Source organism: Oryza brachyantha, chromosome 8, assembly GCF_000231095.2.
Source record: "Oryza brachyantha chromosome 8, ObraRS2, whole genome shotgun sequence".
Classification (NCBI taxonomy): domain Eukaryota; kingdom Viridiplantae; phylum Streptophyta; class Magnoliopsida; order Poales; family Poaceae; genus Oryza; species Oryza brachyantha.
The window spans coordinates 9,008,140-9,080,228 of record NC_023170.2 but is presented as its reverse complement, the minus strand read 5'-3'; the positions used below and the strand labels follow the sequence as shown (position 1 = coordinate 9,080,228).

Below are 72,089 nucleotides of genomic sequence, written 5' to 3'. Positions count from 1 at the left end.
GTCACCACCTTCGCCATCGCCACCTTCTCATTCGCCGCCACCCCTCCGCTCACTGTGACCCCTGCCTCGCCGTGCGCCGCCGCCCGTCGCCTCGCACCAGTGCTCGCCGACGCCGTCGTCGCCCTTCGGTCGCCGGTCGATGTCGCCGACGTCGACGCCCTCGCGCCGCCGGTCATTGCCGTCGCCACCTCCCCCTTCTCCTCGGCCCTCGCCGTCTCCGCCGCTCCCGCCGCCGCTAGCTCCCGCCGCCGGCCGCGCTCTCCGCTCCCCTCCTCTCTGTTCCAGCCTCGCTGACGAGCGGGCCCCACCCGTCAGTCGCTACCGCGCCCTCCCTTCCTCTCTCTCCTCCAAGGGCCCGCGTGTTAGCCGCCCACTTCCCCTCTCTCCCACTGACAGGTGGTCCCCACCTGTCAGCCGTCAGCTTCCTCTCTCCTCGCTGACGTCAGCAGCCCCATTAATTGCGCAATAATTGATTTAGGACTTTTCTGTTTAGCTAAAAAACACAGTTAAACTTCTAAAATTCATAAGTAATTCATCTAGTCTCCGTTTAGGTCCATTCAAGTTTCATTAAATCCAGAAAAATGCCAAGAATCCATTAAAAATAGTTTCTTTCTCTGTTTCAGTAGTTTTATAGCCTGTTTTGTTTGTTTTGCCTTGTTTGTCGTAGGTTTTGACCCCGTCGCAGCGCCGTTCGTTCTCGGAGTCGTCGCCGAAGTTCCTCGTGGGTCTAAGCAAGGCAAGTGGCACCCTTCTTTGATCATATTGAACCTATGATTATAAAATCCCCCGCTTTTACATTCAAACATGCATTGTTTTATGCAAATCTATTTATTGTATTTATCTATTGGGTATTTACCAATATATCCGTTGATTCCCATTTATTATTGTCATCCCAGGGTTAATTTGACTAGAATTAGGGTTAGTCAATGCTTAGCCATGCTTAGTTCAACTAGCTCGCCAATTATTATTTAATTATTGTTGCACTTTGGTACACCTTCAATGGTTGTTATCATTATTCATTTCCCGAGGTGGATTAATACAACTAAAATATTGCTTATGGTGGGCTGTGGGTGCATGGTTTTGAGAGTCGTGCCCATGGCAGCTAAGGACCGGTTCTCAGGAAACCCTGAAGGTCTTACACGTACTAACCACAAGCCAGAATGGGCAACGGTGAGACTCGTAATCTAGCTTGTCCCTATTCGACGTACCCAGGCAAGGGTAGGCGTGATGGAGTATGGACGGGCAATCGTGGTGTAACGAAAGCTTCTCCTGCTTCCGGATCTACCAAGGCACAAGAGGGGACTACCCGACTTGGTGTAAAAGAGGGGGTGAAACCTGAAGTGTGGTGCGATTGTCTAGGGAGGGTTAGGCGAAAGGTCTTATCATGGTTTCCGTACTGAGGTATCGTGGTGATACGTTGGGGCATGGTAACATGCTTGGCAGCCATGTCCTGTGGGTAAAGTTGTACACCTCTGCAGAGTAAAACTATTCGAATAGCCGTGCCCGCGGTTATTGGGCGAACCGACAGACTCACTAGGATTAGTTGAACCCCTTTAATAATTTTATTAATCTTGGAACTGGTTTGACCCTGCGCAATGTGGTGTAACGTTGGCAGTGGTTTGGGTCTGTCGCAACGTGGTTTAACGTTGGACAGAGGGTTGACCCTGTCGCTACGTGGTGTAACGTTCGACAGCGGTCTGGGCCTGTTGCAACGTGGTGTAACGTTGGACAGTGGATGATTATTTTAAATGTTACTTTACTTTTATTTCCGTCTATTTTTATTTACTGTTTTGCTAAATTACTGCAGCTTTGTGCAATTTAACCTTAGCCTATCCTTGATACCCTATTGCATTCATTATTCTCCCTCTCTTGGGTGTTACTTGTTGAGTACGGTGGTTTGTACTCAGCCTTGCTTAATTTTCCCCCACCAGAGCAAGTGCCAGAGCCTGTGTCGGAAGAAGGTTGTTCCGAAGGTTGAAGTGAAGTTCAGTCCGCTGTCGAGAATGCCTGTGGTGTGGAGCCGTCATCGCCAGCTAAAGCTGAAGATTAGATGGTCTAGTCTTGTTTTCCTCTTTCCGCTGCATTTCGATAGATAATTGTTTTTATTTGTTTTTAAGTCGTGGAACTGTGTATTAATTTGTCATAGTGTGTACTCGGGCTGATGCCTGGACCGAGATTTAATACATGCTATTGTTCAGAAATTTGGTGTAAATTTCTGGGCGTGACAGCCGCCCCCTCTCCAGCGCGCACGCATCCTCCCTCCTGGGCCGCCGCTCGACCCACCTCGCCCGCGCCCGCGCCGCGCAAGTCTGCCGCCACCTCCCTCGCACCACTGATAGGCAGGGCCCGCCTGTTAGCGACCGGTCCGGGCGTTGGCCGAGTCCACCTCTGCCTCCGCCCCGCCCTCGCCGCGTCGCCGCAACGGCCACCACAACCGCCGGCGCCGACTCCGCCTCGTTGCCGACTCGGTCTCCAACTACCTCGCCGCCCTAACCGCGCTACCCTCCCCTAAAAAGCCCCCTCGTCCGCGCGCCGCCGCCGCCTTTTCTCCACTCGACCGAACCACCGCCGCGCTTCGTAGCTCGCCGCCGCCGAGCAATCTCCGCCGCCACCGCCGATCGACCGCGCCACCGGCCGTCCTCACCTGTCTCGGGTCCTCGCCGACATGCTGTCGCCTTCCGTCGCTGCCGATGAGCCCTCCCCTCCTCTCTCCCTCTCTTTTTCTGTCGCCGCCGGGTCTTCTCGCACCCGCGCCGTCGCCGGGTGCCGTAAGCTACCGGCGCTCGCCGCCGCATCTCCGCCCGGCGTCGTCCTCGTCGCGCGGTCGCCAAGCCGCCACTGCCGGCGCCCGCCGTCGTCTCTCCCTCCCGCGCGCTGTTGCCGTCGGCCTCGGCAACATGCGCCGCCGCCCGTCGCCTTGCGCCAGCCGTTGCCATCGTCGTCGATCGTCGGTCGCCGGTCGTCGTGCGCCGTGCGCCGTCGCTGTCGCCGTCGTCACCGTGTTGCCACGCCGTCGCCGTCGTGCCGTGCGTCGTCGCCGTCGCCACTGGCCAAGCATCTCCCCTCTCCGCTCCCCTGCTCTCCCTCTCTAACCGGCTGGTCCCACCCGTCAGCCTCTCCTCCCCTCTCCCCCTCACTGACAGGTGGACCTCACCTGTCAGCCGTCAGCGCCTCCCTCTCTCCTCGCTGACGTCAACGCACCATTTAATTGCGCAATAATTGATTTAGGACTTTTCTGTTTAGTTAAAAAACCTAGAAAACTTCTAAAATTCATAAGTAATTCATCTAGTCTCCGTTTAGGTCCATTCAAATTTCATTAAATTCATAAAATTGTCAAGAATCCATTAAAAATACTTTCTTTTACTGTTTCAGTAGGGTTTGTGCCTATTTTATTTATTTTTGTGCTTTGTCACTTAGATTCGGACCCCACCGAAGAGCCGGTTTATTTTGAGATCGTTGCCGAAGTACCCCAGGGGCCAGAGCAAGGCAAGTGGCACTCATCTTTGATCATATTGAACCTATTATTGCAAATTCTCCACTTTATTTATTCAAATATGCATTGTTTTAATTAAAGTATTTACTATATTTATTTCTCGGGTAATCCTTATTATTATGCCGTTGATTATCCAGCTTTATTCATACTAGACCAGGGGTAACTTGACTAGAGTTAGGCATAGGTTAATGCTTAGCCGTGCTTAGATCAAGTAGCTCACGGGATCATTTAATAATCATGATTAGCTCAGAATAGCTGTAATAATGATTCATCACCCGGTTCGGGTTGATGGCAACTAAAATATTGATAATGGTGGGCTGTGGGTGCATGGTTTTGAGAGTCGTGCCCATGGCAATTAAGGATCGGTTCACGGGAAACCCTGGAAGTAATTTAGTGCTAACCACATGCCGAAATGGGTAAGGTGGGAGTTAAAGCATAGCTTCGAACTATTTGACGTACCAAGGCAAGGGTAGGCGTGATGGAGTATGGACGGGCGATCGTGGTGTAACGAAAGCCTCTGCTGCTTCCGGATCTACCAAGGCACAAGAGGGGACTGCTCGACTTGGTGTAAAGGAGGGGGTGAAACCTGAAGTGCGGTGCGATTAAATAGGGAGGGTTATGTGACGAGTCCTATCACGGTCTCCTTTCCGGTAGGCCATGGTGGTATGTCGGCGCACGTTCAAGTGTAGTGGAGTCGTGTCTTGTGGGTATAGTAGTACTCCTCTGATCAGAGTATAATCTATTCGAATAGCCGTGCCCACGGTCACGGCGGACTACCAGCTTCACTGTGATTAGTGAACCTTTAATGACTTGGGTAAACTGGTTTTCACTTGGGACTACTGCAACGTGGTGTAACGTTGAGTAGTGGTCGGGCCTGTTGCAACGTGGTGTAACGTTGGACAGTGTTGTGGTAGTTTACAACTGTTATTTACTTATCCTTTAATGTATTTAATTACCTTTATTCGGTTTATTCTCTGTTATTCATTTAAGTGCTGCTTTATTGCAACTAACCCTAAGCCTGTCCTTGATGATCCTTATGCATCATTTATTACCCTCTTTTCCGTGCTACTTGTTGAGTACGGTGGTTTGTACTCAGCTTTGCCCAATTTCCCCCTTCAGAGTTAGAAGTGGAATCCGATGGAGGTGACTCTCAGGAGTGAGCTGGTCTGCCGTCGAAGCTTTGCCTGTGGACTGGAGCCGACCCGCTGGAGCTAGTCTACCTTTCTTTTCGCTGCATTTTCGTTAGAATAAGTGTTATTTTTAGTTGTTTCTAAGAACGATGGTTATGTAATCAACATTGTCTTTTTGTGTACCCTGGCTGGTCCTGGACAAGGATTTTAATACACAATTAAGTTCAGAAATTCGTGTGAGGAATTTCTGGGCGTGACAGGCCGTCCCCCCGCCGCCCGCACGCATGCGCCTGCCCGCGCTCGCCCGGGCGACGCCGAGCCGCCGAGTCGTCATCGCGGCGCGGCCGTCACCCACCGCTCGCGTGCCCGCGCCAGCCCGCGTGACGTCGTGCTGCTGAGTCGTCGTCGCGGCGTGGCCGTCCGCCCGCCGCCCGCACACCTGCGCCCGCCCACGCGGCGCCGAGCTGCTGAGTCGTCATCGCGGCGTGGTCGTCCCCCCGCCGCCCGCACGCCTGTGCCCGCCCGCGAGACGCCGAGCCGCCGAGTTGTCGTCGTGGCACGGCCGTCCGCCCGCCGCCCGCATGCCCGCGCCCGCCCACGAGGGGTCGAGCCGCCGAGTCGTCGTCGCGGCGCGGCCGTCCCCCGCATGCTCGCACCGAGCCACCGAGCGCCTGTCGTCCTTGCCCTGTTCGCCTGAGAGAGAGGGAGGGAGAGGGAGAGGGTATGACATGTGGGCCCCACCATTAAAAAAGAGAAAATGCTGACTAGGCTGCCACGTGTACGTCACGTATGACAAAACCGCTTTGAATTGGGTAGAGGGGGGTAATTTGTCCGGTATTAAAAGTTTAGGGTAAAAGTTGTCTGGTTTTCGGGTTTAGGGGTAATTCGGCCGACCGCGATAGTCCAGGGGTAATTCGTACTTTTTCCTTAAAAATACCACATAGAAACTCAGGTAGTTAGCTCCTGCTTTCTTGTACTTTGTTGTCCTTAGAACTTTACTTTACTCAAAGCTTTGTACTCCTTGCATCCTACTACCTCTATCCCATAATATAGTGTATTTTGACTATTTAATTATAATTTTTGATTATTCATCTTATTTAAAAATTTAATGCAAATATAAAAATTTGTAAGTGATACTTAAACTACTTTTAACAATAAAGAAAATAATAAACAAAATAGATAATACTTTCAATTTTTTTAATAAGACGAGTAATCAAAGATTGCAAACAGAGAACCAAAATCTATAATATGTGGGCCGGAGGGAGTATAATATTAGTGAGTACCTTGGGCGTTGCCTCGGTACATTAAAAGCTAGGTTGGTTATCGTTAAAAAATCAATATATGATGGACTAGTTATCTGATAATGTGATGATATTTAATTGATTAATTGTTATACAATTAATAAGTTTCTCAAGAACTATTTGAAAGGTGTTTTTTTTAATATCCTAAGCAGTCCATGCATAGAGTTGTGGTAAAACTGGGGCAACAGAATGGAACTTATTGACTACTTCCTCCGTTGCTAAAAAAAAAAATCAATCTTTCGATATTCGTATCGTGTGTTTGACCATCTGTTTTATTTGAAAAATTTTAAAAAATTTTTTAAGAAATTCATGTTTTATAATCTAATAAAAACAAAAATATTAAACGTAATTTTATTAATAAGATGAAAAGTCATCTAAAAACTAAAAATTTGATTTGTTTTGGGGAGAAGGGAGTACCATCAAAAATCAAATAAAAAGGAGAGGTGAGCCCCTCGTGAGGACAGGCTGATGCTGATCCACTCACACTCCTGCTTGCATGTCGGTGGAGCAATCCTGAACGTAAAGAAAATCATAGATGCTTGCTGCTACAATCGAACAACTTGGCTAACAGGGAAGAAGTGTAGCTTCTACAGGAACAGGCGCAGCACGTGGCATCTATGCTCACTTGGTATAAAAAACTATAAGTTTTATTGATAAGAGGAGAGAATTTACTTATATGCCACTGAAAATTGGCATGTTCCCTTATATGCCACTTGAAATTGGCTCCTCCTTTTTATGCCACTGATTTAACCTTTTCCGCCCTTTTAGGCCACTCCCAATCACTTAGATTTGAGTCTTCAAATTTGCATGGGTGCTCACTCATATGGATAAAGTGTGTATGTCTCTATCTACGTTTGGGTCGTGTTTCAAAATAAATTATGACTAAGATATCATTACTTGTTAAAAGGAAATAAAATCATACAAATTATGCAAAATGGTTTGAATGTCTCACATAAAAATAGGGGAAATTTAAGATTATGTGCTTATTTCTTAGATAGACAAGCTAAAAAGTGCATTGGAATTCTCAATAGAAAATCTAAGAAATGCCATTGACAAACTCCTAAAGTTTAAGAAATGTCATTGACGAATCTGAGCTCTATAAAATGTCATTGTACAAACGATTGTCTAAGAAGTGTCACCATTAGGGTTCCGTGTATTTCGCGTCATTCAATACATTGTTCATCTTGAAGACTACTAACGAACTATAACATAAATGGCATTTCGTAGATAAAGTCATTAGTACGATGATATTCCGTAGAACTCTCACTTGTCGATGATATTTCTTATAATTAGGTGTTTGTCAATGACATTTCTTAGATTTTCTCAACTCTCAAATATTTGTGACGATTCCTTACAAAATATGTATAAATTCCATTTAAACCAATTTTACCATCCAAATGGATGTCATAGGAATTTTTTTCCTTTAAGTTCTACTAGTATTCTACTAAAAATCTCATCCAATCAAAAAGAGCTCACTGATTTTGCTTTTAGAAAGTGGCAAGCAATTACTCCGTCCATTTTATATTATAGATCACTTTGAGTTTGCATAAGTCAAACATCTTAAAGTTTGACTGATTTTATATAAAAATGTAATAATATCCACAACACCAAATTAATTTCATTGACTACATTTTCATAGTAAATTTATTTTGTGTAGAAAATATTGATATTTTTTCAATAAATTTGATCAAACTTAAAAAGATTTGACTTTGAACAAACCTAAAGTGACTTGTATTATAAAACAAAGGGAGTGTCTTTTGTTAGTTGCTTTATATTTCCATAATTTATCACATTTGAACAACTTAGATTAATTTTTTGTATCCATGCCTCCTACGGCTATTCTAATAAACATATTCCTCTTCCTCTCCCACCTCCACTTTTCTCTACCTATTGGCTAAACTATTTAGCCACCGCCCCTCCTCTAACTTATGGCCACTCTAGAACACCCAAACACACATGCGCACGAGTCTACTATGTGTGTTCATGCTTTACTTGTTTTAGCTTGGCTCATTGGCATCAAATCACACGGATCATATCCCTTTCCTTCTTTAATTTGTGTGTAAATTTTACATCTACGTGCTTTCTGTGTGAGCTCGCACATTTCTCACTTCGCTTCAAAATAAGCGGGCTCATCTCCAAACAAACCAAATGCGGCTATATAAATGGGTTGTACACCCACTCATGGGCCAAAAGGGGAATAGACACACAAACACAGACCCTCATACTTTTACACGAGGAAAGCACATGCGAACGCATGCCCATTAAGTCACCTGCTAACATACCCAAAGACCTCCTTGTCTTTCCAAGCTTGCTAACTCCATCCTCCCTCTTTGTCCAACCCTTACTCTCTTCTTTTCCTTTGAGAAAACTAAGATTCTATTTGGGGAACTTCGGTAGTTATAGCTTCTCACGTAATCTCTAAGAGTTAGAAGTTTTCCCAAATAGCACTAGGATTTTGATTATCTAGAGTTGTAGAATCCAAAAGCTTAAAAAATCTAGCTTTTCCATATTTTGATAAGTTGGCTTCTTATTAATTGTTTCTTAGTATTAGAATTTTAAGCTCCTCTAAGCAAGGACTAAGACCCATCTACATCCCTACACACTCTCTCTCTACTAGACTCACCGCACCTTTTACCTAGAAAGGCTATTTGGTGATCGGTCACACCCACGAGTGGCACATGATTTTGACCAGATTACATGAAAACGTACTCGACTCTCTCATCTCGCACTTACAAAACCAGTGCATAGACTAAGGAGAAAATTGCTATTCTACCCTACTCAAAAAGCGTTTTTTTGCTACAATGTCACTTCTAGTTTTAGCTTCGTTAAAATATTATTCTTGAAATAATGCAACACACTTAAATGCCGTTTGCCTCATTTTTTCTAAAAAAAATCAATTCTGCACTATTTTTTATCATGGAATAGCATTTGCGCCCCTGGTCCATTGGCTTAAAAAGACTTATTTATCTTGTAAATTTAAGTGTGGAGGAAACCCAAAATCCTAACTTAAACTTTACAATTGTGGGTGCAAAATGTTAATGAAGTTAACTACTTAAATATTATAGGAGCCATTAGAATTATGATTGAGTGGCGTATTGGTGCATATATAATTTTTTTTATTTTTATATGTATTTTAGTTTGTAATAAATATATTACTTACTCACCACCTTATTTGATATTTTATGCTTTATTATTATTTTTGTTTTCAAAAATATTTCTCTAATTGCCACACCATTTGATCCGCTGAACTAGCTTATTACATTTACTAGTTACATGTCCGTGCGTTGCAATGGAGCTATATTTGATAAGAAAAAACTAATTATATCAAAGTACAAATTTTTAGTATACCATAAAAATAAGATTTAGAAATAATTAGACATATAAACACAGTGAATCATTATTAAATATAGTTACATGCACGTGCTTTGCAATGGAACTATATTTAATATATTTAACAAGGAAATAATTAGATTAAAGCACAAATTTTATTTCCAGTATACCAACAAAAAAATAAGAATTATAAATCCTAAGTAAAACATGTAAGAGAGAATAATAACATATAAATTATTTTACATCCATACATACTCTATTAATAAGTTAAACAACCCATATAATATAGCAAAGACATATTACATCAGGGAATAAAGAGCAAAAACATTCTTTTGCATCAAATGACTGAAAATGGTATTTCAGCGTGTTGCACTAGCGACAAGGCCAGCTCTAGGCATGGGCGGCAGTGGCGACGGCCTATGGCCCACACCAGATGGGCCCACTACCTCTAGATTACATATCCTATCTTTTCGTTCCTGCTTTATAATTTGAAGTTTCATCCTTAAATTTGGAGTTGATTTGAGGCTTTTTCATCGAAGTTTATTTTCCAGTATTGGCTTTTAGATCACTAAGAATATGTATATAAAAATTTTATTCACAAATTATTTTTCATTTGCAAATATGTCATTTGGCTTTTTTCACCCTATGTTTCACGTATTATCGTACTCCCTTATCCCATCGACTTTGGTCCAAAACCAGGTGCAAAAGCTCCAATACGTATAGTACATGAATTTTTTTTTTAGTATTTGAGTTGTGGTTCAATTACCGATTCATTTCACAAAATATCAATGATGATTTTGCTTCAACAAATGCTCATAGAAGTTTAGTTCTATAAAAGATAATGGGTATTTCACATCAACAATTTAAGGTATCATACTATTTTAATACTTTAATTTCATAGTTATATAATATATTTGTAATGTTTATTTGTGTGGTTGTATCTTATGACTTATACAACTATATATTATAAATAAAAAATTAGCTTTAAGGTCTATAATGACGAGTTCGTCTAGGGCCCTCGAAAACATAGAACCGACCCTGATTAGCGAAACAAAAACTAGAAGTGTTATTCTAGTGAAACCATATTTTGAAGATGGCAAAATAGCAATTTTCTCACTGGAAGACACTAGCATGTGTTTTTCTATGGAGCAGAGGTAGAGATTTTGCCGGCTTGGCTTGGCTTGTTTTTCTTTTAATTTCTTTTTGCAAAACATGTGGGCTGTATGCAAGGACGTTTTATGGACTCAGCTCGTTTGTCCTTTTTTTTTTTGGCAAGCAATGGGCTAGATTCAAGAGTTTTGTAGGCTCGACCTCTTTGTCTTTTTTTTTTCTACATATAAAGTTTCTATAGTAAGTGTTTCTGTGTATAAAGTTTATACACCAAATATGTCAATCAAAGTAATGGATACAGCATACCCTACAATCACCGTCTACAAGGCTGCGGAAAATAGAGTATAATCTTGTACTAATGAGAGTTTAGATGAATTAATCTGGACCGTCTGATATTCATTAATGCTCTATTTAACCAATATAAAAAAATAAAAAAATGATAAAAGACTGATCACTTCGATCCAGGCTAGATAAAAGGAAAGGAAAGAATATATCGATCAGGTCGATCCAGCTTGCCACCGTAGATGTTTGACATTTTTTTTATAATATTTAACCATTCGTCTTATTTAAAAATTTTATACAAATATAAAAAATAACAAGTCGTGCTTAAAGTTCTTTTGATAATAAGTATCAAAAGTAAGTCACGAGCAAAATAAATAATATTTCTATAATTTTTTAAATAAAACAAATAACTAAACATTACGAGAAAAAAAATAAATATCTTATGCTATAAAACGGATGGACTATTTATTAACAGGAAAAAAAAAACAACAGATCGATCCAGCCTTGCCTCGTAGATCGAACCCGTGCACGCGTGTTGCGGCGGCGCCGTGCCGTCGCGTGCTACGTCCCTGCCTTCTCTGCTGCCACTTTGTCCTACTGTTGTTGTATTGCCTTGCTGTCATGGGCGAATCTATGTTCACTCTCTCGGGTTCTCGAAAGTCAGGTGAGTTATTCAATTCTTACTAAATTATATTATATTAATTAATATATAAATATAAAAATTAGATAATTAGTATGTATTAGACCTTCGATAATTTTGGTTCTGGGTTTGTCACGGCTTGCTGTTATTGGAGAGACAGAAGAACAGAAGGAATTGAGGATTTTAGGGGGAATTTCTCAAATTCTTGTAAGGGTAAATTCCTTTGAATTTATAGTACAAGTTTAAATTTTCAAAGAGAAACTGGTTAGTTCACAGATTGTGCGAGTTCGAAAGTTCAACTGTGGACTAAAATCGTTTTTCTTTCAGTACTGGGATTTATTGGTCGATACGATATTCAGGTTAGATGAACTAAACGAGGTTTGTAGCCACCGTCGTTATCTGTGTAACTAAAATCGTTTTTCGTTCGTTTTCGATAAGCGGTTTAGGATAAACAGTAAAAACAGTACTGCTGCTCGGTTTGCGTATTTGTTCTCTTTGAACTGAGAATTATAGAGGCCTAATATGGTTTTCTTACCAAAATAAAAGGTAAGAAATTTTCTGTAGATATCTAAGGGCTATCTTTTGCCATTTCTCATTAGATAGTGTGTGAGTTATGTATAAAATAGTGAAGGGATCAGTACGAAATAGTTAAATACGGGTACATGGAATAAATACAACCTTTGTGTATTTTTATTGTAAATATGTTAAGTATTCTAAGTACTATTAGGTAGTCATGTATATATAGTTTATATGATGTTTTGCTCCACGGGTGGAGAGGGTTTAAACATGGGAAGTGTTGAGCCAAGTTATTGCTGGAATTGAGACAAGTGCATAATAAACTCGTGTAATTGATATGTGGTGACTTTTTAATGTATGTTTTTAGTTTTTTATTGTACTTGTTGAATATTGTATAGTCACTTTTGTGTTTAATTTGGTCCTTTTATGTACAATGAAATATCAATATCCATGAGTAGAAAATAGCACCCTATTACTCCATACTTACACACTTCTAACTTAAATATATCATACCAAATTACCTTATGATTAGATAATCTCGTATACGTGACTCCGTGAAGTTTCAAACATAGTGGTTCTTTTACGTGTTTTCTGTACCACTCTAGGTTGGTGAAAACTAAAATGTTATACTCAAAAGAATTCGATTGGAACTTATATCAGTCCTCTTGGCTAAACAAATGAAGTTGATCAAAACTTTTGATCATGTTGACCGGAGCTCTAGATCACCACTTAACAACATAGACCATTTTTCCTTGAGAGTATGATGCTTCATGTCTCTCACTCTAAAGATCAAGGATATCTTTGAGCACTTGACACAAACATTGAGCTATATATGAGCCCCTCTTGATAATACGACTTTCCTAGGACTCAAAAACAAGATCAATAACTAATTTATCCATACTGAACTCGTTAAGAGTTTCTCTCTTTTATAGGGATTCTCTCTCTTTTATAGGGGTCATCAAGCATACTCTAAATCTTCTTAGGGACTAAACTTGTGTTTAACTCATCTATGATATTTTAGTTTGTCATCAAAATCATCCAAAACCCACTACGGTTCTACATGCACTTCAGCTACCGTCAATAAACATGTACCACTCCTAGGACTAAATTTAAGTTACCCTTAGAGCAAGTTCAATAGTATAGCCAACTGCTAGCTATAATTCATCTATAGTCAACTAATAGTCAATTCATACAATAGTTGCCTATAAAACATTAATACATAGTCTCACATGTCATACACACATGGTGTCTTGGAGCCCGTGCTATAGCTAGCTATAAATTAGTAGCTCACTCTCTTATCTCTCCCCTTTTATCTCTTTAAAATATGTTTACAGCTGGCTTATAGTCTGTTATTGTACCTGCTCATGTACCATCTCAATACAAGATCATCTTTGTCCCATTTTGCTTATCCTCGAGTTTAGTTTTAGCAATCATTGTATTGAAATTTGTGAAAGTAAAACAAATGCATTGAAATTAGTATAAAGTAGGACAGTTGTATTGGGGGTTGATCAAGTGTACTAGTCTTGTGTACCTTTGTATTGTATTGGTACGTATGATATAAATAAAAAATAAAGTTATTTTGGAACAGAGGACGTCAAGACCCAAAACTAGCCACGATATCAAACTTCAAAAATTAACATCTCATTTCATTATATAAAGGAGGCAATCGTATGGTCTTACTGCTATTTTAAGTTGAATAAACGTGACTTCCCCTTCTTTTTCCGGTTTATGATTTTAACCTTGTTTCTTCGAACTGAAGCTCTAAGCTGCTCTGGTATCGGAGGGCTTGGTCACTAACATTCAAGTCCTACCATATATGAAACTATATGCCAGATGAATAAGCAAAGCCAAAATCACAACTGCAACTGTACAGAAACAAGTACAGACGGACAACACAAAAGCAAGGGGAAGAACGTCTCACATCCAGATCCAGTTCAACACAAGTACAGAAACCAGTAGTATTCCAAACCATATAGGCAAACAATTAGTTAACTAAAATGGTGCATCCACATTATAATTACTCAAGCACTGTTCACACAACTATCATGAAAACAAATTCCCATTTCAAAACAAAAGTTCTTTTTTTTTTACATTAAGCGCAAACGAAATTGGTATCGCTGAAGCTCAGAGAACGACAAACGCTATAACCTACTTAATCCGTTCCAACACATGGTTAAACCTCTACAGTAACATTTTAAGCATCCTCTGGGTCATCTCTTGTTATCTTTGTTATATTACATCTGCCAGAGGATGCCAAACCACAAAGCTATGTGAACATCAAAGGCTCAGTTACTAGTCATGCCAACCACCAGAGGAACCTGGAGGTGGGTAAGGATGCTGCTTGTGGGAAGAAGCAGCAAAATTCTGTGTGTCAGGATGCCGATCCCTGCGAAAGTCTGGAGCACTGTATGGGCCTCGTTGGCCAGTTCTATAGTTTGTTTCATCGATAGGAGGACCATACCTATCTATCACTGACCTCCCTGTTGAACCTAAAGTTGGCATTCCATATGAAGTTAAAGCAGGTTGCTCAAATCTGGATGCGATAGCGTCTGGAGATCGAGAAGAGTATCTGCTTGCATGCTGATGATCAGAGCCACTGTATCTACCATACATTCTTATCTGTGCTCGAATATCAGGATCATCCCTGATGTGCCCAGCGCCGTACATTCTTATCTGTGTTCGAATATCCATGGAAGGTGTGTTCATTGATGTTTGTGGAAGCTCATCCATGTGTCCGTAGTATATTCTTGCATTTTCCTGCATCTCTCTTCCAGGAACTGGATTCACATGAGCAGAGTCACTACTCCCCAGGGCGTGATCCTGGAGGTCCTGCCTCCTGTAAAAGCTGCCACCAATTCCACCAGATACTGCACCGTAAGCATTACCAGTAGGATCACTAGCATACAGCCCGGTTAGCTCAAGATCAGGACTGTACATTCTTGGGCCGTTATCAGTCGAAAAGGCAACGTTATTTTCTACAGATGCAACTCCATATTCGTTAACAGGTCTGAAATAGCTGTCCTCAAAGGTTGACATCTGAAGGCTAGATGCTGAGTGCTCTTGTACAAGATGATTGAAACAGTTATCATGATATCCCAATCTCTCTGAGGTGGTATGTACACTTCTACTGGACAATGGAGGTTCACGGTTGCTTGATTTGTGTTGATAATTCCTAGAGTCTGGGGGCGAGATACTCATATCAGAATCTCCTTTCACACCATGTCCTGTATTATCTGACTTCCTTTTGTCTCTTGAGCTATTTGAAACCTCCTTTGCTCTCATACTGTTGTACCGAGAAATCATCAAGTCCGAATGTGCATCTCTCTCCTCATCATGAACACCAATTTGATCTGCTTGATACATATCACTTCTGTTAGAAACAACCTTTGTTTCCTCGTATGCAACTTCTACTAGCTTTTCAGGAGGGAAGCCATCTGCTTGTACTGGTTTCCCAGCAGCGAAATTCTTGTTTCCATTAAAGTGAGCCTCTTTTCCTTTTCCAGATGTGGATTTCTGCTTATTATAGACATCATGATTCTTTGTAGATTGATCCTCACAAACATAAACCAATTCTTCATCGGTATGGGAGAAATGCCCATGCTGCTCTGCTATTCTCTTGTGCTTCTGTGTCCAATCAGCGCGACTCCACAAACAGAGTGGGGGTGGATATTTATTCCACTGGTCAATTTGTTTGTCACTCACATCCAAAGAACCAGGTAAATAGAATGACTGCAAGGTATAAATAAGTCAACTACTACAGGATGCACAAAGAGAGATGTAAGATTCAATAGAAATGTAAGTTGTATACCTTCCCAGAAAGTCTTTGCTCATCTTCCCATACCAAATCATAAGGTTGCTTTTTTCGATCTAACCTGATAGCATTCACCAGAGGTGAAAAGTAAGCAGTGTTTCAGCAGCAGAGACAACAAAACTACATTAATATGCAATGTTTTCCACAAAGATCTTCATTACCTTTCAGCCTCCTTAGGGACAATTAATATAATGAGCTTTGGCTTGAAGGTCAGAGCCTTGTCAATGAATTTGTTTGCAAGCATTGCTTTTGATCCAAAAGGAGGATTAAGGCCTATGATCTACAAAACATTTAGTGGCAATTTATTAAACATATGAAAAATGGTCCTTTCTTTAAAAAATCGATGCTATCTTACTAAAGTATGAGAATGAAATTTTGACATCAAGCAAAACTGCTTGAATTGGACTTCTAACATTTAACCTGTATAGTCATAACTCACAAGCAATAATAACTGAATGATGATATCATGTTAGTAGTTGTATTCCTGATTCAGGACGATAATCTTAAATCATCTTTGCAGATTGTAGTTGTATTCACAAGTCAGGACCATAATCTTAAACAACATTGCCCTACTGGTGAATTTGGGACTGAAGACTTATTTAGGGACAAAAGGCAAAAGAAAGACCATACCAGTTTAGATCCATGTGGTAGTTCCTTTTGACGGACAGTCATCCAGTCCCTCTTTTCAAAATTGAAAGAATTCTGCAGAGTGTCAATCATTATAAAAGGTCAGCTGATCAGAGTGAAAATGCTAATGAACCACGTTGTACTATCAAAGAGAAGCGACTAGAAATAGGACTCCAGCAAGGGAATTCCTTACAGTTATGAGTAGCACATTGTATCAACCAGCGCATATGCAAGTGATAACAACTCTGTTGAAACGAACTGGATTACAGATAAATTTATCCTATGGACATAAATTTAAGAGTAATTTTAAATATGTTTACAAACACCTAATAACTACAAATGGACCTCTTAAGATTTTCTGTAATAAGTTAAAATGGATATAGATGTCAACATTTTAGGTGCTAGGAAAGGTAATGTATGTCAACAAAAATGAAGCCAAAATATAGTCTCAGATATAGAGCTTCAAAGCCCTACCCATAGAACTAATCAAAGATTTAATTAAATAAAAATCAAGAAACAAATTAGCTCATCACCATACTTGCACCTGTTTCTGACATAACAAGAAAAGCACACCAATAGCATCATTCACTTTGTAGTAAGCAGCAGAGCAAGATTTTATATACTTGCACTGGTTTCTGGCATAATTGGCATTCTGACCAAGATTTTATATACATGAAGAACACTAAAGAGGACAAAGATTCCGTCTAGTAATAAGATTTAAAAGAAATGCACAAAATTTCATGAAAGCCTCGAAAGTTCACAATTATACCTTTGGTTGAATAACATCATAATTCTTGAAGTTGCATCTTTTGCCAACCTTATCAAGCTTTTCTTTCATGAATTGACTGAAATCATTCGTACCACAGGCGAAATCCACAATCTGCTTAAAACAGAAAATTGAGGCACTGGGCAATCAGTAAAAATACAATTGAAAATGTAATCTTTATATTTACTGCATAGAGAAGAAGGCAGTTGCTCTGTTCTCTCGTTTGCCATCCCCACTTCCTCTCAAGGAAAAAAAGAGTTAAGAGGTCCACCTCCTAACGTCACTCATTTTGCCCTATCACTGTTTGGCCAGGGAATGCAGAGTCACCATACCTCAAGAAGGAAAAAAACAAACAAACATGCAATGTAAGTATTTATGTCCATGAACATGATCACATTATGGTGGATGCAGTAGCAGCAGAGCCACCCTCTCCCTTCAATTCAATCACTATGATTGAGTGCCCAATGCCAAGGCTTTGATCTCTCAGTAGTGTTTATCGTTTTTCAGGATCTACAATGCTACCTTTCTGCTCAGTTTTTATTTATCACAAGCATCAAAGTTTTTTTTTCACAATACAAGATGCAACTAGCACAGGTGATCACCTTAGATCATGGCTTGACAGAAGTTTCAGGTGAGTGCAAGTGTATAACAGGAGTGCCATCTGTGGCTGATTTGGTCAGTAATGTTGAAACCAGCAGCGACAATCACAAATTCTTTTATCCTTTTTTAAATAATTTAAAAATGAACCCAGTCCTATCTTATTTCCAAATCTAAACCCTTTTAGCCAGGCCATTGAAGCTCGCACAGCAAGACAAAACTATCATCCCAGATTAAAATTGCTTTTAGTTGTGCCGTATGCTTAGAGCATGCATCATAAGATGAAAGCAAGAAAGGTCAGCTCAGATTCTTGGACACCTACCAACAGATCGAACATGGAGTAAATTATAGGGTGCAAATGTGGAAAACAAATGTAGAAGCCTTTTTGTGCAGCATCAGCCTTGAGAAGAATTTATCAAATTCAAGGCATGTAACTTGTGGCTACACGCCATTTACAAAGCTTGCTCGACTTCACTTCCAGTCTACAGATAGTCCTGTTTTGCCTTCTTTGAAGTTTACAAAGAGACTTGCAGTTGCAGTTAATAATTACAGTATCTACTACTTAAAAAACACAGTCATCCGTCCTCCCTCCCCCTCGGGCATAGTGCGCTCCCACCTTGAAAAAACGAAAAGAAGTCCATCCGCTCCCCACTCACAAGAAAATCATACCAAATAAACAACTTTTAAGTTTCTACTCAATCCCATAAAACAATCAATAGCATAGTATAACTCAATGTCCCGTTGCAAGGCATGGTAAATAACTAGCCAATAGAAAATTTACTGTTTTCCAAGTATAACCGTGTTGACCAAAGCTGCATCTGGTATCCGGTGTCCCTTTTTTTTCATTGCTTCTCCAGTTGCTTTTTCTTTGAACCAAGTAGATAAGACTCTGAGTTAGTTATGAGGCGATGATTTGATGAAATACTGGATTGTCAGATCGGAAGTTTTTATATATATTTGAATTGTTTTCCCATTTTTTCCTAGACAAAACACTCTCACTAGAAAATTTGATTGTCTATCATATATCATAGTGACGACATGTACTCAGAATTCCCTTCTCTCCCCAGAAAACTATAACAACAAATACATAACAAACAGTATCTAACAAGTTCTATTTCATGAAGTTTGGTCCCTTCTAAACAGATTTATTGGTTATAGGTTAACACATGGGGTTTGCAGAGCAACCAAGGATGACACAAGACAGAAAGGAGGTTGTGAAGAAAAAGAAATAAAATGGTTTGAGTGCTGCGGCATTCAACATAAGCAATTTATCCTCATCAACAAGCCTCATGCACAAAATCACTTGAAAGGGGTCATCTAGATGGTTTAGAGGTTAAGTACACCGACACCCATGGTTCAGGGGATTGTTTCAAAAAAGTATTTGGGCAGACTAAGGTCCTACTCTGAACTTGCCAAAAGAATACTTTACGACCCTTAATTAATTAGTGCAACTTGAAATAAGGTGCATGCTTTCATATATAGATAGAGTGGACTAGACAAATGGCAACAGTTATCAGTAGTTTTTTGTTAATCTCTGAAACAATGGCTAAATAAATCAAAATGTTTTATAGTGGTTGACCATTCATATTTCTTGCATGACAGAGTGAACATACCATATCTCCAGGTTGCACATACCAATGAAGCTTCTCAACAATCTGCAGAAAGAAGTACATAGGTCAATGCAATACTATAACACTCAAGAATGGGCCATGCAAGCAGGTTATACATATATAATAACAAATCATGAAGAAAATAGAAATATTCTGCACAGAACAATTATCTGTTTGTCAGCAAGGGCACCTTTTTTCTCCAATCTGTTAAAAGGAGATTTGTACTTTTATGTTTGTCTACTACACTCTGTTAGTATGTGTCTGGTTCGTGGACTAGGTAGGATAGGTTGGATCTACCCCTGTTTTGCAGAATGAGTTGATTTCATTTCTGTTTGGTTGAAGGGATGGGTTGGAGTCTGTTTTTTATTAGGTTGGAGGGATGAGATGGGATAGAGTAAACCCATCACTTATTTGGTTCGAGGGATGAATGCGGGATGGTTGGATGTGGTTTACCTCTCCACAATGAGTAAGTGAGGTTACCTCTCATATTGAAAATGATATATTGAATACTAGAATTAATATATGAATAATCTAAAGTTATACATTTAAAATATTTTAAATAATTTTAATAAAATAAAATGGACATTTCACAATAAAGATCACATATGCACATGCAGTGCAACAAGCTTGATCTCAATTTGTGTTTCATCATAAATAATTCATTGGTTAAACAACATCAAATGATGCATCAGCAAACAATATAAAAACTCTAGCGTCACCGAACCGTGTTGGGATAGATCCGTCCCACCGTTTTGGTCAGGGATAGATTGGCTCTGTCCCAACCCATCCCATCCCTAGAACCAAACACATCCTTAAGGAGTTATGTTGCTGTTTCATTTACTATTTGCCATAAGGAAAAATTATTAACCACTATTAGCATCTACTCCTTCCAGTCATAAGTATTTTACTTTTTGGGACAAGTTTCGGTCAAACTTTCAAAATTGTGACCATTAATAATGTCTCAAATGCTTAGCTTGAAAAGAAAAAGAAACGGTATAAGAATATTTGCCTTTAAAAGTATTAGAACAGTATCATAAACTTATTAGATTTTACAAATTTAATTTAATACAAAATTGATGGTCAGCATTCAAAATTTTCACTGAATCTTGTCCTAAATGTCAATTTTTTATGACAGGAGGAATAATCTCAAGAAATACCATACAACTCAGTTTAAAGCAATAGTGACAGGCATCGGGGCCGGATTTGGCCAGGGTCAGCATGGTGCTGATTAGGGCATAGCCAATGAGAATGGGCCTGTGCTCAAACTATATGAAGACCCAACTAGGATTAGATAAGAAAGGGAAGTTGAGAATTATAAATATTTCACCCTCTTAAATAGCATCAAAGCTATTTGACCAGATGTAAGTGGCAATAGGAGATACTACATCTATCCCAAAATAAATGCAATCTTAGAATTCAAAATTGTCCCCAAAAAAGTGCACTTCATAGAGTACTCCCTATGTTCCAAAATGTAATCATTTCGGATTCAAATTTTATACCAAAATATAAACATTTCTAACACTATTCATAGTACTACTTGTCCCGTCAATCACTTCCTGTTCAAAATTCTTTCCATTTTGTCCCCCACCTACCCTCCTACCCCCATCCATTTCTCATTTATTAAGGGATATCATAGTTTTTTTCTTCTCAACCTTAATCCTTACAAAACAACCTAGAAATGTTCACATTTTGGGACAGAGATAGTAGTTATCACATCATCAATCACCTCATATTCAAATTTCCCTCTATTTTAGCCCCAACTACCTCCAACTCCACACTATCTCCTTATTTAATGATGAGTATTTAAGTCATCTTCTCAACTAACTTATCTCCCAGGTGCTAGAAATACACGTATAATGAGACAGAGGTAGTAATTTTATTTTTTGCAGAACAATGGAGTAGAGGTTCCACATTTCCAATGGTGATAAAGGTTATTTCTGCTTTATTTTATTTGCTCTTTTGATTCTTATGGCACATTTTCAGAAAGAGGACAATAGGACATAATTATTAAACTACAACTAGGTGCAGCTTTGCCTGCCAAACCATGAAGTCTGAAAGCACCCAGGCAAGTATGAAAAACCAGGAAACATCCATAGAAAGGTCACTGAAAGATGTATACTCCTTCCGTCTGAAAATACTACTACTTCTAGGATTTAATTTCTTCAGCTACTTCCTCACGTCAACCAACCACAACTATTTCTCAATCCCAACCTTAATTTCTTCAAAAAAATAGCATAAGTTGTACTCCATCCATCCACCAAAAGATGTTTGGAGTTGTTTGGAGATATTAAGGTTGAGAGAATGGAGGGTTGTGATTGGTGATGGGAAAGTAGAAAGGAAAACTAAATGATGGATGGTTATGAGTGGTTGAGATTAGTACAGAGTGTCCTTATATTTTTGGCCTCAGGGAATACTATTTTGAGACAGAGGGAGTACTAAACATATCCTGAAACAAACAGAGTATGCTGCTGACATGATGCTATTCAGACATTTAGTCAAGAAATTCAATACCAGCGCTAAGCGCAATACTTATATGTCATATTGTAAAATTGATTAGTTTCCTTTCATTTGTAGTTACTCAACAGTAGTTAGAGTCCATGGGCAGTTCCTTATAATCAAGATATGGTCTCTACTGCAAGCCCATGTAACAATCCAAGAAAAAATCTTTCATACATCATTTTGTAAATACTCCCTCCATTCTAAAGTGTAAGCATTTCCAGGATTTCAATATTATCTCACAATATAAGCATTCCTGGCACTATTCACAGTACTACTTGTTCCATCAATCACTTCCCATTTAAAATTTCTTATTCTATCCCCAACTACCCTTCCACCCCTATCCATTCCTCATTTATTGAGGAACACTAAACTCATTTCTTCGCAACCTTAATCCTGCTAAGCAACCTAGAAATGATTACCTTTTGGAACGGAGGTAGTAAATGATTACCTCAACGAGCTTCTCATTCTTTGTAAAATGGCGTCCAAAAGACGTGTAGCGCATGCCATGAATAAAAGGTGCAAGGTACACTCTGAGCTTATTCTGGTGAGAAAATGATAGAACATTGGTATATTTGATCAGTAAACTAGGCAGATAGTGGTATAATAAGCTTTGCAGATGATGAGAAATTTTGTATCACCATATCAGCCAGATACAGTTACATCTAGAAAAAATACTCCCACCGTTCCCCAGCCACAATATTTCCTTTCATGATATCCAATACTCAATAGTGGCCATTAATATTTTCACAACAGAGTCATGAACGAGCCAACATGTAGAAGTACTGCAATTAAAAGTACTAGAGATGAAAAATATTAGGATGTCATGCTTAGTAGCTTGCAAGATTAGGATTCTTAACTTACAGCTTCAATGGGTAACTTCACTGAATTATGGGAAATGTACTAGAATAGAAATATTTGCATTATCCAGAAAGAAGAAAGAGAAGCCCTAAAAGATCTTAGCATAGGTTCGAAATAAGACCATTATTACAAGATATGTCAGAAGGTCTGTATCCACATACATGCCATCTTGTTAACTGCCTTAAAACTTCAGATTCACAGACTGCTTTAGCGTCATCAACAGCACCTCCAGTTTCCAGTTTTTGTAAAGCAGCTTTCACTGCCTACAAAAGCATATCAATAAGAGTGAGTACTGGTGGGTTTTCAGGTTGGCAATCTACCTCTCCCAGAACTTTCATCCATACCTGAATTGAACGCTCAAGCTTGCCTCGTACAATGATTTTGTCAATCTGCTGGCCAGAGGATGCATAAGTTGAAGGAATGGCACACCTTCTAGAGATATCGGCCAATGTCAAGGAAGAAACCTCCTTTTCTACCAAAGCCAATACCCTACAATAGAATAATAAAATACATAATCAACTACAGGGAGTCTCAAATCTGGAAAGTAATTATGATAATAAGGTCAAACAAAAGAAGAATGCTACACCAAAAAGATATAAATAAGATTGTTATTGGATGCATAATATAAACATCACCTGCTTAGGTTTTGAAGTAAGGTTACTCTTACACATGTACCCAACCCATGGTAAGAATCAAGCCGACAAGTCTAGATTCTTACAATTGTGGTCATGAACAGTGTATTGAAGCATACCTTCACGCACCCACAAGTCCACATGTTCCATCAGAAAATAAGTAATCACCTAACGATGGCAGAGCACAAAGAGACCTTGCGGAGGTGAAGCATGCAAAGAACAAGCTAGTTATGCATCTACCTAGCATCATACAAACAACACAGATGCTAACATGCCCAATAATGTAACCAAAAGAAAAGGAACTTTTGGACATGGTTAGTTTGTTCAACATATTGTGCTTTCAATTCAATGTACTCAATGCCTTGTTATGCAATGGAATGTTCTGGCCTTTTTTCTTTATCCATAAGAAATTTCTTTCGCTGCATACAAAGATGTGAGTACCTAATTTTATGAGTACAACTGCAAATGGACTACATGTTATGATTGTAAAAGCTTAATACTAGAACTTGTTTTAGATTTTGGTTGGCCCTCCTAATTTCATTAAGAACAGCAACAGATTCACAAACCATAATAGCAGATGCAAGGGAGAAAGAAGAGTTGGAAGGTTTCATTTTTTTTATGGGTTGACTAGTTTTGGCCTGTCCGTAAACACCAATGAAGCAATAAAGCCTCTGCAGTTTTTTCGGTATACTGTGAAGGGTCAAGACAATTTTCCATTTCTACTTCATGTATATATACCTTTGTAGTAACTAATCCTATGTGAGAGGTGGCAACCAGACAATTAAGAAGTGCAGGGGGTATCCTGTTACAAATATAAGCATATGAGACAATAACAATTCTCAGGAGCAATAATTAGGTGCATTGCCTTTTTCACTCGACATTTTGACAAAATATAAACATCTGCAAGCACTTTCTCACCAGTTATTGTGTTGCATGCTGATAGCATGAGTAGATCTGAGCAAAATAGGTTCAGCAAGACCCTGAACTGGATGGCTTAACCGCTTGGTACAAGCCTGAATTTAGAAGCAGGACTGGACAGGAATATCAATATCACTGGGGGCTTCAAAAATAACTTGTTTGCTCACTTTTAATGGAGAATGCATAAATGACAGGTTGTCTAGCTAAAGTACACAAAACTTAGTGTCTAATCAGTGCATATTTACATCACACCTGCTTGGTCTGGATTTTGCTCATAGATTTAGCATGATGTATGGAAACTAGACATAGAAGGAAAGGAGGATTGACTTGATGAATTATGTCAAATTATATGAAATGACATAACCATCGCAACCACTAGTCAACATATTCGTCTTGAAGAGAAGAAATATATTCTCTGATGCCCTCATTGTTCTAATCTGTTTACACGAAACAATGTATCCAAGTGACTCACCTCTTCTCAGTTTCACTATCCACAATAGGGAATGAGCTCTGAGGTATCTTCCCCATAAGCGATGAAGTCCCCAATTCCTTTTCAAGTTCTTTCATATGTTGATCTCTACTGTTTGAAGCAGCTGCAACACACTCAACCAAAGATGCTTCGGGCAGTGTTGCCTCTTTCAGGTATTTTGTCTTTTTCTTTTCAGACTCAAAAACATGTCCCTCGAAAGAAGTTTTCACCCCAGCTTTTTTTGCTCTGTCACTTTTTGCATTGAACTTCTCATTTAACTTACGCTTCTGTAAAGGTTCGTGAACATTTGAATCATCAAAGATCTGTCTTTTCTTCTCAGCTAGTTCTTTCACTTTCTTCTTTACAGAATAAGCTGTTTTTGCAACATGAGGAAACCTTAGATGGTCTCTGGGTGGTGTTCCAATATCAAGGTCTATTTCATGGTCCCTGTAAGTGTTAACTAGATGTGAGTTTCACCCCACAATTAGTACAGAAAATTCATATGAACGTTTACATACAAGCAGTAGATTAGAATCCTTTTTGAAAGCTCCCATGCACGGGTTATAATACCCTCCGCGTCATTGTCTTCAAAGGAAATTTCCCTGTCAAATAATTTCAGGACAGGAGTGAGAAGGCCAAAGAAAGCCATATGCAATAACTGAGACAGGGAACTAACAATGTATAAAAAATTAAAACCTTGGCAAGCATTTTCTATGGTAGGATCTTGGGCAACGTCTGCAGACAGCAAATTGCAATGGTTCTTGAGTCCTATCTTCCAGGCCTTTACAACTAAAGCACCAATGTACAGGGCACGTAAATGAAAATCCAACCATAATATTTTTCTCCAATTCAGAAGCCTCATTCATGTTGTTAGGATGAAGCAATTGTGCAACACACTTGGGGTGGTAGAAGTGTCCACACGTTGCATTATTACAGAGGAAGACCTAAAAAATTTGCAAGTGTCAACATCTTAAATTTTTTAAAAAATGGCTAGAAAAGTCGGGATTCAAAACAGATACAGAATGAACAACTTGTTTGGAAAAGAGTTAGTGAAAGGATATTACACCATATATGCCACTAGGACAAATCAAATAGAAGCAACTTTTTCTTATCCATGTTTATTCCTTTAGATAAATATTCAAAATCCCCTTATAATAATACATTAGTTAGTTTGCATTTGCATCTGTCAGCTAGAACAGTTGAATTGTTTTCTGCTATTTAAATGAGCGTTCAAACGTTCAAATAGAAGATGGTAAGTTACAATGAGTACTGCCATTTCCTATTGAAGACAGTAAGTGAAAACAGAGGTCAGAAGAAGCTATAGCTCTCCTTCTACAAGCAGTGTAAGCCTTCTGTCCCAAAAAGAATCAACTTCTGGGTGTGAATCTGGACAATCCCAGATAGGTGAACTTGTGCATTTTACCTATAGCTATAAAGTACAAACCAGCCTTTCTCCTCTTATTTTCGTCATACCTATCATGTTTTGATTCAAGGCAACTGCTGATCCCAAGTATTGACACTCAATCCATCTACAATTGTTCAATGCCTGTAATGATTCTTGGTGCTGAAAATGTAAGCTTGACACACTACCTATGAATTATAAGAACAAGTTCATATTTTATTCTCCACTGGTGCACATTTGATCTTAGGTTGGGACTTATTTTTTTAATAAAAAAAGGATGCTGTCATTTTGTAAGGTTGAGACAACCAGAAGCTGTGTTTCATCATATCAAATACCTTGGCATTTGTCCCATCTGAAGGCTCCAAGGCTCCACAGACAAAGCATTGGTGCTGCTTATGCTCACAATTCTTACACACAAAATTTTTTATTGCCTATAAAACAGTAGAAAAGTATAATTTTACAATCCAGGCAAAACAAACCAGGAATGGAGCAAGTATCAGGGCTCTTTACAAGTCAAAAAGTTTAAAACTACCTTAACTTCTGCCTTTGTGTACCCTAGGGTTGCACAGTAAGAATCTTCTCCATCTCTTATTTTTGCATGGAAGGACCTCATACATGAACCTTCACAGCTACAAAATAAACAGCATACGGCATACATTAATACATTAAAGAGATTAGATAACTCAAAAAAATGTAGGAAGATAGTAACATTCCATGCTCGTCTTATCCCATGAGAATATACTGTGTTCCAGGGGAAAAGAAAAGCAGAATCGTTTGTTAAGGATGGCTTTTTAAATACCATGTGGGTTAATGGTTTCTTTTACATATACAAGCAGGTTCATACTATATCGCCATCATCAAATGTGCCTCAAGAATCAAGATTTATACAGATATTCAGATCACTAACCCATCTTCAATTTGTTTTAGAAAATTAGAAGTCCTCAAATAAAATTACCTAACACTTGGATGGTTATAATAGTGCATGTATATACATAGGAATCCTGAGTACATTGTTTCTTACACTTAAGAATAACAGAGAAGTTGTCAAATAAAGCTACCAAATATTTGAATGGTAAACATAAGCATTGGAAAGCATCAAATAAAACACCCACTTGCTCCTTCAGCCATGGAAAAAGTTCTCTGTTTACCATTGAATATTAACCCACTCCCTTGTTTGCCATTGGAAAATTAAAGTTGCATTGTCTGCCACTGGTTTATTTTTATCGTCCCTTTTTTGCCACTTCAGCCTTCTTGCTGTTAAACTAAATGTGAAAGAACTTTTTGCTGTTTGTTGCTCTTTCTTCCTCATACCCCTCAAGCAGCACCACACATAGCAAAGCACACACCCATCTGCCCAGTGCATGGGGTCCTTCCTCACCGGTGGTAGCCACGGCACATGTAGAGAAGACCGTCTGGTGGAGTGTGTGTGTGGACAGAAGGTCACTAGGGGATAGAGAAGGGCCTTGCTGTGGCTGGTTCAGCGCTTGCCGAGCCTTGCTTGCCACTGTGTTTGTTGACTCTGATGAGAGGCATTATGGTGTCTAGTGTGGCTCTCCTTGGTGGCACTGTTTGACAGCACAGGACACATCGGGTAGTGCCTCAATGTCATATGGATCAACCGGATCCAGGAAAAATTAAGACAACATAATAGGCACGATTTTGTTCCAAAGAAAGGAAGCCATCACACTTAATACTTGTTATCTAACAAATTCAAACTTGGCATGACATGGCCCTTGAAGACCAGCGTTTGAATTAGCAGTTGGGACAAAATTTGAACTCTATAAATTGTTATATTTTGGGATGTAGGAGTATCTCTGAAGCATAGTAAGAAAATAGGGAATCCACAAAATCGTCTTCAACAAGTTCAATAAATGACAGAATTTACATGCTACCGCCCTGTAATGCCTGGAAACTCCTACAACGATAACCAGGTAGTAATAAAAAGATTAAACAACTAGATCTTTATGAACTCAAGGTACATTTAAATGCTTGTCACAGCTAGAGTTTATTTTGAAATTAGCTATTCAGTGGTTCACACCTAATTGTCACAAGTAAAACAGTTAGAAACTAATATGTTGTGTATCCTCGACCTACAGTGAAGTTAAGTGCAGCTTTGAAGAAAGAAAAGGCTGTCAAATACAACTATTAATTTATATATTTTGTTAAACTGTGGATTTAGTTACTAAAATGTTTCACGCAAATCATCCTACAAACCCTAATTCTTAAGTTTCTGTAATATTCGTAAACTTGCACTTGGAAGGAAGTAGAAGGGTGCCTACCATAAGAGCTCTCCTCCATTATCACAAATAGCACATACTGAATCAAATAAATCTCCATCTTCCTCATCCTCTTCATCATCATCATTGTTGGGTACATATGTGCTGTCTTCTTCAATCATCTCATCCATTTCATTAACATCAGCAACCAGCTCTTGTTTAATGTCCTGCTCTTGTTTAATGTCCAGCTCTTGTTTAACGCCCAGCTCTTGTTTAACATCCCAATCTTGTTTAACGCCCAGCTCTTGTTTAACATCCCGCTCTTGTTTAACGCCCAGATTATTTGAAGCAACCTAGTTGAAAATCAAGAGGAAACTAAGCAGAGAGATGAAATACACAATTAAAAGTATTACCAAGAACAAATCTGACCTACCTCACTGATATTTTTCATAATCTTGTCTTTCACGAAGACTTGGAAAACCTGTCAGAAATTGTGAAAGACAATCTTATGAAAAAAAAATTAAGAGATGTTGGGTGTACATTGCTGAATTGTAAAATTGGTAAATGTTGGAAGGGTGCAGTTAGGAGCACAAGAAACAAGTGCTAAGGGGGTAGGCATGCAATAAAATAATAAGTAAACAGGATGCAAAAACAGGGAAGCCGGAGTGCTAAAAGAGATAGCATGTCTGATATAAACAATGGGGGAACAGAGAAGTAATAATGAAGTAAGACATATTACGATGGTCCAACAAAAGGTGTAAATCCTGTAACATAAATCATCCTTACAAAACATTAACTCTTCTGTTCATGATCATGATACAATTTTCTGTATGCAACGCCAACAGAATTTACCAGAAAACATTTTGGACTAAATTCTACGGAACACGGAAATTCAATCGCACTCCATGTATGCTGCAACAAGAATCTGGACCCCATACCTGTGAATTTGTAAAATCTGAGTCTCTCTGAGCATAGAGTTTTATTAAATTCTGATTATCCGTAAAGTCATCTTCCGATGGCCCAACCTCAAATCTCCTGTGGTACCAAAAAGAAGTGGACTAGTAATAAGGTCAGAGTACCTAATTACGACTATGAAAACATAAAGTAATGAATACGTTTAGCACATACTCAAACACCCCATGGAGGTGATCCCACAGGTCCTTCTCAGAATCCATTGGCCTCCTTCGGGCAAAGTGAAGCATTTCCACAGTGATCAGTACAGACCGGATGGTCTCCTCGTAGCTAGGCCTCGGCTTCAGCAGGGCAATCCAACTGCCCTCCGTCGAAAGCACTGTGATCTCAGGCAAGTCTCCATCAAGAACTAGCTTCCAGGCGACCACCTGCTTGTAGACTTTCTGGAGGCCACCGTCGGTGAACCCCCGCAGGTAGACATCCTTTTTGAACGACGCGACCTCCTCCGCCGCATCGAACTGGAATGGCAGGACATCGAAGGAGACGGGCACATCATTGTCGTCTACAAAGTAGTAATTCTCCACCGCCTTGAGCTGAGGCTCAAGGTCGTCGTCCGATGACATCATGGCCGCAGCGCAACACCACCCAAATCCGCTATCTGCAAAAGAAGAGTGAGACATGAAAAAAGAACTAAAAATTTTCAGGCGCATTGCGCGAGATTAAATTCCGCCGAGCAAAGCGGAGGGATTTCTCCAAGCCGAATTCCACCGATGCCAAATTGCCCATCACAAAAACCGCAAAACACGAACCCACCCCCCACAGAAACCGTGGAAACACACCTATAAAAGAAACTGATTTTTATTTATGAAAAAAAAAAGAACGAAGTCCTACCGAAACCCTAGAAAGAAAAATCTCCGGGAGATAGAGCGAGGAGGGATCAAAGCTGAACCGTACGGAGAGTGGTGCGGGAGGTAGGAGGCGGAATCGCGAGAAGGGACCGAACCCTAGACGCAGAGTGCGACGGAGACGGAGGAGATTTGCAGGTCGGCCCGGGGAGAAAAGAGAGTAGAAGAACGTTCGAGGAGACTTTGCAGGTGGTCAGGCGTGCCTCGTGTGGAAAGAAAATCTTTCCACTAAAGGGCATTTATATCTTCGAGATTTCAGCTTAAAGATATAGCAGTATTATTTTCATCTAGCACTTGACTCAGGGGTTGTTTAGTGTGAAAAAACATCAAATCAAGTTTTTGCATATTCATTTGAAGTATTAAACGTATTCTAATTACAAAACAAATTTCAAATTCCGCTTGTAAACTGTGAGACGAATCTTTTGAGTCTAATTAATCCATCATTAACATATGTTAGTTACTGTAGTATTTATGGCTAATCACATCATAATTAGACTCAAAAGATTCATCTCACTATTTTCCGCATAATTGTGTAATTAGTTTTAATGTTCATACATATTTAATATTTTATTTAGGTGTCCAAAAATTCGATATGATATTTTGCGAAAAGTTTTTCGAACTAAACAGGGCCTCAATAGGTATAGGCATGGGGTTAACTTTATTTTCCTATGGCACTTGACCCAATAGGTATGGATATAAGGTTAACCTTTTGTTCGTGCGCCTGCCAGTAACATGAAAATCTATATTTTGACCATAAGTAACTCATGCCCAATCCAAAATTTATATAGAGGTTTATTTTGGTCTACCTCTCTGGTACCTATTTTCTATTGACCCATTAAAATCTTGAACTTAGATGAAATTATGCTAGCTTGTTTATAATTTGCATCGTTCCCTTAAACCACTAGTGATTTTTTTTAATTTATTGGTTATGTTGCTCGTTGTTTAGTTATCTTTATATTGAGATATTAATCATGTGAAACTCATTGGGTACCTATCGGGTATATCCATGCCCAACGAGCATGGGCATGGGTATAAACTTCTACCCGCCAATCATATTGTGGATCAATCGAATGGGCAAAAAGAAGGTATCGGATCGAACATGAACTTGCTCTACCCATAGTCGACATAGCTCATTGTCATCTCTAGATGTATTGTTGAGTACCTTGTAACATGCATCGATTTTTTACTCTAAGTAGTACTACTACTTTCCCATCTAATCACGTAGCTTTGGCTCTTGATGTTAAATGACAATGCATTTGTTCACTTCTATTACTATTACCAGTAGTGTACTTTAGGAAATAGTTTTGTTATCTACACCAGGCTCAAAAAAGCTTGAAGCTCAAACGAGCCGAGCTTTAGCCTTCAAGCTCGAAGGTAATATAGGTAGGAGTGTAAGTGGGTCGATCCGCAAACCCGCTTATAGGCCTGTAAGTGGGTTGGCGTACCGGCCCACTACACCCTAATTAGATATAGGCTCATCTTAAGCTCGGTCTTGGGTTTACATCAAGCTTGAGCCTATGCAATCAAACTCGGACCATTGTATTTGATGCAATTAAATATTTACAACATGAGCTCACATGATCATATTTTAATAAAAAAATATATACTCTCTCCATCCCATAAAAAACCAACTTTTCGGTTTTTTTTATCGAGCATTTGACCATCCGTCTTATTTGAAAAATTTTCAAGTAATTTTAAAAAATTAGTCACACATAAAGTACTATTCATGTTTTATCATCTAATAAAATAAAATTATTAATCATATTTTTTTGAATAAGATGAAGAGTTAAATATTGTATCTAAAAACTGAAAAGTTGATTTGTTTTGGGACGGAGGGTGTATGTTTTAATCACTAATATTCTATGTGCATATGCAAGAAGGAAAATTTTAACTAGAATTCAGCTTTGATACATATTCTAAAATTTGAATTTTTTTAATGAATTTTTTTATGTTTTATAGTCCGTGGGAGTGGGACCCAAAGTTTCATGTAATGGGTTATCAATGTTGCAATCATTAATTTTTAAATGTTTCGCTTTTCTGAAACTTTTGGCCAAAGCATGAAACATATTTCTCCAATTGATGAAAACCGCTCAGTTTGGCTTCCAATTGAGCGTCCAATTTGTAGAAATGTCTTTTTTTCCCCCATTTATGCAACCCTAGTTTAAGAGATAGCTATGGATGAGAAGCTAGTCCAATCTTCACAACTCAAGACACCTGATATGGTTTTATGACGAGAAATAAATAAAACTGGCTGCTGAATCTTCTCAACTAAAGACACCAGATATTGGAACCTTCTTTTGTATCCAACATACAATAAATCTTAACCAATGGGCTGGTTTGCAAAATATTTTATCCACATGGACTCCATGATCAATTCTGTGATATTGCATTCATGTGTCTTCCCAGCCGTGTATCTTTTCAAAATATTATCTCCACTTGAGAAGTTTACCTTTTAAGCCATTGTCATTACTCAAAAATCTATTCTTGTTACCAAGGTTTTGAATGCCTAGTTTGCATTCTTTTCTCATCAGCATGTATTTTCTTAAATGGTCACTCTATACTTCCTTTTCTGGTCATCACATCTCTACAAAATAATTAGACATATAGTAAACCCCATCTTTGAAGCTCCTTGTGGAATTTCAAAAAGGAAACAAAAATCAGGGAAGGCCAAAATAACCAAGTTTAGAAGGACTAGTTTCCAACACTATGAGATGTTTTCGTCTATGTACTGAGTGTTTTCTACGATCTATCTTCATCTTCTTTCTGATCAACATTTTAAGGCTTCCGATAATGGATAGGAATACCAACATATCTGAATGCAAACTGACAGACAAAATTAAAAAAATGTTGTGTATATTGATCTTTTGTTACTTGGCTTTCTTCAAACAAAAAATATCAATTTTTTATGGAAGATTCTTTCCACTCAAAGTGTTATTTATACACATATAGTATGACCTTATGTTTTGTCCATGTTCAAAGTCATGATCTAAAAGTAGTGGAGCTTAGTGGAGGCCAACATGGGTATGGTCCCAGTCATTTTGTGTTAGTAGTCATTCCTACTACTACCCATGGTTGCTAAGGCTGCTTTGTTGGGTTGGTTAGTACATAGGTGAGTGAGAGGTAATTATTATCATTGTTTCTACGGTTGGTGCCTCCTTCAGTTTAGCTCGAGCTCCTCCGTTGTGTTATCAATGTTGGGAGTTTAGGTGTTCTCCGGTTGGTTATTAATGAATGAAGGTCATAAACAATGTTTAGTATCTCTTCAATTTCATCTGATTTTGATTCATCTTTGTTCCAAAATGTTTCCTTTAGTTAAGTTCAGTCATAAACAATACTTTAAGCCAATGAATCAACCTATTTGGTTGTTTGATTTCTGGCTCAGAGATAAGATTTTCTCCTTGAGTGACATACTATGGTATATAATCCATGTATTGCTTCTATTTGATCATCCAAGTTTTGTATCTACCTCTATTTAATAGTTTGGCATGGAGAGAGTTACGACCTACACGAGCTGTTGAGTGCAAACCGAAAGATACAAGACCGTGGTATCTTGGTGAACCACTGTCCCATTAGTGCAGTTCTGTGAGGGTGTAATCCTCCATGAAGAGACATTGTGGGCTAACCTTATCAGGCTGCAGCACCTGATGCCAGACTGTAGGGTGGTTCTAGTGCTGGTGGATGAGGTGGGACTGGGTTCCATTTATTATGGAGTCCAAAACTGCTCCTTTACAGTAGAGTAAAAATCGTATGAATTAGAATTTAAAATTTTTAAACAAAATTGTCATAGTTTGAAGGGAATACCGCGCGATTTGTAGCGATTATCGCGTGGTTTTGGTGAAATTGATAACGCGGCATCAGAGAAAATAATCAAGGCGGGTTTTGCAATATCGATAATCGTGATTTTGTGCGAAAACCGCACGATATGTCGCGATTATTGGAATATATGTCACGATTATCGTGATATATCTCCATGATTTTTTTAATATTTCTTCCTTTTTTTAATTTTTTGAATTATCGTGATATTTACCAAATCAAACAACAATTTATCATTATCATGCCCTATCGATGTAATGATATTGCAAACTTGCAAACCATGGGTGGGACTAGGAGTTGATGGATTAGGGGATGTTCTCGATGGACTGATTGTTTTACATTCTAGTTTAGTCTCGCGAAGACGATAGGGGTAATTGTTTGCGTTTTTATGGAAAAAAAAGCCAAACAGTATATTTAAAAAATATTAATAAAATTTTTATATAAGAATATTGATCCAAAAGTCAAAGCTAAGAAATAAACTTTAGTAAAAATTCTAAAATCAACTCCAAATTAAAAATTAAAAATTCAATTATTGGCTTATAAGCATACGAAAAACAAAAAGATGGATATGCATGCAGGGTCCTCACGGTAACCGCCGCGGAGGCTCAGTACATATGTTTTGAGTTTAAATTTGAGGAGTATTTAAAATTTTTGAGGAAATTTAATGGAAAAAATATATGTTGTATAGGTTGATATATAATATAGTTTTGTTAAAGAAATTCATGAAAAAAGTGTATTTTTAGCGTAATTAAAATTCATAACAAAAAAATTAGGAGGAAAAAATAAAAAATAGTCTATTGCAAACAATATTTCGTAAAAAGATGGTTAATAATATTTTGTTGTTGAGTCATTATTAATTTGCACTAGACACATGTTGCACGTACTGCTGAAATACAAATATACAATGATAGATATAGGGAAAATATACATGGAGGAAAATTATATGTACATGTTAAGACATACATAATAGTTTTGTTTGTAATAATGGGTAGTAGGCATATTTGTGACATAACAATTAAAATAAAGTGTTTGTTACTCGTTATTGATATGAATTATTTGGTGAAGTATGATATAATAGTGTATGTTGCAATGTCAAGAATTTAGAAAATGTCATCCTATAATATGTCCTAAATGTCACAAATATAGTCACGAAATATTTTTCTTATTTTTCTATATTTTTCAGATTTTTTAAAGTTTTTTTTTGCATTTGACATCTCACAAATTTTTAAATATTCTCCTCCCCACGGTTTTCTCGCGATAACCGCAGTTTTCACAGCTGAAATCGCACGGTTTTGCACGGTTTTCGCCAATCTTATGCGTTGTTTCGGCACACATTAGCCATGGTTACCATGCGAAACTACGCGATAACCACGACAAATCGTTCGGTTACTGAATGTACCGACAAGGTTTGAATTCAAATTTTTTATTTTTAAATTTACCGTGGTTTTTGCAGGATCCACGGTTACCGTGCGGTAACCGTTCTACCATGGTGCCGTGGCATGGTCGGCAGGAACGGGAACGAGAACCCTGGATGGTGCAGGGCCTAAATCAAGTGGGTAGTATGAAATTAGGTCTTGCGTGTTTGGATTATCGTGAAATTAGAGTAGGTAATACACAGGTAAATTGAATAATACCTCATCTGGTTTTTAATGGATAACATCATTCATTATTTAACACACATTTGACCATTTATCTCATTTAACAACTTTTGACAAGTTTTAATAACAACGGTCAACTTTTCTCGCACATGTTCAACACCATTCGAAGTTGTGCGTAAAGTAAGTTTAATACTACATTAACATATAAAAAAATAAAAGCTGATTACACAGATTTTTTTGATATGACAAATAGTAAAATATGAATTTTAAAGTCAACAACACTATTTATCCAAATTTGTACGTCTTTGCAGGCTAAAGTGAGTATAGAAGAAAATTAATGCCCAAGCAGCCTGATTAGTGCGTAAACTACCAAAACCAACCACGGCGCCTTCAATGCATATGCTCAGAGAAAGAGATACCGTTACAAATGCGCAAGTCTACCATTCAAAAGCAAAAGAACCACCGCGCCCCGTGTAACTCACACACCAGCCGATACAACAAGCAGCAGCGAGTGACATGGAAAAAGGAAAATGAACACACAACGAAAAGTTGGAAACACCACGAACGACAGTCGTACAGAGTAAAGCATCAAATGTACAAAGTTCAGAATGCAAAAGGCTAAACTAGTAAGGTTTTTATACAGAATGGGACTACAGTTCAGTCACTGATGCCCTCTTTCTTGTACACTAAGCACTAAGATACTACATCAGTTGAATTTTACTGGTAAGGCTGTTCCCTCAGGCTTTTCATTGGGTGAGTAAGAGAAGAGGAAGGGGGTCAAGAGGGGCTAACAAACAACAACCTTCTACCAGTAGGGCCTATGCATATCCATGCTAATGCTGTTTCTACCATCATACATGAAGTCATCCTGTAGGCTACCCTGACCTGGTATCTGATGGTTAGTGCGTTCAAGGCTAGGGGCATACCTATCCGTTACTGTCCCTCTAGCTGAACTCCTGCATTCCAAGCTGAAACTGTTTCCACTGCGGTAATGTGTTACCCCTCCATAATCATTCCTACGCCGATCATAGACCGTTGCATGTTCATTGTGGTACTCCTGAGGATGATGATATCTGTCCACACGAGGATTTTCCATTGCACAGTAGCCATACCTTGAGTCGGTGGCATATCCGTCAATACCGTACTCGCTATTGTATACGGTACCATTGTACTCGGTATCGGGTGAATTACCACGATGAGGAACTGCATTCCAGTCTGTTTCATAGCCGACACCTGATCCTCTAGGCATTCTTACATATGGAGGGGATCTATGCCTTGCAGCAGAACTGTAATACTGTCTTCTTGTATACCAAGGGGAACTGCTCCTCCTGTTACCATATTCCGCCCTTGGATGTGAATTGGACCTATGACTTCTAGTCGGACCAGAATCACCGTGATGAATTTGCTCATATCTATGTCGGTTGCTGGTTGTAGGATAATTCTCAGAGTCGTCCACCCTTCCCCATCCTGGGGGATAGTTGTTTGATCTATCTGGAACATTTCTTCTGTTTCTTTTACCCACTGGCAACCGGTGTCTATGAGAGTTTTTGCTTATGGTATCCCTTGCCTCTAATCTTCTATTTGATCCCCACCTCTCTCTGGACTTGCTGCATACGGAAGCCTCCACTGCTCTCTGATCATCATTACGCGAAGGACTATTGATGCCGCTTCTTGATGGGTAATCCAGAACATCTGGCATGCGGTTATCAACGCATGGAGGATCATTGTGGACCTGTGGATGAGCAGTTCTATCATCTCCATGATGAGCATCTCTCCTGTTTTTCATGTGAACAGGTTTTCTTTTCCTATCCAAGTCCAATCTCTTAGCATCAGTCACCTCCTTTTGTCCCCTTCTTGAATTGTCACCTGAAGTATCCATTTCAGTTCCTTTGATATTACCATTGCAGTAAGGACTCTTTGGCTCATGTGGATGAGCATAACTGCCATTAACATCTACAGTCACATTATATCCACATTCTTGCTGAGTATCTACTCTGTCTGTAGTTGTTTTGTTCACAAATGCAACCTCCACATGCTTTTCAGGAGGGAGGCCATCAACACGATGTGGTTTCATTGTTCCTTTATTGTTGTCATCTCTAGGAATCTCCTCTTTTCCTGATCTTGTGTTTTCTTCATGCTTACTATCTGTCATTCTTTCCTCTCTCTTAGAGATCTCTTTCTCTTGTTGTGCTACAGAGTAGTGACCACATTCATTTTCTCCCCAATGCATATCACTCTGTTTTCCTGATCCTGACTTATTTCCGCTTTCACTTCCATCAGCATGTTTCTCCCTATGCAAGCTTTGTAGCACATCATTTTGCTCTTGATTTGCATGAAAAGTATCTTCAGAGGGAATTGTCAATTGTTCTCCTGAATAGCGCTTAGATGTATGTTCTCTCTCACTGGTATCTTCTTTTCCAGCTGTGAAGATCTCATTATCCCATTTAGCACCTTTGTTCACAAGAGGGTCCTTTAATATGACACTGTGTGTCTTGTATCCAACATTTAAATGTCCATGTTTTCTAGCTATCCTCCTATTCTCCTCTGCCTTGTCAGGGCAACTCCACAAGGAAAGAGATAGAGGAATTGCATACAAACCATTCTTGCCTTCATCATTCACATCCACATCACCAGGCTGGTACAATGGCTGCATAACAAAATGCACGATTAGACACCAAGAGAGTATCCCAAAACTTTTGAGTAAATTTACGGAAACCCCAGTTTTGGGTATTACTAACACAACACCCAAGTTTTGTAATTTGTTTCAAATAACCTAGGGCTTGGAGCAGTATGTTTCATGAAACCCAGGTGTGCACCTATCATGGTATCCATGCATGATAACTGTTGCAAAAATACTACTCCCTCCATCCCAAATGTAAGCATTTCTAAAGTCAGGCACGGGTATTAAAAAATAGGTGAAAATGATTAGAGGAAGGATGTGATTGGTTGAGAAGAGAATGCATGTGGAAAATTAAATGAAGAACGATTATGATTGGTTGAGATGAGTAGGTAGGTGTAGAAATAGCTTCATTTTGGGATAAAGAATGGTGGTAGAAATAGCTTCATTTTGGAACAGAGGGAGGTTTTTACTGCATAACACATATTAGCCACATTTGCCATAGATGAGTAAATGACTGAAAATATTGTAGTGGAATATGAATATTTCTCATTTCTCATAAATCTGGGTTTTGGTGAAGCATTTCCCCAAAACGTGGGGTTCCATAAAGTAAATTGTAAAATCTAGGGGTTTACATTGCAGATACATCAAAACTTTAGGTTTTGTGCAATTTACTCCAAAATTTATCCAACTATTCAAATGAAAACGGGAAGATTTTTCACCTTCCCAAAGATGTGCTGATTATAATCCCATATCAAGTGATAGGGCTCCTCCTTGCAATCCAACCTGTTTGTGATCCCGTGGTAAGAACCAAAGACCAGCAATAATACATCTTCATAAAACTGCAACTATCGTGTAGCAACTACATTTCAGCAATATCGTTTAGTGTGTATTTCTGTTTCACCTAGCTTCAGCAATAAAACCAAAAAATGGAACTGCTATCAGGCATGCCTTCTTTGAATGTGGTACCACTTTGTCATTTTCCAATGTAGCCCCATAGTTTTTTAAATGTTGTCAACCACACTTGTTATTGGAGAATGACATGTGGGATCCCTTAGACAGAAAGTTTGCCTATGAACAGATTTGCATTTTGTTTTTTTGTAACTTCAGTGTCTTATTGTTTAGCTAGGTGAAATTTTCAGTGAAGAGCATGTAGCCTAGTGGATGCAGTGACCTAAGTAGAGCATGAATTTTAGATTGGGTATTTGACGGGCTAAGTCCCCTACTTAGGCTAAGTTCCCAAAATAAAAAAAATGGCTGCATATATCCGAGAGGATATAGGGGCCGGGTAGAAATACCCTTCTCTAAAAAAATTAAAAAGTGAAATTTTCAGTATAAAACTGTAGTAGAGCTGCATTTCAAACATAATAGTTGTAGTTCTGTGAAATTCATTCTATTATAAATTAAAATTAAAATATGAAAATCATATGGCCAAGGATTACCTATCAATATCTGTGGGGGAAACTATTATAATAAGCCTTGGCTTAAAGGTCAATACTTTGTCAACAAATTTGTTCGCTGAAACGGCTTGGATACCAAGAGGAGGGTCCAGGACCATAACCTGTTCAGGACAAAAGATTAATATTATAAGTGTGCTAGATGTTTCTTACGCTTGTAAATTACACTTAAAACATACTAGATTTGATCCATGAGGTAAATCCTTTGGTTGCATGGTCACCCAGTTGCTCTCTTCAAAACACATATCTTTCTGCAAGATATTCACAATCTCCATATTAGAATGGAAAAAACAAACTTAGTAACATTACTCGGAGAAAGAAGAATAATTGCTACAGGGAGCGGAAATTGTTATTGCAAAATGTAAAGATGATAATTCATGCAAAAAAATATATTCATGTTGAAAAATGACACCTCCAATGATCAAGTATTTAGAAAATTTCAAAGTACATAGTCTTGATTTTATTCACCTTATGTTGGAAGAGATCATAATTCTTGAAATTGCAGCTTTTACCCACAGCTTCAAGCTTGTCTTCCATCAGTTGACTAAAATTGTCCATGTTGAAGCAGAGATCAACTATCTACCATTGTAAATCAGAACATATTAATGAGTTTTCACATAAAACAGTTATACACAAATTAATACAAATTACTGATTTTGTGCAGAGGAAGAATATAGTTGCTTATCATAATTCTACGACATTCTTTTTAGTATAGTGGACGTGTGGAAAAGTTGTGCAGTACCAACTAAATTGGAATCTATCTTGGCCTCCACTATGGACCTCTCTACTTCTCTAGTAACGCCTCATCTGGCATTCCTGGCAAGAGACTACAACAGGCACAACAGGGACTTTGCGGAACAAGGTAGTGGTGATGATACATATGTCATGGTCAGGGCAGTAGGTCACACACACACGGTGGTGAAAACAGGCCCAAGGTTGTCAAAGTTGAATGCAGCTACAAAATAATTCAGCAGGGGTTCGAGCAAATAACTAAGCTTTTGATCGCAGCAAGCGAGATAATGAGAAGGGAGAAATGCAAATTTCTTGACAAGGGGCTATATATATAATTGAATGTGCACATACAATCTTAGTCCATCATATATTCTTAAGATGTGCACCATATTAGATGAAGAGTATGTTCTATTACATATTTTTGTATATACGTACATATATGTATCAATATGTGTATACATATGTATATGTATATATATATATATGTATGTATATATATAGAGAGCAAGACTAATACGTGCACTATATCAACATGGATATATGCATGTATACACATATATTTATATATGCATATGTACGATGGATGGTAGAGATTGCTTGTGTAGGTGATCATATGTTCTATTATGCATTTCCAGTGTACGTACGTACGCACACATACACATATATAGATAGCAAAACTAATCTATGCCCCCTCTTAGAATAAGCTATTCTATGCCCCCTTCCCTCATAAGGCCCAAACCCCACTCCTACCCCCTTCCAAGGGCACAAAACCCCACTCCTGGCCTGATCAAAGCTCCCCCCGCCAATCAAACCCGTCCTTTGACCTTTCCCCACATCTCACCTTTGCCCACTCCCATCTATTTAAAAAGTGCAGTAACACAAAGATAAAAATACAGTAACATGACTTGTAAAATGCAGTAACAACCTCAAAATATAGTCACGACGGATTTAGTTTTTTAAATCACATTTTTTTAACCAATGCGGTGAAAACAATTTTAAAAGATAATGTAAGACACATGAGATATTGCTCTCTAAAGATGGGGAATACAATCTTTTAGTTCTCCCACATGAATTAGTTGTACTGTAGCAATAGTATGCAGTCACACTACGTGTTACTGCACTTCTATTATGATGTTACTATACTTCTATCACGACGTTACTGCAATTGTGCAGTAACAACGCACGTTACTGCACTTGTGCAGTAACACTACAACACTACACATTTTATAGCAACATAGCATTATTAGTACATAGAAGGTGCATCATTACTGCGGTTATTGACATAGCACTAGTGTATACTAATACAAATCCGATAGATATTTCTTAAGATTTCAAACTTTAAACAAATCTCTCACCTCATATATTATTTAAAAAAACGTTTGCACCACATTGTTAGAAAAAATGTGCTTTAAAAAAGTAGATCACTCATTGGTATGTTTTGACATTGTTACTGCAAATTAGCCATCATGTTACTGTATTTTAACTTTTGTGTTACTGTACATTTCCTACAAGGCGAGGGGCGAGAGGTGGTCTTAGATAGACATGGGGTAAGCCCATAAGGAGGTTGACCCACGGGAGGAACCCTTTGACCAGCCTTTAAATGAGGTGGGGTGGTTTTTGGGCCTTGGAAAGAGGGCAGGAGGTGGAATGGGCCTTGGAAGGGAGGGGGTATAGAATAGCTTATTCAAAGGGGGAGTAGAAATTAGTGTTCTTTATCTATCTATCTATCTATCTACACATATATATAGAGCAACACTAATATGTGTATCCCCCTTAGTATAAGCTATTCTATACCCCTTCCCTTCCAAGGCCTCCCAAGGCCCGGTCTCACCTCCCACCCTTTTTCCAAGGCTCAAAAATCACCCCCACCTCATTTAAAGGCTAGTCAAATGGTTAGCCCTATGGGTCATCCCCCTTATGGGCTTCACCACATGTCTATCTAAGTACACCCTTTGTCTTACAGAAATTGTGCAGTAACACAAAGGAAAAAATACAGTAACATGATGATTAATTTGCAGTAACAACGTCAAAACATACGCATGACCATGAGGGATCTACTTTTTTTAAAGCACTTTTTCTAACAATTTGGTACAAACGTTTTTAAAAAATAATATATGAGGTAAGAGATAAAGTTGTTTAAAGTTTAAAATCTTAAGAAATATCTATAGGATTTGTATTAGTATACACTAATGCTATGACAATAGTTACAGTAACGCTGCATCTTCTATGTAGTAATAACGCTATGATGTTATTAAATATATGTATTGTTACTGCACAATTGCACAATTATAGTAACGTCGTGATAGAAGTGCAGTAACGCCGTGATAGAAGTGCAGTAACATCGTGATACAAGTGTAGTAACATGTGCATTGTTACTGCACAATTGCAGTAACACTTGATAGAAGTACAATAGCATCATGATAGAAGTGCAGTAACACACGGTCCGACTGCATACTATTGCTACAGTACAACTAATACATGTGGAAGAGCTAAAAGATTGTATTCTCAATCTTTAGAGAGCAATATCTCATGTGTCTTATATTATTTTTTAAAACTGTTTTCACATGGTTAAAAAAATGTGATTTAAAAAACTAGATTTATTATAACTATATTTTGATGTTGTTACTGCATTTTATAAGGCATGTTATTGTACTTTTGTCTTCATGCTACTACACTTTTCATATAGACGAGAGTCGAGAGTGGACAAAGATGGAGTGTGAGGAGGGTCAAAGGACGGGTTTGACCGGTGGGGGAGAGCCTTAACCAGGCCAGGAGAGGGGTTTTGACCCCTTGGAAGGAGGTGGGATGGAGGTTTGGGCCTTTTGAGGGAAGGGGGCATATATAAACATGGATATATGCATGTATACACACATGTATGTATGTGTGGATGGTGGATGGATGGTAGAGATTGCTTGAGTAGGTAAACATATGTTCTATTATGCACTTCCGTATATAATTTTCTAATGTATAATCTTTGCAAATACATCTTTTTAAGATGATATTTTCAATGTAGATATTTTTTCTACTAGATATCTATATGTTTAAATTTGTTTCTACGTATAAATTTTCTATATATAAGTTTCCTATCTATAAAGAGGAAACTTTACACATACAAACACAAAGTATAAAAAGTTCCTATATATAAACTTTCTAGGTTTGTAGAAACGTTCATGTGGGCACATAGGCAGTCACCCATTAGACCGACCCAGTTGGAACATTCTCATTGGACCACCCTTTTACTAGGATGAAAAGGACAGTGGCATTAGATGCGAGATGTTGGTTGACATGGTAAATGTTGAAGTGTATAAATTGAATTGCCCGTCTTTCCCTATCAGCTTAGGCTTTTAAGTGCAACTGGCTGGTGCATGCAACTTAACATGATATCAAAGCCAGAGGTATCGAGTTCAAATCCTGGCTGGCGCGCAATTAGATAAAATAATTGCAGCGCCCACTCCAATATTCCACGCTTGAGACTTGAGGGGGTCTCGCGTGAGAGGGAGTGTTGGAGGGCACATCCAAGTCCCTAGTGACTATGAGGCGAGCATGCAAGTGTTAAAAAAAATGACTCTGAGAATCCAGGACAGTGGGTCCACATAGCATAGTAGTGGAAACGTGGCCATAGAGACCTCACATGTTCTAGAGTGATGGTCGAAGGGTGCCATCATGCACAGAAGACAGCAGTACACTGGGCCATGATGTTACTATATGGAGATCCCATTCCTGGTTTATTTTCATTCATTATAATGTACTGTATGAACGGTTAATTATCTAAAGTGTATGAATGGTTAGACTGCATATCATGCAACATTTGTAACCAAGATTTTGTACTATTTATGAAAATTTATTCAGAGAAATCTGAAGCTTATCAAGCCTACAAATATACACCTGCCAAGGTGTGGTGAATCTGATCTTCCATCCAAATCATGGTGAGAGTTCAGTGTAGGTCAACTTTTATATGAAGCCATAATATATACTTGACTGTGACACAGTAGAAAAAAATAATCCACCTGCGCTCTAGAGTGCTAGAAATTACCAAGTTAATCAAAATAAACAGAAAAAGATGTGCACTGTTGGTTTTGGTGGTCCATATATTATGATATGATTATTACAATTAAACAAGAAATACCATGAATTTTAGCAATGAAGACAGGAGTTGTGTAAACATGTATATGTAGGTGGTTGATTGTCCTAGTCATGTCTAAATTTTGAATTGGATTTGTGATTTTTTTTTTCATTTTAACTTTACATACTGTAGTTTATCTTTTTCGGATCCATTGGAAATCACATGCATAATGCTAGTCAATATATAGATTATAAACATACCGTGTCACCAGGCTGCACATACCAATGAAGTTTATCAGCAATCTAAAACAAGGGGAAAGGAACCAATGAGCCATAATAATTCCAAAGCACCAAGAAGTTATTTATTATTTCCTCCATCCAAAAATAAGTTCACCTTTCTAGTTCAAAGGCGAATTTATTTTGCGGCAGAAGAAGTACATATGCATGCATCTTAATGGACAACGATCATTGACAGGATAATTATTTGTCAAGAATTAAGTCAGACCTATCCTCAAATTTATATCACAAAAACCTTGACCAGGGTAGTAGGGTACACATAAGCAAAAAAGGACTTTTTACTGTAAACTCGTGTCTCGTTGACTAACCTTGTTCACTTAGTGAACTTTTAGGCCCCAAAGTGCTGCAATAATGCACAACACAATTACTAGCTTATGACCCAAGCATAGCTCAAAGGCAGACAGACTAATCATCACAAGCTATCTTAGTTAACTAGTAAAGGAGTGAAATTTGGTTCAGATTTTTTTTATTTTACTAACTCATGAATAATGATGTACTGAACAACAATGTAAGGATTAAACATGCATTTCACTTTTATTGTGGGTCGAAAGCCTACAGTAGCTAGTGTACAAACCTCTTTGCCATCATAAATCATAAGTACAGCCTAGACCAAATTGATCTGAGGATGTTTTAATCTGTAAAATACCTGAACAGAACACTCAAGCATGCCAACTGCCTCAATCCTGCTAGGCTGCCTCAGTCCACTCCTCGTGGCCATGTCTTGGGATGTCCCGACAGATGTTTCTTTTCCTGCCATACTTGTTACACTGAAATGGTGATATAAACAGATCCATATCACTCGTAAGAATCATGTGATATCTGGCCTGTACAGCAGAACAATTAAAAGAAAATAAAGAAAACAAATTCAGAAAAAGGTCTCTATTGATGAAATCATTGTTGCATTAAATAGAATAATAGATTAAGAAGTCAAGCTTCTTGGAAGACTCCTGTGTGAACGAAGATTTAAGTCAAGTAATAACAAGGTCCAGAATGAGCCACCTCTTTTCTGTTTCACCATCCACCACACAAGATGCAATCTTTGGAGTTACAGGTGGTTCTTCCTTCCCTTCCATGGTTTTTGCGCCACTTAAGTTAGCAGCAACATCAACCATAGGTAGTTCAAACTGCAGATCCTTTTTCAAGCGCTTTACTGCATACCCATGTTTCAGTGTAATATGCTCTGATGAGCTATTCTTTGCTACTCTTCTGGTTTCCTCGATTTCTCCTGTAGGTGACAAATTTTCCAACTCTTTGGATTTTGTTGAAATTTTATTAGCACTCTTTTTCCTTTTGCCAATCACTTTAAAATCCTTCTTAGAATTTTTTTTTGTTTTCTTGATTTTTGGAACAGAAGGGAACTTTATATGCTCCCCATGAGGTGTTCCAGTAGTAGCATCTATTCCATGGTGTCTGCATGATGTTTTCACAGAAGTTAGTTACCTTGAGCACCAACTGCAGATAAAATGTGGAGATAAATCAAGAACAAACTTACAAACAATAGAAGTAACACCTTGTTTTAATTTTCCAAGCAAGTTTTGGGGCACCCTTGCCCTTTTTTTCAAAGGAAACTTCGCTGTGAAAATACCATTTAGTGCCATGAGAACACGACAGATGTACAAAACAAATAAACCAAGAGTAGCTAGACTGGATACTGCACAGCACCTTGGTAAACATTCTATGTGATATGACCTTGGACAGCGTCTGCAAACTGCAAACTGCAATTCTTTTTGTGTCCTGTCCTCCATCTTTCCACATTTAAAGCACCAATGGACAGGGCATGTAAATGGCATACCATCTGCAATCCTTTCCTCCAATTTGCAAGCTCCATTGGTGTCTTCAGGCTCAAGTAGTACTGCGATGCACTTGGGGTGGTAGAAGTGCCCACAAGATTCTTTATTACATTGAAACACCTAAAGAATGAAGAGAAGTTTAAAAGGACTAGAAGAGTCACAAACAAGATACTCAGAGAAAATTATTAATTTAGTAATCAGCATTCAACAGTGTTTACTGTTGGCTGTTTTTCCCTGATAAGTGCCTAAAAGGTACTGTAGCATTCTATGCATATTCACGCTGGAGTAAGTTTATATGAAGGTAAGATTTGTTGTTTCCCATTGTTTTTCAACGCCAGTTCCCAAAACACACCATGAAATAGCTATTTAGTTCAGGACACCACAAATCGTGCCCTTGCAAGAACACATTATGGCCATTAAACAAATATTTTCCCTCAGAATTGGAAGAGATTATGACCAATACGTAAGATACCCTTATCTTCATTGTACCCATAGCTCGTGGTTAACCCACCCCTGCCCTCAACACCAGCCGCCGCCAGAATCCATCATAGTTCGCCGTCTCACCTTGTTCAACCTCCCCAACATGAGGTGCCACAGGAAATGCACCATTGCTGCTGCTCTCACGCCACCACTTGTGGCCAAGCGCACCCCGCCCCCTCTCTCTCTCTGTCCTCTCAACATACACAAAAGAAAAGGCATTGTACCGGTGTGGTAACATCCTATGATTCACGCAGCAAGCTTGGTGAGAGGCACGAGCAAGCCACTCCACCTGTGCTATATGCTCTCTCAGGGGAACAAAGCAATAGAATTTGAACTCATGTTCTCTCCTCTATCAGCAGAAATACGTGTCCGTTAGCCAGAAAGCTCTTCTGCGAAATGTCTTAGCAAATAGCATAAAAAATAATGTCCAGTAGAAAATTTTCCCTTACATCAAATGATTAACTGCAATGTATCAATAAAGAGTAGAGAATTCCACCCTAAACCCATCAAGATATTAAAAGAATCAGGATGTGAGGTGGGTGTGCAAATACACAAATCCAAAGACAAAGGTACTTAGATACATGGTTGGCATGCCAAGTAATACCCTGGAAATTTTTGGCAAAAGAAGTTCCATTAAAAAATTGAGTGCATTGGTGCTAGAATCTCTGATACTCTGATTTGATATGTAGTGTTTATTTCTTTAATTGCGCATAAGTTGAAGGGGGTAAAGCAGACTTGATGGCAGAATGTAACTAGAATTTGGATGTTTGATGTTTGAACTATTTATCAGGGAATAGGGGAAAGAGATGGCAATGATCTCAGAAAGTAACATATAAGGACTTCAGGGCAGCGCAGCACAAGGGGGAGGCGGCTAAGATGGTGTCCTTGACATCAAGACCCTCGTAGCCTACGAATGTCATATCACTCAATGGGAGATAACATGCTCCACTCACCATCAGCTATTGAGGTCACGGTAGTGTGGCATGGCCCATCGTCATGATGGACAAAACAAAGGAGAAAAATGGAGATAATAGAAGGAAGAAAAGGAGGGGTAAAAAGATAGGTGGAAATTTGGGAATTGTGACGGTAAAGATTGGGGAATGGTTCAAAAGATCCAATGTTTCATCAGGAATTTTATGAAAACTATTGTACATGGTGCAACATGCGGGTACATGAACAACTATGGGATAAATGATATTCCCATTAACTAAAACAGGCTCAAACATCTAATAGTCTAACCATACCATATGGATCAAATATGTTACCTTGGCATTTGGACCACAAGATGGCTCAAGCTCTCCGCATTTGAAACATTGATGTTCATTATGTTCACAATTCTTGCACAAGAAAGTTCCACTTTCCTGTAAATACGTAAAAAAGCAGGCAATCAGCAATGGACAGGAATAGAAATACAAAACAGTAGCATCTGTTAGTACAGCTCCAAAGTATACCTTTAGCTTTAGCTCCGCAGAAGTGAAACGGAGAGTTCTACAGTTGGATTTCTTGCCATGATTCACTGTGGGATGGAAGGAGCTCTTGCATTGACCTTCACAACTGCATCAAACAGTTGGTGTAAGCAAAGAATGAAATCAAAAGACAGTTCGCCATTGATGTACAATAGTTCACCCTTTAAGTGCAGCAGGAAAGTCCATAGGTCACTAGGTCAGTCGCTCAGTGCAGAATGAAAACTCCATGGGAATATTAAAAAAAAGTTTCTTTTGTTACATGTAATGCATGAAGAAAGCAGCATGAAATGCTAAGGGGAAGCAACAACTTGACAATATATGATTTCATCCCCTCATCATGAAAAGCAGTAAGAAACAAACACAGGTACTGCAAGTCTGCAACAAATCATGTTAATGTTTGAAACAACATTGAAACACACTAAACAGAATATCTTTTTAGGAAAATAACCTACTATAGCACAAGTTGTTTCTCCTCCAGAAATGCTTAGGGGAGGAATCCAAAACAAGGAAGGATGAGAATAAAACAAAAAATATAGATGAATAAAATTTATCAACAAACAGGAAGATAGGATCTGAAACTCAAGTGCCAATTAAAATTTCAAGAATAGCCACAATAGAAATGGACTTGTCTTACACAAGTTAAATAGAATGCAGTTCTATAGCACCACAAACTATGACTTGCCGCTATAGACATGGTCCAATAAAAGTTCACAATCAAGCAAGTCCTATGAATGCAACAGGGGAACTGAATGCCTTGGGTTGGGTCACAACATTTCAATACAAACTCCAAAAGTCTAGATTATAAAACTTATGTGTAGTTTCAAGTTGTTCATTCATCTATTCCCACCACTCATTCAAACTCAGCCCCAAGCACTGATTTGTGCAAGTGTCACAACTATATTATAAGCATAATTTCATTTGAAAGATGATCCATTCACCCCATAAGATGCCACTGCTCATGATATGTCTAACGTATCCTGCATATTCGAGAAAAAATATATTAAGTTACAATTATCTTGCATGAAGTTTCCCAGTAATCACATGCCCATAACCCAATTTAGCAGAATTCCTTCAGGCTATGAATTACCCTAATAAGAGCCTTTTTCTTTGGCCAAGAATTCAATTTCACCATTTGACTAAGTATGTAGTACAATCAAACTTGGGATAGTATATAATATTATAATTCATTTCCAATTATGGAATATGGGTACCTAATGGTTTCATGTTCAACAATCAAAGGAAGACCAGTAATTTTGCAGTTCGCGATGAACCTAACAAAAGAATACCAGGACGAAATTGAGTGAAAGTCATAGAGAACATGAGAACACATTCTGAATAAGAGGCATTGAAGTTAAGTTTATGAGCACAACAGAACACAAAACTGCACTTACTCAAGCAACCATCCACCATCGTCACATATGGCACATATCATATCTGTACCGTCATCAACTGCATTACCACTAATACCAGTGTCAGCATCAGTATCTTTATCAGTATTGTTGTCATCATTATCATCACTGTTTCTGCCATCGCTGTAGTCATCACTGTCATCATAATTGCTGTAGCTGCAGACATCACTGTTATCACTGCTTTCAAGTGACTCGTCACTGACAATAAATTGCTCTTGTGCATTCTCTCTCCTTGGTATGGGCTAATTGATGATGAGTAAGGGCATTCAATACAACACAAGAAATTTCTGAAATAATATATCTACTCTAAGGTCTAAAGCATTTTACAAATATAAGAAATTTGAACATAAGCATCTGTAGCCTGAATTTCAATAATATTCCCTATCTAAGCTGCAAATTACTATCTAAGGTACCTTAATGTCCTTCCTGGAAGCATCCTCAATAAACCATCCTATAATCTGCATGCACAAAATAGTCATCATGACAAACATACGATTGAATTATAGGGGAAACTATGTAAATTTGTGCCGCGTCATCCAAGCTACAAATTGGGCTAGACCGCTAGAGTTCATAGAGGGCAGGCACAACCAAGAGGATGTCTGGGTGGTACCGACACAATGTGGGATGTGAGGAGACAAATAGATTGAGATAGCTTAACTTGAGTATTGAGCCCCTATGATGCAATAATTATCCTTAAATTAACTTTTATCTCTAATATACGTTCTAGGAGGTAAATCAAAATTATTGAGTTTCAAGGCCCTATCTTCTTGTTTGTTATATACTATTTCTTATCTCTAATTTCCAACTAATTACAAACAGGCAGGCCCACGTGAACAAAGCACACATGTTACATCACCATTGGTACTGATCACATGAATTACTGCCCTGCACGTAACACAAATTGACAAAAATACTTATATGCACAAGATCAAAAATATTTCAACCAATGGAAGGATATCAGTATGCGATCATTTTTTAAAATGAGGTGTATGATCTATCAGGCTGCATACAAGGAATGGATAGGCGCTAAAAGGTAGGGGTGACCACACGAAACCACATACTGGTTTTCAAGCTATGCATTCAAACCCAACTGGTGTATCTGCTAAGGTATAGGAGTTAGTCTTTACTTTCATCTAGTATACATCTAGGACTCCCCTCCCCACCTCTCCCTCCCCCCACCCCCTCCCTCCATCTCTCTCTTTCATGTAGGTGTATATAACTGGGCCCAAGATCCCCTATATGGAGTTCAAACTCTATCCAGACCATTGTATTAAACAACCTAGAGCCATTTCTCCAGCTCAAACTATCGTTGGACCATTGCCTTGAAAAGGAGCGATCTCCAATCCTGGGGACAGCCAATTTTTGTTCTCCATCATTGTTCTTCACAGTGTGTCATCTGTAGTACTCTCATCATCATCGCCTGTGCTCAATTGCTCACTGCACCAGGATGTCACTAATTGGCCATTGAGCCAATCTGGAAACGTCACACTGCTCAGGAGTCAGGACCATGGCACCAAGGTCACCACAGCCTCAGCCTCCTCTGCACTGCCTCGGTTCAGCCCTTCTTTGCACACATCTCTTGGAATCTATAGGTGGGTAGCAAGCCCCCGTTGAGCTGCCACTGGCCAGTGGCCACCCTGCCTCACTGCCCAGACTTGGGTGAAAGGGGCCTCTCTGTCCACATTGTCCCACACGCCCTCTGAGCTCATCACCGTTGGTCTCGCACTCACTTCCCATGCTGCTATTTGAGTCTCCAAGTCTGAACCGACCTCTTTGCTCATGTGAAAAGAAGACAACTAGGACCACTTATAGTGGACTGGACCTCCAGATGCTATTTGGTGCTCCTTGTTTGAGACATGTAGTTTTACTTCTGCAGTGTCCACATCCAACTCTTTGTTTGAGTTCATCTTTGTTGTAGACGTGTCCTGAAGTTCTATCAATCAGTTCTCTTTTATATGGCTAAACAAGTTCCTTTATATTTGTTTAATCCCTTGTACGTTCCTGTGGTTGTATTTGTGTCATCTTCGTAGCCTTTTGTGCAACTTCAGTCTGTCTCCACCATGCTATTTTTCCTTGCTGCTTCTGATGCAATTCTTGGCCACGGGCATTTGTTTTATCATTCACCACAAATTCACAATAACTTCCTTCGTGCTTCTATTCGCACATCTTTGGTTTGATTAAACATATCATTCTCCATATTGAGCGTCATCATGCTTTACCTTTGCCTGACATTATGTGCTTGTATGGGCTATTGCACAACCGTAATGGAAGGGGTATCACAGCTGCATGCTTTGGGACTGCATCAGGAGTTGGTTGGATTGGACTTCTTTTTTTTGCTTAAGTCCATTAGTTAGTTTGTGTGGCCTCTTTCAAAAGTTCAAATACAACATTGTTGCATTTGCCTTGCATTTCAAGGGAGAGGGGGAGGGGCGTTCAAGTATAACAGTAGGGGCATTTCTTTCATCTAGTGTCTGTCTTAATAATCTCTGGTTCATGCATACATTTGGGCATAAAGACCCCCATATTGAATACAAGCGCTACTCACAACAGTACCTTTTAGACTGTAAACAAGCATACCACATCCTCACATGGTGCAGCTCTAGTTCACGGATACCTAGAACTAACATCAGATCCTTTTGGAAGTAAGGCAAGTGGCTACATAGATAACTAGGAACAAAGCCTTGCACGTTGGTGAGAAGAAATGAAAAGTAAAGGTGGAGAAGGACGAGCAAGTAGGGCAAACATTTTCTTTTAACTGTGGTCTTAGTCTAACCAAGCACAAAAACCAGAACCAACATTGAAGTGGCAAAAACGAAATGAGAAATATGCAACAGGAAAATAGTGTGTTGCAAATCTAGTTTATCTTTATCAAATCAACTACATTGACAGCTGTCTATACAAATCCAAACAATCTATTCACAAAATAAAAGGAAAACCATTATGTTGTTGTCGATTATAACCTCACCCAAATCAACAAACTTGTAGCTCCTCCCACACATGACAACCACCAAACCCCTCAGTGTCTGCCGACGCATGCTTTTACCACAAAGTGAACTCCCAAAAGTAGGTTCCAGTGTGTTATGCATGTACTATCTAGTTTGAATCCAAGTGACCTATTTTTGGCCTTCTTGACCTTTATTGTTTTGCTATTTGAATTTAAAGGGTCCATTTGATCATAGCATTCTAATTAGGCAACAGCTGTTAGAACAAAACTGAACCACTCTAATCTGCCTTGCAGCATAATTGTGATATGCTTTAGTGAAGTTTGCTAATGCTATCAGAATATACTGTATATTCCACATCGAGATTTAATATCCATACCTTTGACTTCATTAAAATTTGATCCCTCTCCATGAAAAGTTTGATGAAACGATGGTTCTTAATTATGTCATCTCTAGTAGGTCTAGTACCAAATTTTCTACAGGAAACAAAAAAAAACATAGAAATTAAAGCTCATTGGTGGACATTAGCAAAGGAATAAAAGGAGGGTGTATGATATAGTACTCCAAAACTTCAGTAAGGTGACAAAACAGGCTTCTCTCTTGTTTTCTGGGCCACTTCCTGACAAAGTGGAGCATTTGCACTGTGATCAATATTGATCGAGCCCTCTTTTCATAATAGCTCTTCCGTGGTTTCAACAGTTCTATCCATTTCCCCTCACTTGAAAGTACCGAGATCTTTGGCTCCTGGCAATCAAGTTCCACCCTCCAAGCTACCACCTTCTTGAAGACTTCTTTGAGGTTATTATCTGTAACTCCACGCAAGTTCACTTCCTTGTAATCACAATGTCTGACTTCTTCGTTCTCATCAAACTTTATAGGCAATACACTGAAGCAGACAGGATCGTCTTCGCTTTTCTCAAAATAGTAGTTGTCCACGTCGCTAACCGGCGGCTCCACGTCATCATCGTCGTCAAACATAGTGTCTGCTAAATTGTAAATTCTGGCATACAGAGAGAATTAGAAGAAATCTTACAAAAACAGTATAGAATATACCAAAAGTTATTAGCTGTCATAAACAGCGAGAACACGAAATAGTGGCATTCTTTGAGGATGAGCAGTAAATCATACATTGAAGTATACCATAGAGACATTATTATTATTATACAAAAAGGCTTGGCCGTTTTAGCACTAAAGAATGAGATTTCTTATGGCAATAAGAATTGAGACATCACGGAGGACAAAAGGTGCCTCAACTCCAATGAGCATTAAGCTATGCAAACCATTCATATTTGATAATTTAGAGAAGATAAAACAGCAGATAAAAAATCCCTGGCGATTACTACTACAAAAACATACAACTTTCCAAAAGAAACTGCACACCGAAAAGTCAGGGAAGAAATTATCCCAAAAAAAAAAGCACCATAGCTCACAAATGCCGCCGGGAACGATGCTCTGATGCAAGTAAACGTATAGAAGAAACAACTTTACTTGCACTAAAAACATCGAGAAGGATATACTGTATATCCAAACAGGAACAGGAAACCCCAACCAAATTCCCAACAAGAAAAAAGATCGATTCTTGGAAACAAATCCAGCAAGAACCGAACAAATCTCTTAACGAAAACGTATCCCCACAGAATCGCAGCGCCAAGAAACCAAAACACCAAGAAACTCACAATAACAATCCCCCTCTACCCCCACCACCACACACACACAAAAAAAGAAAAGTAGGACGGCCAACAACCATGGCGCACAACGCAAGAACCCGCTCCAGAACGACCATCGGGAAGAACGGGGTGGTAGACTGGTAGGGAAGAGGGGAAGGCGGGTGAACGAAGAAATCCCGCACCTGGAGCGCAGCAGAAGCAGCAGCTTCCTCTCCCCCTCCTCCTTCCGGGCGCGGCGCAGCGAGCAAAAGCGGCGAAAAGCAGCAGTCGCGAGGGCAAGAGGAGAGAGGAGAGAGAGGCGCGAGGTGTTCGTTTCATCAATGGCTAAAATATTAGGTTTCTCGGGAGCCCCGTCGCCGCGCACCTCTGCATGTAGCGCGTCGGCCGCGTGGCGTCGCTCCGTAGTCGGTCTGGACTCTGGACACCTTCCACCGTAAGAGCAGGTACAATAGGGCTAAGTCACTGGCTATAAAAATTACCAACTCAATCTTTTTTTCCTACATGGAAAAACAATGATTAAGAAAGAAAGGAGAGCGGACGATAAATTTATCGTCGAGCTATAACATCACCGATAGCGCCCGCTTGCAGCCGAGACGTGCGGTAAAAAACACAGTTTGTGGGCCCCACAGGGAAGCAGATCAATCTCGTGCGCATATACTCTGGAAGCCCGTCGCCCCCAGCCCATCCCCCCTCTAGCCAGATCGCATTCCCCTCTCTCACATCGCACCTTTCCCCTCTCTCTCCCTCTCTCTCTCAATCTCTCTGTCGATCTCCCGCCGCATCGATCTCCGGCATCGAGCACTGATCTCCTTCCCGCGATTGGCGCCCATGGCAGCGATCTTCCTCCCGCGCGCACGAAATAGACGACCGCGACGCATCGGTATCTCCTCTCTCGCGCCCTATTTCTTCCCTCCATATGTGCAATCTCTTTCTCCCCCAGCGCGCGAAAGAACAGCTCCTCCGCCCAAAAAATCGCTCCTAAATTCAACGGTCATCAACCCCACAATCTCCAAGTCCTCTTCCATGCTTCCACCCCCATCAAATCTCCCTGGCAAAAACCCTAATTCCCCTCCACCAACAGCCATGTCTCGCGGACGAAGAGAGAAGTCGCACCGGCCCCTTCTGGCATCGAAAACTCATCTGCAAGGTCGTCTAGTCCTTCTGGTATTCAGATCCCATCGGCAGCACCATATCCATATGGGGGTCCGTTGTTCCCCAACTCTCTGCCATCGTGGTTTCCTTTCCCACCGTCACAATCCATGGCGGGCTCATCTTCATACTGTCCTAGTACTGATAAGATGGATGTGCAACTTGATTTAGAACAATGGTACGTTTGTGCTTTGGCTTTAGTTGTGTTGTATGTATATTTGTGTCTACAACTTCATTATCATGCTTAATCAATAATACTTGTACTGCAATAGTTTTCCTTGTCAGATAAGCATTCCTAATTTCCTATCATGTTTGTTTTATTGGTCAGATTTTTCTTGCTCATTAGGTTGACTAAGTAAACAATCGAGAATATGTACTAGGACAACCATGACAAAGCTGTTAGATTTAGTCCTAAAATTGCAGATGACAACCATGACAAATCAGCGAAGATATTTCTTGAATTGTTTACTAGAACAAAGTTCTATTTATCAGTAATCGTGCAACCTAAGCTTGATCAAATCTTGTGATCAATGGCTTTGTCTGTCGTATGTATTTTTATGCTTTTTTTATTCGGTGGAACCTGGTCAATGATAGGAGTAGATTTTTTTTATTCGGTAAAAAATGCATGTACTGATTACTTCTTTATTTCACCTGTTCATGCAATTACCACTATTTACATGTACTAAAACAATTAGGTTAGGCCTTGCAATGATCAGGGTTTATGTGTTCATTCTTTGATATAGGGGGTTGGAATCTCGTCCTCTCGATGGTTTTGTTAATTTTATCAAAACGCCTGCAAATGCAATACAACATGTGGCGATAGGGAGTCCATCACAACCTGTTCATGTTGACAATGGAGATGCCAGTAGAACTGAGAAGCGCTTGTCATGGACGCATGAAGAAGATCTAAGATTGGTAGGCGTCTTATGTTAACATTATATTTGGATATGGCCTAGACGACATTTGCATTATTAATGACAGTTAAATCCTAATCTTGATATTTGTAGGTCAGCGCCTGGTTGAATAACTCAAATGATCCGATAGAATCAAATTTCAAGAAGAACGATAAATATTGGGCTGATGTTGCTGCTGCTTACAACAACACTACCCCTAATAGCCGACTTAGGCAGATTAAGCAAGTTAAGAATCGCTTTCTTAAGATCAAGAAAAAGGTTGGTAATTTTTGCTACTGTTGAAAGGAGGCTAATTCATTATATGCTAGTGGGGAGGGTAGTGATGATCCATTGAACAAGGCACTAAAAATATGTGAGAATGACTTCAAGGATGGTGCATTCTTGTTTATGCATTGCTGGAATGAACTTAAAAACCAGCCAAAATGGCATGCATATTTGGATGAACTAGACCCATCCAAAATTTTAAACAAGCACATTGCTGATCAAAATGTGTTAGACTCCTTTGCTACTCGAATCATTCATAAGATCAAGGCTACGTTTGAATTCGAGGGTTCGAGGCGCCAAGGTGGAACAAGGAAGACGATTGCTAGGGATCATGTAGATGCCCATAACCGTTTGGTGGCCGATTACTTTGCAGAACATCCGCTGTACCCAGAGCGGATGTTTCGCACAAGGTTTCGCATGCACAGGCCGCTTTTTTTTTGCGTATTGTGGAAGCCTTAGGTCAGTGGTTACCATACTTTACTCAAAGAGGAGATTGTTCTGGCCACACAGGCCTTTCTCCACTTCAGAAGTGCACGGCAGCACTTCGTATGTTAGCATATGGCACACCTGCTGATGCCCTAGATGATTATTTAAAAATTGGCAAGAGCACTGCCTTAGAATGTGTAGATATTTTTGCCCAAGGGGTGATTGAGGTCTTTGGTGGGACGTACTTGAGACGCCCCATGAGTGAGGATGTAGAGCGTATACTACATGTTAATGAGTCTCGTGGGTTTCCGGGCATGCTAGGGAGTATTGATTGTATGCATTGGAGGTGGGAAAGTTGTCCGAGGGCTTGGAGAGGTCAATTTACCCGTGGTGATTACAAAGTCCCAATAATTATCCTTAAAACAGTTGCTTCACAGGACCTATGGATTTGGCATGCCTTCTTCGGTGTCGCGGGATCTAACAACGACATCAATGTGCTGAATCAGTCCCCTTTATTCCTCGAATCGGTGAGAGGTGAGGCTCCTCGGGTACACTATTTCGTCAATGGAAAAGAGTACAACCATGGGTACTACCTAGCTGACGGTATATACCTAGAATGGGCTGTTTTCCAGAAGACTATACCACTACCGCAATCAGAGAAACATAAGTTGTTTGCTGAACATCAAGAAGGGGCAAGGAAAGATGTGGAACGGGCTTTCGGGGTATTGCAAGCTCGTTTTAACATTGTGCGTCGTCCAGCAAAGAAATGGAAGCGAAAGAGTGTTGGGAGAATCATGCTAGCATTTGTGATTCTACACAATATGATTGTTGAAGAGGAGAAAGAGGATGCGATATGTGACCTAGACCTCAATAGAATTCCTAGGACATCACTAGTTCTGCCCCCTGAAGTAACCAGTGGTGGTAACCCATCTTTTGCTGCCGTGCTAAGTAGAAAAGCTGCTATTCGTGCTCGTTCAATGCACACCCAGCTTAAAACTGATTTAATTGAGCACATTTGGAACCGGTTCAGAACTATGCAGCATCCATAACCTTGGTACAGTATTAAGCATATGTTTTCCTCTTATTTTTTCATATATAAAGCCTTTCAATTTACCCTTCCAGCTGTTTTATTTCAGGAACTACTAGGCTTGGATGTGTACTAGAGATGTTGTATTTCTCACAGGTAACCAGGAACTTATTAATAAAATTCCTATGCCCTGTTTATTGTTTTCCTGGAGACTAGTTTCATGTTTTGTTTTTTCTCTTGCTCAGCAGCCTAGGGAAGTAGAAAATGAGTCTAATGTTACTGGGATTCAAACAAATTTATGCCAATAAAGATGCATGTACTGATCACTTTATTTATTTCATTAGTAGTTGCAGTTGTAAGGAATATCCAAATTTTCGTGTACATGGACCGATTTTGTTCCTCCGTATGCTATATATGTTGTATATGTGAACTGCAAGCAATTCATGATTGATCTTTTTAACACCTCAGTTCAGAAATATGATTTTTCACTCTGTAACTAAAGTGGGCTGTGACTATCTTTCAGTTAGAAATAATTAGAATGGGACAACCCACTTTAGTCACATTGTAATATTTCTGAACTGAGATGTAAAAAATCCACTTTAGTTACACTCTAATATATTACTAGAACTGCAATACCTAAGTTTCTAGTTCTAATTCTAGGAATAGTGTATTGAAGTTGGCAGTTCTAGTATATTTTCTTCTGGAGGGACAGAATCCTAGAACTGCAATATATCTTCTGGAAACTTAGGTAAAGTGAATCTCTATAATATGATTTTGTATAACTAAAGTGGAATATCTTCTGGAGGAATATATTAGAGTGTAACTAAAGTGGAATAATCCTAGAACTACAAACTTCGGTATTGCAGTTCTAGTTGTAGGAATAGTGCATTGCAGTTGGCAGAAATTTAACCAATATTAAGTAGGCAGCTATACTCTTAATTTTTTTATTGCAGTAGTTGTTGTATCTGACGCAGGCAGTGACCGAGGGAACTGCATAGGATTTACACTATTCTTTTCTGCCTATTTTTATCTATTTTGCTAATGTTTTTCTAAGTGCAAGTCCAAATCAAACTCCAAGTGACCGGTAGGCTTAGGGAGTCTTAAAATATATTAACCTAAACCATGTAAAATATGTCATGTTTCATCTTACATCAGGTTTAGCAAATACTTTATACTTATCATATTTCACTTTATACTTGGTTTAGCACATCCTTCAGGTTGCACAGCCAATTTCACTTAATACTATGATACATCACAGAAACTATAAAAATATAGTAAAGTTTTAAAAAAATCCAAATGGAAGTCACACAAATAAGCACCAGTCTGATGATCTATAATATACATTAGTTGAAGAGTTAGACACTTTGACTTGTTAAGCTCAATTGAGTTCAGCCTTGAGTGAAGCTGTTGCTGACATACTTATGCTTTTTTTCTCCACTACAGGTCGTTGGCAACTAATCAAGATGGCTTGTATGGAGATCAACAATTATCTCAGTTCATAATCAGACCAAGAACACTATCTAGTTTTAGTTATCCTTTTGTTGAATGGCATGTTACCAAGAGATTTATGAATTATTGTACTGCTTTGGTTTGTTGTATGTCTTCTTAGCGTCTAATTAGACCAAGAACTTTATTTAGTTTCAGTTATCTTTTGTTCAATGGCATGCTGTGAGGAGATTATGAATCACTGATTTGGTTTATTGATTCTCTATTTTTCTAGCTCTGATGTGATAATGTATGTGTGGTGCAACAAAATGGCTACATATATACATGCTAGTATTGATCCCAACAACTACTATTGGCATGCATGCATTAAATAGTACCACCGCTCAAAATCTGACAGCTCTACAACCAACTTGCTATACCTTGTTAGCTATAAGGTATCTCTGGCTGAGCTGGATATAAATTGGAATCGGCTGGCGGGCATTCTATTGACCTTGCTCTAAGGGCATTCTCTAGAACTACTAGTCCATAAGTAACAAAATATTCCATTCAGCTATCTAAGGGCATTCTCAACCCATAACACTAGATATGGTTTCTATAAATTTCTCATCATAAAAAAACTAGTACTAGACACTACTCTTCCAATGCAAACACCACTATTCCACACTTAAATTTAATGTTACTTATCTCACATGATATCTTGGATGTTGTGGGGAAACCATGTCTTGCATGACATGGTTTCATTCTCTTTCCTCATTTATTCACTTGCCACGTCATTTTTCATCCTATGTGGTAACTTATTTAATACTATAGACATCATCCTAGTTATTGGGTTAGGAATGCCCTAACAACATGTGAAACTAGTCCATAGCAAAAAAATAGTAAAAGCCACCCATAAGCATATGGACTGCCCATAAAGGATAAAATATGTTATTTGTCTCTATTTACTCTCTCCTCTTAATACTAGTTGCTATCTGTATATATTATGAAGATAACAATAGCTATAGCCTATATGTGTGGGTCCCATATATATGGACTACTTTTGCTATATACATTGTGGATGCCCTAAGAGAAAATTCGATAGCATAGCCGATCCCTAGCCCCAATTCATCTATAGTAAACCTAATAGTTAATTTATACAATAACTAGCTATAAAACATATATTATCATGTCCTACATATTATATACATATTGTGTCTTGAAGTTCGTGATGTAGCTGGTTATAAATTTATAGCTCACTGCACTTTTCTCTCTTCTCTTACCTCCTTAAAATATGCTTATAGCTAGCTTATAGCCTACTATTGTATCGGCTCTTAGAGCAACTTCGATAGTATAGCCAAATACTAGCTACAATTCATCTATAATCAATCTAATAGTCAATTTATACAATAGTTATCTACAAAATATTAATACATGGTCTTACATACCATACACACATGGCGTCTCGGAGCACATACTGTAGCTAGCTACAAATTAGTAGCTTATTACTATTTCCTCTCCTCTCTTATCTATTTAAAATATGTTTATAGTTGACATATAGTCTACTATTGTACCTGCTCTTAGGCCATTCAATAGTCCTTTCATTTGGCATTAATTCATATCATATTTTTATCGATGACATGGCAAGAATTTAATTAAGAAAGAGAATAGAACCCTTTCATTCTAGTGAAAGGCTTGTGGCGTTGTTTCTAAGTAAATAAAAGTCGAATAAAAGTCCATTGATAACAAACCTTTCTTTTATCGAGATCTCATGTGGGGTCAACCTCCTATTTTCCTCTGATGCAATAATTACTCTCATGCAATAATTTAATGATCTATCAAGTCTATAAAACTGTGAAATGAAAGAGACCACTGAGAGATGTCACTTTCATTTTATACAATAAATCTAGAATGCTGGTGTGTCACACTTGTAAACTGTGAAATGAAGGGAGCCACTGAGAATGGCCTTAGGGCGTCTTTGGTTGGGAGCGTTCGGTGTTGGTGTGGCTAACCGGCATGAAAAACGCGTTAATAGATTAGTACATGATTAATTAATTATTAATTTCAGAAAAAATGTAAAATTTGAATTTTTAAAGCAACTTTCCTGTAGAAAATTTTCGCAAAATACGTACCGTTTAGCAGTCCGGGAAGCGTGCGCGTAGCATCTCTAATACTACATGTCAAAATTTAGTATCTCAAATTAAATTTTAAGAATTAGGCTGTATTTGGATTTGTCATTCATGCCATTATAAATTTATCTATTTTATAAAATATCATTACTATTTGACTAATTGTAAAAATGTGATTATAATTTTTTGGATATGTTACTGCATATCGCTTCGGTGCATTTAAAAAAAATTGCACCAAATATGTCACTCCGTATCCTTCCGTGCATTTAGAAAAAAAATTTGTACCTAATTTCCTCTGCACTTACAGCAGTCTCCCGGATGGAGCGGTGAACATAATGGAGGGAAATATATTCCAAAATTGCTTAAAAGTCCATCGAAGGGATACGCAATGGCATGTCTTAAATAGTTTTAAAATTAAAATGACGTCCTTTTAATTAGTCCAATGAGGATGGTATTTTCAAAACAAAAGTATGGGTTCGACATATTTTTTTTTTTTATCTATGTTCGGTTACAGAGACGACATCATGTACCTTCAACACAGAAACAGCGTTGTGGCTCAATGGGTAAGACGGCAACGAATTTTATTTTGCGTGTGCATTAGGCAACAAAGCAATTTACCTTTGATTTTTTAAATCAAAGTAAAATAAAAAAAAATAAAATTATAATAGCGCTATGATTCTCTTTTTACTAAAAAAGAAAGGTAAGCAAGCAGATGTTCCTCCTAAATAAAGCAAAGAACCAAAATAAAATCACAATAGCGATAGGATTATGTTTCTACTTTTTTTTAAAAAAACAAGCAGATGTTTTGCTTGAATATGACGAAAAATTCACGTCTAGTTCTATATTAATTCACCATTTCATAGCTGCATGATATGCATGGAATTTTATTTTGCACGTGCGTTAGGCAACGAAGCATAACTTTTCTATATCCAAGTAAAAATAAAATAAAAATAAAATCACAATAGCGCTATGATTTTGTTTTTATTTTTTTAAAAAAATCAAGCATATGTTCACTTGAATAAAGTAAAAATACAATTAATAATAAAAAGAAATCGCAATAGCGCTAGGATTATGTTTTTAGTTTTTTAAATAATAAACCAAACATATGTTTTACTTGAATATGATATGAAATTCACGTCCAATTCTATTTTAGTTCACGATTCCTGAATTGCACAATATATAAAAATTAAAATTATTTCTTATTTTTAAACTTGTCGAGTAGATGTATAAAAATTCACCATTCTTGAATTGTCTTGTCGAGTAGGAGATGAACAATTAAAATTATTTTTACCCATACCAACGCATGAGCATTTTTATAATATATATAAATAAAATGAAAGTTACTTATTACTTTATAGCATTACATAAATAATCTCAAATTCTAACATTCAAATGCATGGTTTTAGAACAAGCTATAATAGATTAATCTAAAAACAAAGTTTAGAGAAATCAATTGCCATTACATCGCTGAGACAGAAATATATATGCATAAAGCCAACCATAACCAATGTATCGGATAAGACTTACCAGACCCAGGTGTGGAAGCACACTTCCAAAATTAAACCAAACAATAGTACTGGATGGATCATGGAGTTGATAGTAGTTGTGAGGATCACATCCATGTGCCTGCAGCACTAACAAGCACCATGCTTTCGGTGAACCCCTCGGCTATCTCCGTGGAAACGACACAATTCGAGGTTTGTCGTTGAGTCGTGAATTTTGTGTACGCTTCGCTCAACTTTAACAAAGGATAGTTATGGATTTCAATGTCAAATCCAAGTTGTGATAACTGCAATGCTGCCAAACTAAGGTGAATATGCAGTTTATGATCAAACTGCACGAAAACCTCAACATAACCACTCCTGAAAGTACCATGTGTGTGTTTGGTTGGGGGGAATTGTTAGAAGAGAACAAGAGTTTGAAGGGATAGATGTTAATTCTACTACATATTGTTTGTATGGTCGGTGTGAGAATTTTGGAAGGGATTGAAAAACGAAGTTTAGGAGCAAATTCCCACATTTTCAATACCTAGGGAGGGGTAGTGATTCTCCCTCACTGTAATTATCAGGACATTCGGCCCAATCAACATCAAAATAAACAATGAGATCAGTAGAGGGTGATGGCCACATATGCAAGCCAAAATCTAGTGTCCCACGAACGTAGCCCAAAATCCTCTCGAGAGCGGCAAGGTGAGGCTCACGCGGATCGCGCATACGAAGGCGCACCTATTGAATAACGTAGAAGATGTCTTGTCGAGTACATATGAGATACTGGAGTGCACCCGTCAGACTATGAGGGTGTTTGTTCGTATCGAATATTTGAACACTAATTAGAAGTATTAAATATAGATTATTAATAAACATATCCCATACTCTGGACTATTTCGCGAGACGAATTTATTAAAGCCTAATTAGTCCATAATTAGCGAACTTGATGCTACAGTACACATTTGCTAATCGTGAATTAATTAGGTTTAAAAAATTGTCTAATGAAAAAACATTTATTTATGCAATTAGTTTTATTATCAGTCTATATTTAATACTTCTAATTAACGTCCAAATATCCGATGTGATAAGGACTTAAAACAAAAATCCCTGAATCCAAACTACACCTACGGAACTACTTGAGATCAGCAACTAGGAAACCAACAGTGGCGAACACTTTGGCATAGGTGGCGAACACTTTGGCATAGGTGACTGCAGCTAGATCTAGACTCATTATGACTAGCAATTCTTTCATATCCACCAAATTCACCAAGTCCACGAAATCCTAACGGGTCATGCTTAAATGGGCTTGTGCTGTCTAGCCCATTGGCCCATTTGGCCACCCATAATGGGAACGAATAAGTTCACTTTAGGTCCCTCAAGTTGTCACGAAGTATTAAAATCATCCCTCAACCGTAATACCAGAAATGTTGGCCCCTGAAGTTACGAAAAACGTTCAAATCGGGTCACTGGGCAGTATTGGAGAATGGTTTTGCTGAGGTGGCATCCTAGTTAGCAAAAAATATATTAAAAAATTCATGGGACCTACCTGTCAGTTGCAAAGTCAGAAAAAAATACTTAATAAAATATGGGGTCCACCTGTCAGCCTAATAAGAAAATAAAAAATCCCCCTCTCTCCCCTCTCCATCAAGGCCGGTGGCTGCAGTGCTAGACAGGGGCAGGCGCAGGCGCAGGCGCAAGCGGCAGCAGGAGGCGAGGGCGCGGGCACGGGGTGGCTCAGCCACAGGGGCAGCGGCGAGCTTGGTCGTGGGCACGGGGCGGCGGCGACCGCGGCCTCCACCACGACGCCCGAACAACCATCCCCGCTCCTCACCGGAATCAGCGACGACGCGCCCGTCGCCGTCTGCGGCGTTGGCCGGGCACCTTGTTTAATTTACCGGCCATTAATTAACTTGCATGGTCCTGTCTCTGCTGTGCATGCACTGTCATTGCCTGATTAACGTACATACGTACACGGTGCGTGGTGATGATGGTTGCTTGATGCGGTAGCTACTCGCCGTCGGTTGCGTCGGCGGCGACGCTCCCGCGCCAGATGGCCTCGAGCTTGGCGGTGAAGAGCTTCTCCTGGGCGACCATGATGGTGATGTGGTCCTTGTCGTGGACCTCGCGGTAGACGGTGATGCGCGCCCTGGGCACCCTGGCGCCGACGCGATGGTGCACTCCACGGGGAGGAGCTCGTCGTCCCAGCCGTGGAAGACGGCCAACTCGCAGGCAAGCTGCCCGTCGACGACGTCGAGGTAGCTGTCCATCTTGCCGGCGTTGCCGCAGATGATGTTGTGCATGCAATATCAACCTCACTTCAATTAATTCTACTCCATCGATTCAGTCAAACAGCATAGTATCTTTCATTGATCGTTTCAGTTTCAGTCAGTCGCTAGAGCTTCCGGGCAAATCGCTGGCCACCGGCAGATAATAGGGGAAAAGGGAGAGGAGCTACCCCTGTCGTCCTCCAGGCCGGCCTCCTCCCTCTTGCCGCCCTCCTCCTCCTCCTCCGCTCCCGCTCCCAGCAGTGCGCGCTCCGCCGCTCCCGTCGACCTCGATTTGGTGAGGCAGATCTAGACGGCGGGGAGAAATTGTTGGCTCTTGCCGAGTCAGCGAGATGGTCGCCGCTGCCGAGATCCTCCACCGTCGTCGTCCCGTCTTGCGCCCTCCCCCCAATCCCTTCCCATCCGCCCCGTTTGCCACGCCGCCTCAAGGTGTTCAATGTCGGCGTCGGCGCGTGCCTGAGATAAACGCCGACGAGCTCATCACCGTTCGCGTGCGGGCTACGACGGCCGGAGAGAGGAGAGAGCGGATTTTTATTTCTTAATAGGCTGACAGGGCCCTACATTTTATTATGTATTTATTTGCTAACTTGACAACCAACATATGGGTCCCATGATTTTTTTAAAATCTAGCTAACTAGGATGTCAGTCACATCAGTAAAACTGCTCTCCAATACAGCTCAGGGATCTAATTTGAACGATTTTCGCAATCAACATTAGTATTATGGTTGAGGAACTATTTTTAGATGACTTGTGACCGTAAAGTGAACTTATTCCTAATGAAAACCCTTATAGCACACGCATGGGGCCAGCCCCCTTGTACCAAATTCACTGAATCCGCTAACCCCACCAAATTAGAATAAGTTCATTTTAAGTCCATCTTGACATTGAGTTTGAATTGCAATAGTCACCATTCAATGCAAGAGTCACAAATACTGGTTTTATTTTTTTTTTTCAAAGCTTTCTACAAGTTCTCCCACCCATAAGTCCATAGCTGTCACCTCCAGCAGGACAAATCTCCTTTTTACGGGTCTATGATCCTTAACCAGGTAATAAAATCAATGCTTCCCTGGGATCATAAATGTAGATCACAGCACAAAGCTGACAGCATTGTGGTCAGAAATGTAGAATTTCTGCAACAGAACATTTTAAGATTCATAACACAACACTTCCTCGGATTGGTAGAAGCCAACCCAGCAAAGCATGCCCCAAGCAACAATAAGATAAACCACTTCCTAAGATTAAAACTGAACCTGAGTCTAAACATATTGAGTAGTAGATCTGTCAGCTATAACATTGTGGTCAGAAAACTTCAAACGATGTAGCTACTGATTATTCTGATTTAGCTGCTGAGACTTAATTTGCTGTTCCTTCTGGATAAGCAGCTGCTAAGTGTTACGGAACTTCAAATGATGTAGCTGTAGAGACTCAAATGATGAGCAGTTGTTGAGTGTTATGTCGCTTTTCCCGCAATGCATCAATCATGGCAGAGTGGCAGTAAAATACCATCCCAACTACATATTTCATGATCAGATCCTCCCATATGAAAAAATTACATGCCTGCAGAGATAAAAAATATGACAATTTATTGAAGTGGTAAAACCATGTGAACAACATGACAATGGAAACATGACCCATACCGAGCGCATAGGGAATCTACGGCTATTCTTCCCTGGAGTGCAGGTTTTGGGAGCAGGGCGGCGGCAGGAGAACTGTAGTTCAAGCAGCTCAGTGGGGTCAGTTCCTCCTTGGTGAATCATTGTAAGCACTAAGCTGGGAGAAAACAAACTCCAGGATCAACATGGGAAGGAAAGAAAATGATTGCAAAACTTTTGGTTCACCATAGAAACTCTGTCGTGCTTCTCATCCAAGTCCCACTCCTATCACACCATCTTGGGGTTGGTACATAGGGTTTGTGCAGATGCTATCACACCATCGAAGATTATGAGTTTATTGATCTGCTTTGGAGATAATAAGGAACAGGTGTCCTTTAATGGAGATGCAAAATACCTTGCGTTTGGTAGTTCCTATGGTCCAAATTTTGGTGAATTTAGTCCATACTCTTATGTCTGCTGCTGCTGCTGCTGCAATGTGCGATAACTTTATTTCATTGTCCTCCCTTAGGTGTGGACACTACGGCAATGACACTGCAAGTGGTCAGCGGACTGGCTGTCTACTTTCACTTTTCTATACTCTTATAAATAGTAGTGGTAGTGGTGGGTGATGGTGAATCATCCACCTACCCTACCATGAACTCCTTCCTATTTTTTGAAAGGAAAATTAACAAAAACTTATATATCAAACTACTTTTATTATCTCTACTTTAACGACATGCTAATGATATTTTTTAATAAAATCCGGTAGCAACACATGGGCAACATGCTAGTTATCAGAAAAAACTTAGAAGGTAGTGTTATCAATGTCTTGTTATTGAGAAATTTATCATAGACTAGTAAAGTACCCGTGCGTTGCAACGGGATGCCCATATTTCATATTATACCAGTATTATTCTTGATTTCTTGTATTATTCCTAAGTATATGTACAAAGCATCTGCCTGCATTTGTAATCAAAGAGTTTGGTTTAATCATGAGGAAATATGGACTATATCCATGCTGCAAATGTTGGGATTCACATGCATATGTGAAGTGAGGCCGAAGGACTTATCCTGATGCCACTAGCATGGCAAGTTTTTATCGATCATTACTCAATTATACCTGTAGATGTGGCAAACGAAGTCCATCTTTGCCATATCAAAATACTGAATAACCTCCTCTTCTCTTGCAGTTCAGTTCGCTCTTTATTACTATTGTTTACTTGGTCTTCCTCTGACATGCCTTTTGGAATACCTTATGTTTTTCGGTCTAATTTGTGTGTTGATGTAGTGTTCAAGAACCCTGAAACCCTGTTATCAGATGTATTTTAAACTATTAACATGTTGCAACAAACAAGTGGGTAGATCTTGAAGCACGATGCCCTATAAACGAATTATAAAATCCAGAAGAAATCTGATAATGGAAAACTGATGGTGAAGGTGTCCAAACCTGCACTATACTTGATAGCTGACTTTTCAGCCTGCAAATGTTTACCTGTTCAACAAACATAACAGCATTTTTTAGACCGTAAACTGAACTCTAACAGAGCATCAATTTATAGAGCACATTAATTTTAGAGCATAGTTTATACAAATCATTCTACTAAACAAAGACAAAAAATGTATTACTTGTGCACCACAACATTTCTACTTAATTAACTACCTTTCTTCTAATAGCTATTCATATTTGTACACATAGATGCAAATATGCAATCAATCTTAATCAATTATGTGCCAAGTAGATTAACTAATTAATAGACTAATCAGAATTGTAATTTTACAATATCATCAAGTTTCCGTTCACCTCATTAAGATATCAGTGTCTTCTACTTTCCCTAGTTACTATCCATCTTGACAAATCTCAAATCAAAATTCACAAACCAAAAATCAGAGAATAAGCTGGCCTCTTATTTCTCTCGCTTGCTCTAGTTTGGTAAGCCGGTAAGTTCCACCCATCAAACTCCCGGAGCAGCACAGCACCAGTGTGGCATAGCAGCCAGCCGGCAGAATGTTCCTCCTCCTCCGACAGCGGCAGCCATGGAGGACATGGGGGGAAGGGGGGGGGGGGCTCCACGACACCATCCTCGATGTCACGACAGGCCTCCCCTGCCATGCCGACCGCACCCACATTGCCTATGTCAACAAGTAGCAACGCAACGCCGTGAGGAAGGTGCCCAAGCCACGAGACTAGCCCCCCGCTCCCCCACCACGGTGACCCACATCGAGGTCCACGCGCTCCTTCCTGATGACCCCTACGAGGTAGCAGTTCCAAGGGTGGTATATGGTATAGCGTTTGCAGCAGCTCCCGGATATGTGGTCCGTCACCGGTGCTAGATATGAGGTACGCGCGCCTGGGTGGGAGGTAACTTGGGCGTGCGACGCCAGGTGAGAGGAGGCTGTCGCCTAGGGTGCCTACACTAGCTCGGGAATGATGTGATGGGCATGGCGTCGGATAGGAGAGGAAACGACATCCCAGTGGGGGCATGCAGTGGTGGAGGAATCGCTGATGGTGCGGGGGGAGGAGCAATGGTGAGGGGGCGGCCATCATGAAAGGGGAGCACTTGAGCGTACTCCAGGAAGCACCGTCAATGGGGACGTCTTTGCACGGGCTGATTGATCCACTTACCATGATGCCCCCCATGTCAGGGAGTGGTGGTGGTGGCAGATTCACTACCACCAGCCACCACCACTAACAATCTTTATAGGAGTAATCTATACGAGTAAAGATTATGATTTTTCTAATTTGTTGCAATCTCATAAATGGACAAAATGTAATCTCAGTCAATTTCCATCCGTTGCAGGGATAAACGAGGCATATCAATGGAAATCAAATGCGTGAAATTGAGGGAAATCGGAAGCATTAACATGAAAGCAATGTCCTTGAAGTTTTCAATTAAGGATGTCCTTGGTGAATGATGGAATTGGCTATCCCGAATTGCCAATTCAGGATCTTAGGTAAGTGAAATGGGCATACTTCTTCATCAATATTATTATTTGCGGAGCATGTCAAGTGAACGTGATTTTCTGTCAGTGGATGCTCAGGACTTGAAGAGCTTCTAGAGTGAACCAAGTTTTTTCTCAGTGAGTGTTAGATGGATATGATGGTTGCCAAAGTGCACTTCATGTTAGATGTGGTCCCCTTGAGTGGGTGGTGGCTATGGCTCAATTATATAAGACAGCGTTGCACGGTTAGAAGACATGAAAGCAACAGTGGGAACTCGAATAAAATGATAAGTGATGAGCATGATGACCACACAACTGTGCTCCAAAGTTCGCCGAGAAAATGCTTTATGTACTTCAGCAAATGCATCATGTAGCAATTGGGGAAACATGTCAACCGTGGATAACTGGATACTCATTTGCTAGCCATATCATTGTTTCTTTGTGCATATAGTATCTTTAATCCTAGTCAAAGCTTGAAAATAGACTGATGAAAATCCTTTGGATCATTACAAAAATTGTAGAACAAGAAACTACAATTCTCATTACGACCCAATCATTTCTAACATGACATGGCAGATGAATGCACCCCATTGTGGCATAACAGACGCATACATCAATACCTACATGGTCAAGGACACTATATAATCAACATGAACATGTCCACTAATATATAAACATGTTCCAATTATAGACCTCAAAGGTGAAGCGAACAATACCTATTCCCAAAATAGTGAGTTTATGTGGATGTTGGAATAGGGAGTGACAATACATGACAATGTCTCATGCTATCGGGTCCGTTGTAATGACGACGCTTAGATGTCATCTCATTTGCATGCTAATGAGTTAGTAGCAGAAGAGTTAGGGTAACAGAGTTGTACTTTCAAGCGTATTTCACACATTCACGTTCCCAAATGTGTAATAAGAAGTTGCCAAATTGACAGTTCAGCACAAGCGCTCTTAACAACCACCTACCCGCTAAAATTAGGTGTGGTAATGGGCCAATGACATTGGGTCCTTTCACAACCCTAATTAACCCTTAAAATTTTTTTGCTCAAAAATCTATAAAATTTTAGCTCATCTCATTTGGAACCCAACCCTTAATTTTACAGGCAAAAAAGTCGGGTCCAATACCAGCTCTATCCGCAATTGACAAATGATCCAACGTTGGGAATTACGCCTTATTGATTTTAATGAGGTAATCAAAACCACTCATCTAAAAGCAGCGGTTCACCCATCACTTTGTGTTCAAAGCACGAGAAATCACTACCACAACCACCAATTCCATCACCCATCACTTTGTGTTCACAGCTCTCTAAATAGCCTATAAATAGCTCGCCCCCTAGACCTCTTGCTCCTCCATAGAGCCGGTTACAATTGTTTAAAGTACATATAGATTTACCAACCAACCAAGGCCCAAGCAAACATGTTTAAACCTCAATAAAATTGTCAACAACCATAAATCTATCATAAGACTCCTAATTTTGGTTATAAGAGCCAACTAGTTGAAATTCTATCCTAACAAACGAGAGCTAAAACAATACAACAAAAGGAGTTAGGGAGAATGGACTCAAGGCCAAACCTATAACTCCAACAATCAAATCTTACCATATCAAGTCGATGAAACTATGGGCTTTACCTCTATTAAGATAACAAATAGCTTTCTAAGTGTTTGTTTAGTAAAAAGGATGGGGTAGGATGGAGCAAGCCCACTTTTGAGGGATCATCCCTAAAGTCGAACATCCCCCCTCCCAAAAAAAACACGTCCCTGGATCATCCCTAAAGTTGAACATCCCTCCTCCCCAAAATAACACATGGGAGGGACCATCCCATCACATCCCTTCTGCCAAAACAGATAGCTAGGACCATCCCATCCAAGGATAGGCCTAACCCATCTGAATCATATCTCATCTCCAAACCAAACACATGCTAAGTAAGTCAATAAACATAGTATAGTCAGTAGTTGCCCATTGACTTGGAGCATTATCCCTATTAAGTAGTTTGAAATCGACATCTCAACAATTTGATCCCAATACTTATATAAGCACTAACTTGGTCGGTTGATTAGCCAAGTCTTCTAAACTACTCTCATCGGAGTATACC

At 39.3% G+C, this 72,089-nt stretch overlaps 3 protein-coding genes across 4 annotated transcripts; 1 reads left to right on the top strand and 2 right to left on the bottom strand.

The window, feature by feature from the left end:
- Positions 1 to 13,774: 13,774 nt before the first annotated feature.
- On the bottom strand, positions 13,775 to 30,218 carry LOC102702871 (protein ENHANCED DOWNY MILDEW 2-like). The gene is made up of 19 exons (XM_015840459.2): positions 30,074 to 30,218; positions 29,336 to 29,777; positions 29,146 to 29,242; positions 28,641 to 28,688; positions 28,271 to 28,560; positions 26,524 to 26,620; positions 26,327 to 26,422; positions 25,286 to 25,533; positions 25,108 to 25,191; positions 24,593 to 25,036; positions 22,915 to 23,059; positions 22,732 to 22,833; positions 22,161 to 22,253; positions 19,217 to 19,258; positions 17,010 to 17,120; positions 16,244 to 16,315; positions 15,775 to 15,893; positions 15,611 to 15,674; positions 13,775 to 15,531 (listed from the first exon to the last, which is right to left on the bottom strand). The coding sequence occupies exons 2-19, from the start codon at positions 29,743 to 29,745 to the stop codon at positions 14,095 to 14,097; spliced, it is 3,999 nt and encodes a 1,332-aa protein (XP_015695945.1). The 5' UTR covers positions 29,746 to 29,777; positions 30,074 to 30,218; the 3' UTR covers positions 13,775 to 14,094.
- Positions 30,219 to 35,984: 5,766 nt separating this feature from the next.
- On the bottom strand, positions 35,985 to 54,760 carry LOC102702586. Of its 2 annotated transcripts, XM_006659251.3 has the most exons (17): positions 54,537 to 54,760; positions 53,250 to 53,687; positions 53,067 to 53,163; positions 50,159 to 50,203; positions 49,728 to 49,987; positions 48,322 to 48,424; positions 48,136 to 48,231; positions 46,263 to 46,510; positions 46,093 to 46,173; positions 45,600 to 46,010; positions 45,247 to 45,367; positions 44,565 to 44,606; positions 39,978 to 40,088; positions 39,689 to 39,760; positions 39,495 to 39,613; positions 38,775 to 38,838; positions 35,985 to 38,082 (listed from the first exon to the last, which is right to left on the bottom strand). In XM_006659251.3, exons 2-17 carry the CDS (start codon positions 53,663 to 53,665, stop codon positions 36,241 to 36,243), a joined length of 4,128 nt encoding a protein of 1,375 aa, XP_006659314.2. In that variant the 5' UTR covers positions 53,666 to 53,687; positions 54,537 to 54,760; the 3' UTR covers positions 35,985 to 36,240. The 2 variants fall into 2 exon arrangements, with proteins under 2 accessions (XP_006659314.2, XP_040382630.1); XM_040526696.1 differs by lacking the exons at positions 53,250 to 53,687; positions 54,537 to 54,760 and adding an exon at positions 49,548 to 49,607 and having other exon boundaries at positions 49,728 to 49,901; positions 53,067 to 53,154.
- Positions 54,761 to 55,249: 489 nt separating this feature from the next.
- Positions 55,250 to 59,804, top strand: LOC102710521 (glutathione S-transferase T3-like). The gene is made up of 5 exons (XM_015840405.2): positions 55,250 to 55,681; positions 56,247 to 56,418; positions 56,511 to 56,675; positions 58,244 to 58,290; positions 59,578 to 59,804. The coding sequence occupies exons 1-4, from the start codon at positions 55,614 to 55,616 to the stop codon at positions 58,268 to 58,270; spliced, it is 432 nt and encodes a 143-aa protein (XP_015695891.1). The 5' UTR covers positions 55,250 to 55,613; the 3' UTR covers positions 58,271 to 58,290; positions 59,578 to 59,804.
- Positions 59,805 to 72,089: the final 12,285 nt, after the last annotated feature.

What these genes read in the sequence shown, in the direction of transcription:
- LOC102702871 (XM_015840459.2), bottom strand. Translation starts at nt 29,745, where the DNA reads ATGATGTCATCGGACGACGACCTTGAGCCTCAGCTCAAGGCGGTGGAG. An exon ending in TTATGAAAAATATCAGTGAG is followed by an intron (nt 28,561 to 28,640) that starts GTAGGTCAGATT and finishes ATTTTCAACTAG; the next exon opens with GTTGCTTCAAATAATCTGGG. An exon ending in TACCACATGGATCTAAACTG is followed by an intron (nt 15,894 to 16,243) that starts GTATGGTCTTTC and finishes AATGTTTTGTAG; the next exon opens with ATCATAGGCCTTAATCCTCC.
- LOC102702586 (XM_006659251.3), bottom strand. Translation starts at nt 53,665, where the DNA reads ATGTTTGACGACGATGATGACGTGGAGCCGCCGGTTAGCGACGTGGAC. An exon ending in CTTCCAGGAAGGACATTAAG is followed by an intron (nt 49,988 to 50,158) that starts GTACCTTAGATA and finishes ATCATCAATTAG; the next exon opens with CCCATACCAAGGAGAGAGAA. An exon ending in TCCCCCACAGATATTGATAG is followed by an intron (nt 38,839 to 39,494) that starts GTAATCCTTGGC and finishes GATCACAAACAG; the next exon opens with GTTGGATTGCAAGGAGGAGC.
- LOC102710521 (XM_015840405.2), top strand. Translation starts at nt 55,614, where the DNA reads ATGGCGGGCTCATCTTCATACTGTCCTAGTACTGATAAGATGGATGTG. An exon ending in ATGAAGAAGATCTAAGATTG is followed by an intron (nt 56,419 to 56,510) that starts GTAGGCGTCTTA and finishes TGATATTTGTAG; the next exon opens with GTCAGCGCCTGGTTGAATAA. An exon ending in TTCTTAAGATCAAGAAAAAG is followed by an intron (nt 56,676 to 58,243) that starts GTTGGTAATTTT and finishes GTTTTATTTCAG; the next exon opens with GAACTACTAGGCTTGGATGT.